This window comes from Lolium perenne, chromosome 3, assembly GCF_019359855.2.
Source record: "Lolium perenne isolate Kyuss_39 chromosome 3, Kyuss_2.0, whole genome shotgun sequence".
Taxonomy (NCBI): domain Eukaryota; kingdom Viridiplantae; phylum Streptophyta; class Magnoliopsida; order Poales; family Poaceae; genus Lolium; species Lolium perenne.
The window spans coordinates 189,179,399-189,251,487 of record NC_067246.2 but is presented as its reverse complement, the minus strand read 5'-3'; the positions used below and the strand labels follow the sequence as shown (position 1 = coordinate 189,251,487).

The window sequence follows — 72,089 nt, the reverse complement described above, 5'->3', positions numbered from 1 at the left end:
AGCGTCTGATTTGAATAAATGTGTGTGTACTAACGCGCGCGACTCTCTTTCTTATTTTAGCCCTCGGCCGGATCGTCGAAAAAATCGAGTACGTCGTCAAAGCGTGGCGCAACCAAGACGATGAAAGCAGGAGAAACATGCACCATCGATGTTGTCGATGAAGCAACCGGCAGACGGCCGGAGCCCAAGAAGAACGCCACCAAGTTTGTCAGCCAATGCGGAGCCGTTGTTAGAGACAACGTCTCGATCACCCGCCAGGAGTGGAATGAGCCAAAGAAGGCACGTGTTGGTTTCACTTTTGTCGATAAGAGAGAAAAAAAAGATTGCTTCAACAAGCTTATGGAACATTTCGTTCTACCTCCGGAATACCGCAAATACGATGAGGAGGGTAACAAGATTGCGGAAAACAAGGAGAGGCGCAAGCTAGTCAAACAGTTCGCTCTTTCTAGGATGGCCAACGCATTCCGGAAATACAAGCAAAATCTAGCCCATGACTTTGTCAACCAGGGCAAGACTCCGGATTTCAAAGGACAATATGAGAAACTGCAACATGATTGGCCAGATTTTGTGAAGCAAAAGAAATCGGAGCAGTTCCTTGAACTATCGAAAAAATATTAGGAAAATGCGGCCAAGAAGGAGTACAATCATAAAATGGGGCCAGAGGGTATCGCTTTTGGCAGCCTAAGTGGGAGAAGATGGAGAACGAGCCGAGGGCGCGAGGAATCCGTCAGTACGGAGGGATGGGACCCAAGGGCCAAAAGCTGGTGGTACGGGCATGGGGGATCGCTGAACCCGGAGACAGGGGAGTGTGTTTATCGGGGCAAAATAATTACACCCACCCAAAAGCTTATTGAGGCAATGAGGAGGCTCAAGAGGGAGGATCAGGTTCAACAGAGAGAACGACGCCCTGACAAAAGCCCTCGGGAATCCTGAACACGGAGGACGTATACGAGGCATGGGGCCCATTCCGTGGAAAATAGGGTTCCCCCGGAACGATGACCCGTACGGTTACAGAAGCCGTAAGAGAAAGATGGATCGGGATGCAGATGTTGTGGCGAAGTTGGTAACGGAAATGGATGTGATGAAGAAAACCGTGAGTGTACTAGTCGCCGAAAGAGATGCAGCTCGGGCGCGAGATGCTGAAGATCATCCAATGGATCTCGGAAGCCAGCGGCGGAGAAGAAGCAGCGTGGCTTCCACGGAGGCCTCACCGGCTAGTGCACCGACGATAGAAATTACTGCACCGGAGCCTCTCGGTGGTCGAAATTACTGCACCGGAGCCTCCTCGCTACCCCGTGGACGATATAAAGGAGATGAAAGCATGTCATCTGTATTATCCTATCGGGAACATGTCCATGAAGGTAGCCATCGGCAGTGCTTTGCCACCTGGAGCACTCCACCACAACAACCCCATTCAAGATGGCTATGCTCGTGTGACGGTGGAGGAGATAGTCCAACGGTTTGAGGACCTGGACATTGACATTGCTACACCTGAAGGGGTGAAAAGACTTGGAGATGTCAAGCGCCGATTCATTCTATGGCGAGAAGAAATTTATCAAGTTTCCAGGCGAGGCGCCAACAAGTCCACCCCCGTACGGTGGTGGTGGTGGCGGTGGCGGTGACGGTGGCGGTGGCGGTGGCGGTGACGGTGGCGGTGGCGGTGACGGTGGCGGTGGTGCTTCACCTAATACACCTCATTCACGTCAGCCGACGCCGCCCCCCAGTCCTCGTCCGGCGGGTGATCGGACACCGTACCGCCCCCAATCCACCTCCGGCGAAGAAGCGAAAGCGATCCTGGGTTATTAACCCGGACCCTTACGTACCTAAGAAAACAAAGGTACCGGAGGTATCACTGAAGCCTCTCCCCACGAGGCCTTGGGAAAGTAGTGCCGAGGAAGTCGAGGCGGGCGCGGCTGCTGATTTAGAGAAATGGAAGGCGAGCGTCAAGAAGAAAATAGAGGGCGAGCCCAAGCCAGTATATTCTGACAAGGAAAAGCAGTGGGCTAAGTCATTTTTGAACACACCGTCCCAAGCCGCGAAGAATCTGCCTGACGACTATTTACGTGAACTTCGTAGGCAAGCACTCGCGTTCAAGAACAGGAAAGAGTTGGCGGAGAAGAAAGCCTTGAAGGACGAGGCCGAGTCAAAATTAGAAAGGGGGAAAGAAGTTGCCCAGCTCGGGGAACAAAGTAAACAATCGATCGCCCCGCTCATAGTGCAAGCCGCCGATCCGGATGCCCCGATATCATAGCAGCTGCGGCAAGACATGGATTGACCGTAACGAGTGCCGAGAGAACAAGCGGCCGAGTTAGGTATCACTCTTCGTGCACTGCTAGGCCTTGATGAGGCGCCAATGAAGGACGTAGTATTTACATATGTGAAGAATGGCCCTCTCGTCGAGCCTGCGCAGGAAGGGGATCTACCTCGACAAATGCTAGGTCTGCTAAATTGGTACAAGGGTTACATAAAACATAAAAACGCCAAAGAGTATATCTATGCGGAAGTTAGATATGAGCATCACTTCAAACATTACTGGGTACAAATTCCTCTCGAGTGAATTGTTCCAGTTGTTCAATCTGCGCGACCTCGACAAATCTATCATCGGTTGCTACGTTACGTAAGTGATTTATTAATTTCTACCCCATCTCGTTCATTGCCTGCACTGTCCTAACTATCTTGTTGTGTACGCTATTATGCGTAATGAAGAAGCGGGAAATGCGAATAAGGAACATCCATGATGTTGGGTTCATGGACCCACACATCGTTAAGTCACATGTGTTAGACCACCACCCCGCCGACGTCGAGGATGACCGGGGGCGGATAATTAGAAAACAGCACCAGAACAGTGATATTCCAGTTCCGTACCATTTTGGGTGAGTGTTTCGTCTTGAGCACATTCTCTTTTGTTTACTCCATGCATGGTATGTGGCTAATCGATGAGTTATGCATGATCGTGCATGTATCGTGTCCGCAGGTTCCACTCGGATTCTTATGGTAATTAAAGTTCAGACCTCCTCGGTTCTCGTCCACGACTCTCTGAATATGGATCCGGCGCTTTGGGGCGACATGAGAAAAATGATGCAAAAGTAATTATTTTCATTCATTTGCGCTCTATATCGATCGGCCTATTTCGTTCATCATTTCCTAATATCAAGTAACTGATTAATAACTCTCTTGTTTATTTAATTTTCTTTGCCTCGTAGGGTTTGGAGACGGTTCGTAGATACCAAGGTCGGTGAATTCAAAAAGGAGCTACATTTTAAAATGGTAGTGCTGACGATAGGGATATTCAGCCACCGGGGACCAATCTATGTGGATACTATGTTTGTGAGAGGATCCGGAGATACCGCAATGAGCGGGACCGGACGTGTGAGAACAACATCCTGAGGAATAACCTCCGAAGACGCTTAGTCCGAAGCTCGCTTCCGACCACTTCAAGAGGAACTAGCTGGATGGTTGGCGAGGAAGTCATCGATCCTAGAGGAGAACACTATTACGATGACGTAGAACTTTATATGCACCAGAATTTGTAACTAACTTGTTCAAAATTGTATATGGTCATCCGATATTGAATATATATTGTATATGGTCATCCGATATTGAATATATATTGTATATTCCTCTTGAATTCCTTTTGGTTCTAATTTCAAATTTGTTTGAAATTGTACATTCATATGCATGTATGTATACAGTACCGTAGAATATGTGAAACTCCTTCAAAATTAAAACCCAAAAGAAATAAAACAATACAAATTAAAAAGAAACCAGATTTAGGGGGAGGGGGGCTAAAACCCTAAACCCTGCGGAGGCCTTTAGTCGCGGTTGGCCAGAAGAACCGCGACTAAAGGTCCTCCGCCCTGGCGCTCGCCTGCGGCCCACGTGGACGGGCCTTTAGTCGCGGTTCGTAAGGAACCGCGACTAAAGGGGGGGGCCTTTAGTCGCGCTGCTTTGGTCGCGGTTGGGCCACCGCGACTAATGGCAGTTGCCAACCGCGACCAAACCACCAGTGGACCTCACGTCTTGTTCCGTCGATGGAGCCAAACACGAGCACATGCATGCGAACGAGCTCTCACGGATAGCCTCGACGACGCGCGTATTAAGCTGCAGTTTCCTGCTGTGGCGCTAGCAAGCTACTCCAGCTTATTTTGGATTGAGTTTTACATAGACAAGGCCAGGGGCCCGAAGTATGGGATGAGCTTTTTTGTCTGTCGCGGAACATACTATGAATTCAGCTCCGTGATTTGCGCTGCCAAAACTTGGACGGAACGAACCGATCTTGTGCAGTGTACCACATTCTCGTACGAGCACCGGCTTCAGTCGCGTGAAGCAACTTATATAAGCTGGGTTTTTTTTTTTGTCTTTGGATTTGTCCTGAATTTCTTGTGGATGCTTCTTTGATCTCTTCTACTACTACCTTTGTGTGGAGTCTGCTACACGATGGTACGTGGTGATGATTCGCGTTCTCTGATTGACGTGCTGGATCTGCGAGACATAGAAGTGGATAAGTGAAACCATCAACTGTGTGCCGTGATCCCAGCTAGCTAGCGGGTGTGGCCTGAAGCCGATTCTCGGCGAGCTCCGGCGCCAGTCCGATCGCTAGGGGCCCAAGCTTGGACGAGGACGGGATCGAGCAGCTAGCTGGCCACGAGCTGGTTCCCGGCCGATCACCTCCTAGGTAGTCGGTTCCCCTGGCAGGCGGGGCCCTGCCGGACGGGACACGGGCACGTTCACCTGATGAGGCTCGGCATCGGCAAGTAGGCACGCGGCGCGATCCGGCGAGCGGTGGTGAGCGAGACCGCGACCGACACCAGGCCACGCCGGCCCTTGCCCCTTGCGATCTGCCGTCGCCGTCGCCGTCGCCCTCGAGCTGCAGCCGCCACTAACTCCTGGCGGGTCCCGGCCGCTCGGTCTCAGCTTTCGCTCCACGTCCGCGGGCGCATTCTACGGACCCGCACCGACGAGGACGCGTGGTCGCAGCACCCGGCCACCACTGCGGAGCTCGTCCAACGGCGATCTACGGCGCGGGTGGTCCGCGTGAGAACGAGCACCGTACTGTGCTCATCATTGCGTGCCCGATTGAGGCCGCGTGAGATCCATGATTGTACTGGGTTGCTCTTCCTCTGCAGTCGTAAACTGGAGATCGCCTGCAGCAAATCGCTCGATCGGCTACGTACTTACCATCCACGAACCAATATTCCAGTGCCCGAGCTAGCTCCGGCGGCAAGCCGTAGCATGGATAGAGAGCAGCAGACTTGCATGCCGAACGCGTCTGAAGTTGAGGAAAGGACAGGATCGATGGTCACAGTGGGCGTTTCGCCAAAAGGATCTGTTTCCTCCTCGGTTCTTTCGCTCGCGCACATCCAGCACTACAACAAACCAAAACCACACCTAGAACCATACAATACTCCAATGGTAGCCAGCTAAAAAAAGAAAAACAAAACTAAGAAAATAATAGACCTAGTCAGCTAAAAAAAAGGTTTTTCTCTTTCTGGGGAGCTAAAAAAAAACGCTACTGTATTCTAGCCCTAACAACAATAATATATCTATCACCAAGGCAACACATGAACTTCAAACTCTCCAAAAACAACAGCTCAAAAAGAGAACAAGCGTCGTTGTTGCCCGATCAAAGATCTTAGGTTTCACCTTGGAGATAGTTCCCACTCTCAAAACAATGCATTTAATAAGGTTGTTACTAGGCACAACCAATTAAGGTTAGCCTTTGAATTTTCACCTTAAAAGGTAAGACTCCAAATTTCACTTGTATTGCCTCTACCTTGCATACTGCCACTATGAAACCTAGAACACAAAGCAAGTCCCTCAAGAGCGAAAAGTGTATTTGGCACATGAGCATCAGTGCTCCTGATTTTTAAAAAATCATATTTTTTGGATTTGAAAAAATATAAAATTAAATATTCACATACATATAAACATTCTGAAGGTACGGTAGAAATTTTGAAGAAAAATATGTTATATTTTAAGCTATACAAAAAAGATAAATTTCTGACAAATATATACCTCTATACGTAGCCACAAATTTTTTTTTTCTGTAGCTCAAAATACAATGCAATTTCTACCGAAACTTTGCATGAATATTCAGAATATGTGTATGTATTCATGGAATAAATATGATGATTTTTTGAAATGCAGAAATTCAGTTTTTAAATATTTTAAAAACTGAGAGCACTGGTGCTCATGTGCACCAAATTTGCTTCCCCTCAAGAGCGCAAATACTCGAACCTCCATTGCTACTCCTCCAATCCGATCTTTATGATATTCTCCACCTCTAACTTCACCATGGACCAAAATGTCACATGTTTGCAACAAACGCTAGATAATGTAGGATAACGTTGCATAGAAAACAAAAAATTTCCTACCGCGAACACGCAATCCATGCCAAGATACAATCTAGAAGACGGTAGCAACGAGGGGTTTATCGAGTCTCACCCTTGAAGAGATTTCAAAGCCTACAAGAGGAGGCTCTTGTTGCTGCGGTAGACGTTCACTTGCCGCTTGCAAAAGCGCGTAGAAGATCTTGATCACGATCGGTTCCGGCGCCACGAACGGGCAGCACCTCCGTACTCGGTCACACGTTCGGTTGTTGATGAAGACGACGTCCACCTCCCCGTTCCAGCGGGCAGCGGAAGTAGTAGCTCCTCTTGAATCCGACAGCACGACGACGTGGTGTCGGTGGTGGTGGAGAAATCCGGCGGAGCTTCGCTTAAGCGTGCGGGATGTGGTGGAGGAGAGAGACCGCTAGGGTTTGGGGAGAGAGGGGGGTTGGGCGCCGGCCCTCTAAGGGGTGCGGCCAAGGCTGAGGCTTGAAGTGATCAGCCCCCTCTCCTATGCCCCTCATTATATAGGTGAAAGCCCCAAGAGTTGTAGTCCAAGTCTTCGAATAAGACCCCAACACTAAAACCTCCCATATGTGGGAAACCTACTCAAGGAGGGAGTCCCACTCAAGGTGGGACTCCCACCTTTCCTTGAGGTGGGGTGGCCGGCCACCTCTAGGTGGAGCCCACCTGGAACTCCTCCTTTAGGGTTTGGCTGGTCAAGCTTGTGGAGTCCTTCCGGGACTCCACCTTCCATAGTGCGTTTCTTCCGGACTTTTCTAGAACCTTCTAGAACCTGCCATAAATGCACCGGATCATTTCCAAACTTGGAATATGACTTCCTATATATGAATCTTATTCTCCGGACCATTCCGGAACTCCTCGTGATGTCCGGGATCTCATCCGGGACTCCGAACAAATATTCGAACTCCATTCCATATTCAAGTTCTACCATTTCAACATCCAACTTTAAGTGTGTCACCCTACGGTTCGTGAACTATGCGGACATGGTTGAGTGCTCACTCCGACCAATAACCAATAGCGGGATCTGGAGATCCATAATGGCTCCCACATATTCAACGATGACTTTAGTGATCGAATGAACCATTCATATACGATACCAATTCCCTTTGTCACGCGATATTTTACTTGTCCGAGGTTTGATCTTCGGTATCACTCTATACCTTGTTCAACCTTGTCTCCTGACAAGTACTCTTTACTCGTACCGTGGTATGTGGTCTCTTATGAACTCATTCATATGCTTGCAAGACATTAGACGATATTCCACCGAGAGGGCCCAGAGTATATCTATCCGTCATCGGGATGGACAAATCCCACTATTGATCCATATGCCTCAACTCATACTTTCCGGATACTTAATCCCACCTTTATAACCACCCATTTACGCAGTGGCGTTTGGTGTAATCAAAGTACCTTTCCGGTATAAGTGATTTACATGATCTCATGGTCATAAGGACTAGGTAACTATGTATCGAAAGCTTATAGCAAATAACTTAATGACGAGATCTTATGCTACGCTTAATTGGGTGTGTCCATTACATCATTCATACAATGATATAACCTTGTTATTAATAACATCCAATGTTCATGATTATGAAACTAATCATCCATTAATCAACAAGCTAGTTAAGAGGCATACTAGGGACTTCTTTGTTTGTCTACATATCACACATGTACTAATATTTCGGTTAATACAATTATAGCATGATATATAAACATTTATCATAAACATAAAGATATAAATAATAACCACTTTATTATTGCCTCTAGGGCATATCTCCTTCAGTCTTCCACTTGCACTAGAGTCAATAATCTAGTTTACATTTGTAAAGATATAACACCTTGGCCTTCTGGTGCTTTATCATGTTTTGCTCACGGGAGAGGTTTTAGTCAACGGATCTGACATGCTCAGAAACGTATGTATTTTGTATTTCATTTGCGTCTCAACGCATCACTCATTTCCAAATGAGTCGGCATTAAATATGTTTGATCTTCTGGTGGAACCTTAATTCCGCGGTCTGAAATATGTCACTAATATTGTCACACATAATATAGCTTCAAAGTTCTGACTCTGTCGGAACTACACCAAGTTCTCAAAGAACCTCTTGACTTTAACATCCTTTGCTATTGTCAAAACAATGACATACTCTGCCTTCTTTTGTAGAATCCGTCACAATATTTTAGAACTCTTCTAAATCTAGCATAGACAACTTCTAGCTCATTGTGCTACCTTTCAAACAACACTTAGTCTAATTTGAGATTTGAAATTTTATTTTCATATGTGACAAAACAAATACCGGTGCAACATCTTACAGCAATTTGTTTGTCATTTCTCCATACAAAACTATATATATATCCTTGGTTCTTCTTAAGTACTCAAGAATATTCTTACTGTTTTTCAATGATCATCACATGAATCATTTTGGTACATGCTCATAACACTTTTAAGAGCACAGGACATCTGATTGTGTACATATTATCCGTGATCTATAATCACTCATGTGTTTTTACTCATTGAGTGTCAGATACACTCAAGTCTTTAAAACTTCACATGACAAGAACATTTTCTTAATATTTCTATATTGAACTATTTCAATATCCATTCTATGTACTTTGACTTAAACTTATTTTGTGTTTCAATCTATCTTCATAGATTTTGACACTAGATATGTTTCAGTCCATATCCTTTCATTGAAGTTAATTTCTCAATGAAACCTTTTTAATCAAGTATATAATTACATCATTTATAACCAACTATATGTCATCTACATAAAGTATTATAAATATGTCTCAGCGCTCCCACTTAATTTCTTGCAAATGCAAGTCTCTTCATCGTCTCTGATGAAATCAAAAACTCTTTGACTATTTCATCTGGTGAAGATTCCAACTCCATGATACTTACTTCATCCGATTGAAGTTTGTATACCTATCTAGTATTCCACGGACTAGCAAAACTTTTGGTTGTATCTTGTATACACCTTTAATACACACTTCTTATAAGCAATGTATTTTGTCATCCTACTAGCATATCTCATAAAAGAAATATGTAGTGATTACTAGAATAATCCACATAGACTATAATCATTGCTACGGAAGATCTAATCTTATCGTAGTCAACTCTTTGAACTTTGTCGTAAACAACTTTTCAACAAGTCAAGCTTTCATCAATTTTTATAGATCCATTTACTTTCAAAAAGTATTCATCTATCTTGGATTTCATGGCGTATAGCCATTTTAACGGAGTCAGGGCCCATCATAACTTCTTTGTTTGTAGTTGGTTTATCATTGTTCAAAATCAATCCTTTGTACACAAATCATTTATTTGATCACAAAGTAAACCATACCTACAAGGTTCAATATGTACTTCGATCTTCATGGCTAAAACACTTTGTAGTCATGAGAGCCATGATCGTTGTGACCGCTTCCGGAACCAATTTCCGATGCTGCGCTACTCTGATCATTATGCTCAGGTTCATAAACCTTATCAAGTTCTATTGTCCTCCCACTCAAATACTTCGCTAGAAAACAATTTCTTGGAAATAAGCAAGTAACATTAATAAACACTTTTGTCTTTTACTTCATAGTGGAACGAATTCCCAATCAATTCTTTGGGATAACCAACAAAGACATTCATCCGATTTTGGTTGTTTAACTTTTAGACCAAAATTTAAAGAAATGACTATTAGGGTTTATACCCATGCCATACCTCGTATGGTGTCATTTCTACGGATCATGATGATGCTCTATTAAGTGTAAAAGCGGTAGTCACTAAAGCATAATCCACAAAAATTATAGTGGCATCAATATTTTATCTCATCATTGATCCAACAAGGTTTGGATACGTCTTTTGGATACTTCATCATCACTATGATACTCCAAGAAACGTGAGTTGTAGAACAACTTCATAACTCTCTTAGATGTTCGCTAAAACTCGTAATTCAAATATTTCCACCATGATCCAATCATAGATATTTGACTTTTCTATTACGATGATTTCCACTTCATGCTGAAATTTATTTGAATCTATTCAAATGTTTCAAACTTCTTCCTTATCGAATATATCCACATATATATACTCAATTCATTGTTGAAAGTTTTCATGAAGTAGAAGAATCTCCCGCACACAACTATGCTCAGTGAACCATATACATCATTATGTATTTTTCACTAAGTTTGTTGCCCGTTCAACTCTTGGCCTATGAACGGTATTCTAATCATTCTCTTTAGAAAAGATTTGCAAGCGCCAAATGATTCAAAAATCAAATGACTCCAAAAAACCCATTTGCATGGAGTTCCTTCATGCGTTCCTTTCTAACATGACCTAAATGGCGGTTCCTCAAATAAGTGGAATTCAAATCATTTGCCTTATGGCATTTTAGCGTCAGTGTTATGTATGTGTGTTTCACCATTAAGATTTATAGTAACTTATCCATCATACATGGAGTAATATCATAATTTGAACAACTCATTGTTTTTCATTTGACCAGAGCAAAATAACAATTATTAAGTTCTTTATTATAAATTCTAAGGGCTAGATAGAATGCCAACGACGAACATAATAACACTTTATTTTGTTCTAGACGTGCATTCCTATCATATTCCTTGTCAGTCACTTAGGCCATTGTATTCTTGTATTGCGTTGTTTTGTATGACACTTCATACAAACCAATATGGTACTAATACCCAAGAATTTCATTGTGTGACTTAACTAGGAATACAACCATAACATGTATATCATTTATATACACCTGAGCTAGACTTTCTAGTCTTTTCTTTCTTTCTGTCAAAATATCTTTTGCAGTTTTTCTTTTAGTTTTCCTCATTATTCAGAAAAACACTTCAACATCAATAACTTCTAGGTTTGTTGGTCTAATACCAATAACCTTGAGGTTCTTATTTTGAAGTTGATCATTATATGACAAGTGTTCTAGATTTCACTATTAGTAACTTTGTAATACGATGAACAATTTCACTCATAATTTTATCCATCAATTCATGACAACTTTCTGAGACCATGTCTGTACATGCTAGGCTCATAAAGTTTAACCTTAGTATTCGCATGTGCAAATCTGGCTTGCACCCGTTGTATGCACACGTAGAATCTATCACACCCGATCATCACGTGATGCTTCGATACGACGAGTCTTAGCAACGGTGCATACTAAGGATGATAACTTCATGGATATGCGAATATTATTAGTGCCCCAATAGTTGGAGGATTGTGACGCCTGGCGTCTTCAACCTTCATACATTCCCATAAAACTTATGAGTTTATGTAGTCTCACCAAATTTATATTCTATCATCTTGCAATAAGGTCTTAGATATCACATATATCTCATACCTTGATTATTTCTGAAAACTAAATTTTCAGCTCCTTACTTTTCAAACAGATTTGAACTTCAAGTTTCACGGAGACAAGATAACTTTAGGTACTAATTGAAACCACAGCTCATTGAATCAACAATATGAGGTTTACTAAAAGTTTGCAATAGGACTTAATCAATTCTTGATTCTTTAACAATACGGTACCAATCCGTAAAGTTTCTTGTCAGATTTAACAGTATTTCTATCTCAATTACAAGACTAGCGCATGGTAGAAAAACGGATGCCAATACTACAAAATTAATTCAAAATACTACTCAGACTATGTTTATGATAATTAGTTCATGTTTTAATCTAATTACTAATGAACTCCCACTTAATACAACATCCCTCATAGTTGTTAAGTGGTACACGATCCACATCCACTACACCAAAACCGATCATCACGTGAGATGATGTAGCTTCAATGGTGAACATCAACATGTTGATCATATCATCCATATGACTCGTGTTCAACCTTTCGATTTCCGTTGTCCCGAGGCCATGTCTGTACATGCTAGGCTCGTCAAGCAAACCCAAGTATTCCGCGTGTGCAACATGGCTTAAACCCGTTGTATATGAACGTTGAATCTATCACATCCGATCATCACGAGATGCTTTGAAACGACGAACTTTGGCAACGGTGCATACGAGGGAAGAACACTTTATTATCTTGATATTAATGTGAGGGATCATCTTATAATGCTACCGTCGCGATCTAAGCAAAATAAGATGCATAAAAGGATTAACATCACATGCAGTTCATATGTGATATGATATGGCCCTTTTGTCTTTGCGCCTTCGATCTTCATCTCCAAAGCACGGACATGATCTCCATCATCAATGGGCATGATCTCCATCATCGTCGGCGTAGCGTCAAGGTTCATGGCGCCGTCTTCATGGTTGTTCACCTCATGTAGCGACTATTACAATTACTTTGAAATACTACTCAACATGAAAATTTAAAGACAACCATAAGGCTCCTGCCGGTTGCCACAATACAATAATGATCATCTCATACATATTCATCATCACATTATGGCCATATCACATCACCAAACCCTGCAAAAACAAGTTAGACGTCTCTAATTTGGTTTGCATATTTTACGTGGTTTAGGGTTTTCGAGTAAGATCTAATCTACCTACGAACATGAACCACAACGGTGATACTAGTGTTGTCAATAGAAGAGTAAATTGAATCTTCACTATAGTAGGAGAGACAGACACCCGCAAAGTCTCTTATGCAATACAAGTTGCATGTCGAACGAGGAACAAGTCTCATGAACGCGGTCATGTAAAGTTAGTCCGAGCCGCTTCATCCCACTATGCCACAAAGATGCAAAGTACTCAAACTAAAGACAACAAGAGCATCAACGCCCACAAAACCATTGTGTTCTACTCGTGCAACCATCTATGCATAGACACGGCTCTGATACCACTGTAGGATAACGTTGCATAGAAAACAAAAATTTTCCTACCGCGAACACGCAATCCATGCCAACATACAATCTAGAAGACGGTAGCAACGAGGGGTTTATCGAGTCTCACCCTTGAAGAGATTCCAAAGCCTACAAGAGGAGGCTCTTGTTGCTGCGGTAGACGTTCACTTGCCGCTTGCAAAAGCGCGTAGAAGATCTTGATCACGATCGGTTCCGGCGCCACGAACGGGCAGCACCTCCGTACTCGGTCACACGTTCGGTTGTTGATGAAGACGACGTGCACCTCCCCGTTCCAGCGGGCAGCGGAAGTAGTAGCTCCTCTTGAATCCGACAGCACGACGGCGTGGTGTCGGTGGTGGTGGAGAAATCCGGCGGAGCTTCGCTTAAGCGTGCGGGATGTGGTGGAGGAGAGAGACCGCTAGGGTTTGGGGAGAGAGGGGGGTTGGGCGCCGGCCCTCTAAGGGGTGCGGCCAAGGCTGAGGCTTGAAGTGATCAGCCCCCTCTCCTATGCCCCTCATTATATAGGTGGAAGCCCCAAGAGTTGTAGTCCAAGTCTTCGAATAAGACCCCAACACTAAAACCTCCCATATGTGGGAAACCTACTCAAGGAGGGAGTCCCACTCAAGGTGGGACTCCCACCTTTCCTTGAGGTGGGGTGGCCGGCCACCTCTAGGTGGAGCCCACCTAGGACTCCTCCTTTAGGGTTTGGCTGGTCAAGCTTGTGGAGTCCTTCCGGGACTCCACCTTCCATAGTGCGTTTCTTCCGGACTTTTCTAGAACCTTCTAGAACCTGCCATAAATGCACCGGATCATTTCCAAACTTGGAATATGACTTCCTATATATGAATCTTATTCTCCGGACCATTCCGGAACTCCTCGTGATGTCCGGAATCTCATCCGGGACTCCGAACAAATATTCGAACTCCATTCCATATTCAAGTTCTACCATTTCAACATCCAACTTTAAGTGTGTCACCCTACGGTTCGTGAACTATGCGGACATGGTTGAGTGCTCACTCCGACCAATAACCAATAGCGGGATCTGGAGATCCATAATGGCACCCACATATTCAACGATGACTTTAGTGATCGAATGAACCATTCATATACGATACCAATTCCCTTTGTCACGCGATATTTTACTTGTCCGAGGTTTGATCTTCGGTATCACTCTATACCTTGTTCAACCTCGTCTCCTGACAAGTACTCTTTACTCGTACCGTGGTATGTGGTCTCTTATGAACTCATTCATATGCTTGCAAGACATTAGACGATATTCCACCGAGAGGGCCCAGAGTATATCTATCCGTCATCGGGATGGACAAATCCCACTGTTGATCCATATGCCTCAACTCATACTTTCCGGATACTTAATCCCACCTTTATAACCACCCATTTACGCAGTGGCGTTTGGTGTAATCAAAGTACCTTTCCGGTATAAGTGATTTACATGATCTCATGGTCATAAGGACTAGGTAACTATGTATCGAAAGTTTATAGCAAATAACTTAATGACGAGATCTTATGCTACGCTTAATTGGGTGTGTCCATTACATCATTCATACAATGATATAACCTTGTTATTAATAACATCCAATGTTCATGATTATGAAACTAATCATCCATTAATCAACAAGCTAGTTAAGAGGCATACTAGGGACTTCTTTGTTTGTCTACATATCACACATGTACTAATGTTTCGGTTAATACAATTATAGCATGATATATAAATATTTATCATAAACATAAAGATATAAATAATAACCACTTTATTATTGCCTCTAGGGCATATCTCCTTCAGATAATCGCTTAAAAACAAACGGTCGGAATAAAAGCATGGTGCGTACGACCGAATATCACCAAGTCCAGCAAAGTCCAGACATAGGGTGATAGAGTGCACTGTTACATTCTCCGGCATAGCCTTTCAAAACTCACCACTCCAGCCAGATCAAGAAGGACCGGCCTCTACAACAAGATTTTATTAATTGCCAACAAAAAATACATCATTTATAAGTTTTTCTCAAAATAAAACTAGCAATATTTGTTAGCTCCCTTACGTGGCAATAGACTTTTTGGGCAGCTAAAGTCTTGCATACTGGACCTGACATGAGAAATGTACGTACAACGCTTTACATGTGGATCTCAGAAAAAGTTTCTCACGGGTTGCAAGTCTCTTGGTCGATTTTTTCCAAAATGGATTTCCCGGCCTCTGCATCAATTGGTGCATATGGCTTTCTTTATTAAAATCAGATAGTTATTACAACCAGCATTCGATATCAGTCATTGTGACATCTCATGAGTCACTCAAAGTGTCTAAAAAAATGAGCCATCTAAACAACACAAGCATGAAGCACCTTTGCATTCGTCATGTTAGTCTTCGATTAGCACACCAATCGTAATGGCTGTAGCAATCACGTGCAACCATTACTAGTCGATTGCACCCAATATCCATAGTAAGATGCTCCTCCTCTGGATGAAGATAGAGCCATATATGGATCCAATGGGTAGCCAAAGAAATAACCTGCAAAAATGATGATTTTTCCCATTAAAAATGCACATTCCATATCGCCCATATAAAAGCAAAAACTACAACTCTAATGTGGGTTTTTTTTGTCTACCCCATTTAGCCAGTTGCCAAAAAAATTAGTTAGGGCATGTCCAATGGGGTGATGTCAAGCTTTCCTTAGAGCCGCCACGCATGATTTTTGTTGAGTTGAAGAAGAGAGAATGGAAAAAAAGGTTGTCTTTCCTTAACTAAGGGATGATCCCTTAGAAAATAAGAAAAGACCAGTTTCACCATTGTATCACATTTCTTCCCTTAGCAACATCATTTTCTACCAAAATTAACTAATTCTCATTAATTGTAAGTGATGACAATAAGATATAATGCATCGTACACGTTATAACTATTGGCTTCTCTAGATGATGTAGAGGGCTAAAAGAAGGTGTGACTTCTCTACCATTATACATGGCCTTATATTCATAGGCGAGGTTATATTAAAAGTCATATAGACTGATAAACAACACCCGCGATTTGCTCGGATTAGATGCATGCCATTGGCGGAAAATGAACCAGATACTAGAAACTTGGATCAGCCTGGAATTCCTCTCCATTCGCTCTTCACCTTTTCTTTTCTTCCTAGTAGGGTATAAAACTTTGACATTTTTTGTTTTTTGTGAGCTTAGGGTAACGATTTACTTTTTTTTTTTTTGCGATTTACTTTTCCGTTCAGCTCCAACTCTTTTGCTTGCGAGGCCCTGGTTCAGCCCCTTCTCACTCACTGTTAGGAACACTACAGCACATGAAGGCCCAATCAATTGACGTTGGGACAATCCAAGACCCCACCAGCCCACCGTGCGCAATGCATATGCAAACCATTAGTCCTGTCCTGCAGGGTGTTACTAGACTAGTGTGGGCTGTTGGCCACTTTCTTGAATTCTCAAGCACGTGATTGTGGTGATCTTTGCACTGAGCCCAAACAAAAAAAAAAACGAACCAGATGTTTATCAGTTTGCAAATCGCCCAAGGGACTTGCAATTGCAACTCTTAATAAACTTCTTCTGAGATCAAAGAGGCAATGTGAAGGTAAAAAGTGAAGGGGTATTTTTTTTTTGGTTGCTTGAATTGGAAATTTGAATATCATTTGTACTTACGGCCATCTATGAAGGAAATGTTAACTCCGAATAATTCATTGTCACCGGGGATTGACACGCTGTCGCTCGACCGTCATGCTCCGACCCTGCCCCGCCTCGCCTGCCTCCTCCGGTAGCCTCAGATGGCTGGAAACGCCCTCCCGCGGCCGCAACAATCCACCAACCGAGCTGATTCTGGCCGATTTAGGCTCACCGGCACCCTCTACTGGTGGTCAGCAGGGGGCCACAACGGCCTAGCTCCTTTGCCACATTGTCGATGTAGCCTTGTACCGCCACGACCAACAAGCTCCGGTTGCACACAAGGAGTTTAACACTTTGTGCCAAAGGTAATTCATTCTTCTTCTCTTTTCCAATTTTTTTTTCTAAATTTTGTTGTGCTATTATAATTGTGATTTAACACAAGTATTATTCAATTGTAGATGAGTTCGAGAACGTATGAATATTCGACATCCGATGAGGAGTTTGATATGAAGGAGGAAGAAGAACCGTACTACAGCTTGGCATGGACAGTTAAAAGGATACAAGAACTTCATCATCATCCTTGAAGGCGTAGCCGATCAAAAGACGTGGATTTGGCATGCTTTTATTGGGATGCCCGGTTCTTGCACTGATATCCTTCAAAGTTCACCACTCATTGCAAAGATAACCATGGTAGAGACCCCGCCGGTGGAGTTAGTAGCCAACGGTCGCACCTACAATAATGGATACTACCTTGCGTCTGGCATCTACCCGAAGTGGACTACATTTGTGAAGCCTCTGCTAAAGCCAAAAGTAAGAAAGAACTTGACTTTCACTATGCACAAGTGACAGCTAGGAAGGATATGTAGATGGCATTTGAGATTTTGCAAGCCTAGTTTGCTCTTCTTAGAGGTCCAGTGAGGTTTTGAGAGCGCGAGATCCTTTTATACATCATGATGACTTGTATGATCATGCATAGCATGATCATCGAGAATGAGCGTGGTTAAAATTTGAACTACAAGTTCTTTGATTTGATAGGCCAACCAGTGCGGCCACAGTGCCGACGAGATCGTATCCCGCTTCTTTGAATGCTACAACAATATTATCTAGGCGTTTGTGATGAAGTCGATTTGTCTGAAACTTGATGATGAACTATTCGTGTTATAATAATGAACTTTTTGTATAATGTAATATTTAACACTATTTATATTTCTGTGTTTTCAAATCATTTAGATATAAGTTTTATCTACGTGTTTACAAGTGTGAAATATATAGCACTAGGGTGGTGGGGTGCTGACCTATTTTACATCAGCTGGAATTTCACATGTCCCTATTTTACATCACTTGGAACAACGAGAAAAATTTAGAGATGTAAAACTAAGAACTCTTACACATATTTAACATGACCTCCTGAAATAATTGAGCTGCACCTCTTCAAATCGGATGCTTCTTCCAGGCGTGATACCATATTTTCTTTTGAGTAAAATACATAGTGGGTAGTTAAACTTGTTGGCGGGGTTCAGATTGGTCACCATACTCAGAGAATACCAAATTGCGGTCACTGAATACGACTTAGAGACTCATATACAGTCACTGTGCAATGTATTTGATGACATGGCGAGTTGTTGACCCCACCTGCCAGTTGATATGGCAATAGATTGACTGGTCAAGTGAGTTTTTTTTTTAAAAAAAAAACCTCAATCTCTATAGCGTTAGTCCGTCATCCTCCATCCTACCGCGAGATCGTGCTCTCCTCCCCACCTACTACATGCGCGGTGACGCCGGCCTCGTTCACGGCCCGCCCTGACACCCTCCTCATGCACGACAGCAGAGCTCCCAGGCCTCCTCCTCCCAGACCATGGGGAGCGGCATGGCGCCTGACGCGCGTGTGGCCTCCTCCTCCCTGTCCTCGCCTGCTCTTCTACGCTTCCGACCACATCGACCCACACGCATCGTGGACGACGCGGCACTGACCACAACCATGTCACCACATGCCAACACCCACGACGCCACTGCCCTCACGCACGTCGCCACCACGCATTCTTGCTCGCCAATATCGGATTCGTGCTCCTCTACGTCCGTAACTCTGGCGAGCAATTTCCGCCGGAGTAGTGCCTGCCGGTATTGCGGACGCTCGGTGAACACCTCCACGAGGACGAAGAGCACGAGGGAGTGGAGGAGCACCGTCGGGCCGGGGCGGTGGCCGGAGCTGCTTGCAACTAGGGGCGCGCGAGCAGCACAGCAGGCAGGACGCGCGGGCGGCTTACTCGGTAGCGCCGCGGTGGCTAGGCTGCGGCGCCGGCGGAGGTCGGACGCGCGAGATGATGGAGTGGATGCTTTTGCAACACCTGTAGCTGGTGTCCTCGTCGCGGTCGGGGAGGGGAGCCAGAGGGGGCGGCGCCGGGGCGAGGGGAGCCGGGGGCGTTCGCTGTGCAATAGGCGATGCCTGACGCCGTTGTCTTACGCGGCGCCCTGGGTGGGAGGCTGTAATAACCCAGAACATAGGAACAACGAAGGGTAGATTTAGAAATGGGATGTGCATTTCATCGCAAAACGGGGGAAATTTTCGCGCCTTATTGCAACTAAACCTAAGAGGGATCGAGGTTCTCTCTCATTTTGCACTTAGGGTTAGGCAATGTGAGTTAGGGCAATTTCGACATGATCTCTTTTGTATCTTATTACTTTGGGGAATGATTGCATTTGACAAGTGTCAACACATTTAACAATAAACATCACACAATATAAATAATGAATTCATAATTCAAACACAAGTTATAAATTCAAATAACTTTGAATTTCAAAGTGAATATCAAATACAATAGTTAATCAAGAATATAAACATTACAAAATACAAAAGCTCATAACCCAAACTTGAGCTTTATTGATATACAACACAAATTACAAAGTCTTTACAATATTCTTGATACAAGAATTAAGACATAATGAACAGAAATAAAAAGGGAAAATTACAAGTTGTTCTAAACTAAAACATAGACTATGTGACTTGAGAATGATCTTCTGGCCATAATTCATTTCAAACCTGCAAAACAGATAACAAGTGCTAGACCCGAATGTAAGTGTAGAAATTCAGTTTGGACAGTTAGTAAAACACAGAAATTCAGTTTGGACAGTGAAACTGTCACTGCACACTTGTGCTTGTCCAAATTCCTGGACAGCACAAGATAGGCATAGGCAGACCAAAACTGAGCAGCCACAGGGGCTCAAGTTTCAGTATATGAGGGTTGTTGCTAACCAAGCAACAGCAAGGCAATGCAAGGGATGAGTCACAAAGTAACCAGGCCTTGTGTGTCATGGCCAGAGTAGAAGTAGGGACCATATAAATAGCACACAAACCCTAGAACCATGACAGTCGACCAGATAGATAATTCACCAGGTAAGAGTGAAGCTAAAGCCAACACAAGTTCATCCAGTTCTTGTCAAGAACAGAACCAACACACAACCACTCATCCCCAGGAATCATGGTGACCTGAGAAGCTCAACCAGAATCTGGAGGTGAAGGGCTGTGCACGAAACCCCAAGTCTGCAACAACCACATATTTCAATCTAGGAGCTGGAACAAGGTACACCAAGTTCATACAATATGTATGATATAATCATGGGATTGAGCAGATGCTCAAGTGGGTAGATCATCACTTGGTTTTCACCAAGGATTACTGTCAGTCTAAAAGCCACTAAAAATGGAAATCATCTAGATACAGATCTTGTACATAGAAGCTAGCAAACATGCACAGATGCACACACTAGCCAGATCATATGCACAGATAGCACCAGTAGATGTATTGCAAGGATTAGCAGCTAATAAAGACTATACAGTAAATCCTAAGCATGTAACCATCAGTAAACCCTAGATTTCATCAGGCAAGCATATTGGCATTCATATCTAGTATGATCCCCAAATATGCAAGCAAAGGTTGAGTAGCCACAAGATCCAATCAAATAAGTGAGCAACCATTCAGTAGCCTTGCTACTGAGGTCACATCACACTTAGCACCATTTAAAAGAAAGCCAACTATAACACATCATTATCCAGAAATGGATTCAGATTCATTTGCTTGCTAGACAATCATGAATAGCCAATTCATGTACAAGCAAGACATTTAAATCATCACTGCATAAGCAGTTCATTATGAATCAATGTAACTCAAGCATGAAATTATCACAGATCCATAATAATTATTGACAGTAGTGTACTGTTAAGTAACACAGCACCGACCACTAGATCATAGCCACTGGATCAAGTCCAGTAAGCTTGAATAAGCAACAGCACAAGTAAGCAGTAGCATAGTGATGCTTGAGCATCAGCATCAACAAGGTAAATGAATCACTTAGCCACAGAATTAATCAGAAAGCCATCACTGACATTTAATTGACCAAATGGATCAATTGAATCAAGTCAAGCCACACAGATAAGCTAGCCAACAAGCAATGGATGATTCAATGAATCATTAGCTTGCACAGGAAGCACAGAAGCATTTCACAAACACCACTGGCAATCACAAGTGTCACTGATGCACCACAGTACACCTAGACAAGCAAGTATGACATGCCAGTAAGCACAAGCAAGCCATAAGCAAATATAGCATGGCATAGCAAGCTCTTAAGCAAGCACAGCAGAGCATAGCAAGATTAGAGCAGGCTAGGAGCAACAGATAAGCAAACAGAGCATGTACAACAAGCAAGGCAACACTGGCCAGTACCAAAAATGGGTGCTTTGGCCATGAATTTGCAGCAAATGGAAGTATAGGCAGATTAAGCAGCCATGGTAGAGCTCTGGGTGATCACAGGATCACCAGAGAGCAACAGAACATTAGGAGGAAGAAGTACAGTAGCAAGGGAGGCGCACAGACATGAAGGAGAGAAGGAGGAGGTGAAGAACTTACACGCGCCTGGTGGCAGAAGCTAGGGCATGGTGAGGCAGTGCTCGCGCGGCCATAGCGGTACAAAGCCGGGGGTAGGCGCCGACGTTACGCCGGCGAACACGAACACACCACCGCAGCAGAGCACCAGAGATGACGGCACAAGTACTGCGAGCAGCACCTGCGCCAGGTCAGTCTCGGAGGCGCACATGTCGTCGGCGAGGACGAGAGCTCGCCGGAGATCGTCAATCGCCAAAGGCGATTCTCCACGAGATCCAGAGAGGGGCGATCCACTAGGAGAGGAAGAAATGGGGGAAACCACGCGGAAAGATCGGTAGATCTTCTCGCGGTGGTCCCGATTTGGTAGGTGGCTATGGCAGGGGAGCACAGAGCTGCCGGAGAGCGGCGGCGGCCATGGTGGCGACGCCATCGCCACAGGCGTCGCGAGGGAGTTAGGGTTAGAGACAAGCGCGTGAGAGAGACAGTGAGGGAGCGAGGTGGGCCGCTTCGGCGCCACCGACCCATAAGGGGACAAGCCTTAATGGGCTGTCCCTGGGCCTTAGTTAAGTAGGCTGGCCCAATAGGGGCCAGGGGCATTTTGGTCTTTTAACAATTTAGAAAAGACCAGAATTTCACCAATTTTTAGTAAATAAAATACAACTCTAAAAATCCATTAAAAATTGGATTAATGAATGAAAAATAAATCTTAACCAGAATAAAATATGAAATAGAATTTAAGTAACAAATTCAAAATTATGAATTTTAAGAATTTAAATAATAACTTGGAATTTTAAACTAATATTTCCTTGTATTTAAAATTCAAGGAAAAATCTCAAATAAGTTCAAATACTTATTTTCAAACATTTCAAAATGAAATTCTACTATTCCAAGTCATTTCTATTGAAATGGGGTATTTTTCCAAGAAAAATACCATATTCCTTTTTATTCCAAAAACTATAGAGGTAACTCTATGATTTCGAATTATTTTTGGAATGAGTAAAGGAATCACCAAGCAAAGTAGTTTTACTTTGAAGTATCTTACTTTATGTGAATTAAAATGATTTACACTTTTAAATCAATTGCAAGTTACTGCCAAAGGCATAAATCTTAACTCAACCCTAAATTGCTATAACTCAGCGGGGTAAAGGGATTCAACATAAAATAATACATCCATGATTGCATTATTTGGATTTTATAACATTGTCCTTACCGGACAATGATGCTTCTTACAGAACCCGAGGTCCAGGTTCCATCAACTGCATTGAACTGTACTATCTCGCAGTCCACAGGCAAGTTCACCCTTGCTCATGTCAACTTGATTATTTTATACTACTTTAATGCAAAGATATATACTTATCATTCCTGCATCGCAAATGAAATGTTACTTTCCAACTATGAATATGACTATGTGGCTGGCAATGGAACCATGGTATGTGTTGATATGGTGGAGGTTCCATTGCATGGGTTATATCACCCTAGGATTAATTACCAATGCCGTCCAGTGATTCTAGCGCCGTACCAACCGCGTTGACCATGAGATCTATAATGGCTCTGGGGAAGCCAGCCGTATCTTTTCCCTTCTGCACGCCAACGGATTGGTAGAGCCGGTGGGGTGTTGGAGGCACTGCCGCAATAGGTTGGGATATCCTTTTAAATCCCCATCTATTAGTAATGATAAGCTCTACCATCTATGATGGATTGTCCGGAGTACACCGTGAGTAAAGCCGTATTATCGGGAGAAGTCTACTGGGGGTGTACGGTTGGACAAAAGGGTGGGTTTGCAGTCGCGGAGAAGGCGGTGTGGGCTTGGATTTTCATACCTGGCCTCACACCAAAGGAAGTGTGAACGGGGGCAAGTCCCTGCGGATGGCAAAAGGGGTGGAATCTCTTATGGGAAAAGTAGCGCACCTCTGCAGAGTGTATCAAATTGTGGCTGTCACTCCTTGTTCCGGGAAGGGAACTGCGAACGCGGTAGGAAAGGAACTCCATGAAGTTCTAGTCAACCTGTGAAGACTGACGGACATAGTTTTCATAATAAAAGCAACCTTTTGAAGAAATGATTTCAAAACATGCATTGACCTGTGATTTCCTGATCAATGGTCGCAGCTAGTGCTTCAAACACCTTTTTACTCTTTTAGAACTTGCTGAGTACCCCTGTACTCACTTTCTTTCGACACCCTTGCTAGACTGTGATCTGGAAGTGGAGGCCGTCAACAATGGAGCATCAGAAGGAAGTTACGAGCTGGTCTACGAGGAACCTGATTTTACCGGCGGAGTGGAAGGAGTAGACTATGGGATAGTCTACGGACCAGATGACACGGAGGTGGAGGAGTAGTGACATACCTTAGCATCATAGAGCCGAGCAACGTAGAACTTACCTAAATAAGTTGTTGAGCTCTCTTTATATTTGTCATGAGTTGTAATCTTACTTAAGTAGTATCTTAGGGTGTTCTCATAGGACGTGTGAGAATACCAACTTGTTAAGACAATGTTTGTAATAAAGTATGTAGTGTTATGACCTGCAATGTTTATGTTGTACCACTCTGAGGGATATGGCAATTTGTGAAGAAGTCCCTTCACAAAGATCATATCAACGACTTGTATACTACAACATGCAGTGGTATGCTGGATCACCGCAGCTGGTATCAGAGCAAATGTTGCGACCTTAGGTTGGAAAAACCTAGTATAGGGAAGAAACCTGTAGGAGTCTAGTAGAAATAGTAAAGGATTCTCTAGAAATATGGTGATTATTCACATGAGAATAGAAAAACCATATATTTTAGTGCGATAATTCTTTATTATAGCTATTATGATGCATTATCACTACTAATATTCTGCTTTTGTATACAGCCATAATGGCGAACACTTTTCCTAAGAGGACTTTGAGGAAGGTTGAGGGATGGCTCGGTGATTATGATGGACCAATCATAGCTCTCCTGTGTGGGATGCTGAAGGAACTTCATTGTGACCCACGGATACCTGTTATCAAGTATACTTACTATGATGGGGAAATCCTAGCCAAGTGCAGAGTATCGGTCCAACTACCGACAAAACTGCTGATGAGTCGTGTAATGCCATACGGAGAAGCCAAAACCATCACCACATCCTACCACATGGGCCTATACAAGGCAATCCTTGAGATAAGGCAGCACAAGTCAGTAGAACTGCTATGTTCAGAGTTTTCTCATATACCTCATGCCGAGGAAGATGAGGATCCCACTCTGAATCATCTGGTGTTAGCACACAGAAGTCCTAAAGCTGCAGCACAGCACATGGATAGCTGTAAGTCTTTATTGACCATGATGTACCTTTTACACATGAAGATGAGGGGTGAGATTGACCACATGCTAGCTGAGTTCACGGACCCTGATAAAGTCCAAACTCGGATGCGTGATCTGAGGGCACAACCACAACATACTACACCTTTCTTTAGCCTAGACAGCTATGTAGATTTGAGTGACCAGTTGACCCATAAAGATCCACTCACACCCAACTTTGTCCCACACTATCCACATGTGTCAGCATCATATGAGTCTGGATATGGGGGAGATGATTCCAGGAACCTAGACTGCTCGGAGTCACCAATCGAGAATTCGACTGGTTGGCGTTTCGGGGAACCATTTGGAGATGAAGGAGAACCCATCACTTGTGAATCAGAGGATGAAGGAGGCGCGGTTAACCAGAATGTTAACCAAAGCTTTGGACAGGAAGAGAAAGACACCAACTCCATTTCTTTAGATCTGGAGATGGGATTACCCAAAACATCCCAGTACGTCGTAGGTGAGAGTTCTGGAACCAAGAAAAAGAAGAAGAAGATGATGAGAGGGCAAGTGAGTAGGAATCCTCCATGGATGGCAGAAGAAGGTGAGCTGTATCCCACTGGGGATACATATGAGTCTTTATCCAGCTACTTTGGCATGACAGATCTCTGTCTCGGCACTTCGTCCGATTCAGACTACATACCTACGGGAAGGACCTTCATTCCGGACGGTGTTCGGAAGACAAACCACTGTACCGGATGGACCCCAGGGATGTACGCGGAGGCGAGTTATGATGACGAGGAGTAGGGCTCCAAGGAAGAATAAAGTAATCTAGGTGGTATTGTAATAGAACGTATTTTAAATTTCCGTTGGCTTGGGCTTTGAGCCAAATAAGTGGTTTATATATACCACATGTAATATATGTGTGTGTATGTTATGTAATATACAAAGTATATGCATAATAAATGTTTGTTTTGTATTTGCTTCTTGATTTTATTGTGTGACTAGTTCTGGGCATTGAGTTGAGCTCAGAAAGCATTTGCATGGTGTAATTATGAGTAATCGCTCTTTGTTACAGGACTAGGGGGAAATGGCGTTAGTAGAAACCGAAGAGGCTCGCAGAGAGCGGGAGGCAAGAGAAAAAGAGGAGGCAAATGCAGCAGCTAGAGCAGAGAATGCACCACCACCACCACACCCAATGATGCACCCAGACTTTCAACAGTATATGAGGGCAATGGAGGAAGATAGGAGGCGTTATCAAGAAAGTCAAAGCAAAAACATGCAAAACTTCTTTACCCACGTCATCAATGATAGGGGTAATGAAGGCAAGGGAGTAACTTTATCCGACTTCCAAAATGCAAGACCACTACCTTTTACGTCAGCTCCAGAACCAATGGACGCTGAAGATTGGCTCATGGATACGGAACGGAAGCTGAAGACCGTTGGTTGCAACGATGAGGAGAAGATTAGATATACTACTTATCTGTTGTCAGGACCAGCAGCGTCATGGTGGGAGAATCTTGTAGCAGTACACCCTCCAGATAAGGTGTTCACCTGGGAGGAGTTCAAGAAGAAGTTCCGGGATGCCCATGTTCCGGACAGCGTGGTGGAGCTGAAGAAGAGGGAGTTTGATGAACTACGACAGAATACTGCACCCATCATGCAGTATGTTCGGGATTTCAACAGGTTATCCAGGTATGCACCTGAGGATGTAGATACGGAGGAGAAAAGGAAGAAGCGGTTCATGAAAGGCATGAATCCATACATGAAGATGCAACTGAGGTTGGCACGGACTGCTGAATTCCAGGAACTGATTGACTCGGCAATCACTTTCGAGGATGATTACCGGCAAGTCCAGGAGGACAGGAGGAAGAGGGCTCGTATCGAGCCAAGGAAGTACCCAATTAGTAAACCAATACCTGATCGGAGTTTCAAACCCCGATACCGACCTACTACTGGTAATCCATACAACCGGGGAGGTCAGAGTTAGAATCCGATCAACCAGATCGTCTGCAACAATTGTGGCCTAAGGGGTCATATGCAGAAGGATTGTCAGAAACCCAGAATCATTTGTTATGGTTGTGGGAAGGATGGACACATCAAGCCGGATTGTCCAAACAGGGCGTCTTGGAGCGGACAGAGCTCTGGAGGATGAGGTGGAAACAACAACAACAACCGCAACAACAACAACAACAACAACAACAACAACCGCAACAACAACAACAACAACAACAACAACAAGAGGGGAAAGCCTTATGGAAAGCTGAATTGCACATCTTTGGAACAAGCGGAAGAGTCGGATCAAACAGTCTTAGGTACGCTAAGCATTCTTACTCATCCTGGCAAAGTATTATTTGATACTGGAGCAACCACATCATTTCTTGCATTGGAGTTTGTGGAAAAATTTGGGCTTAGATGTTCTAAGTTAGAAACCCCTATAACTGTTCTATCCGCGGGGGGGAACGATCTTAGTAACCCACATGAAAGAAGCACAAGTCCTAACCATATGTGACTGTGTGTATTTCGCGGACCTATTCATCATACCCATGAAGGACATATCTGTCATCCTAGGAATGGACTGGTTGATAGAACATGGAGCGGTGATTAACTGTGGAGACAAAACAGTATCACTTCGCAACTCCATCGGAGGTCGAATAGTGTTCCAAGGAGATAAGTACAGTGAGTTGGAGATAGGATTGGAACTCAATAGTCTGAAAGAGGTGAGGATTGAAAATATTCCTGTAGTGAATGAGTTTCAAGATGTATTTCCTAAGGAACTACCGGGAATGCCACCCGATAGGGAGATTGAATTCACAATCGATCTGATTCCAGGCACTGCACCAATAGCTCAACCACCATATAAGATGGGGCCAAAGAAATTAGTGGAACTGAAAGCTCAGATTGATGAGTTAGAACAGAAGGGATTCATTCAAGAAAGTGTGTCACCATGGGGTACACCAGTTATTTTTGTGGATAAAAGAGATGGAGGAAAGAGAATGTGTGGAGATTACAGAAATTTGAACAATGTAACTATCAAGAACAAGTATCCTTTACCTAGAATCCAAGATCTTTTTGACCAAGTTCAAGGAGCTGGAGTCTTCTCGAAGAAAGATTTAAGGTCAGGATACCATCAAATCAAGATCAAGAAGGATGATGTACCAAAAACAGCGTTCGTATCAAGGTATGGACACCATGAATACTTGGTTGTACCATTTGGACTAACAAATGCACCAGCAATTTTCATGAATTTGATGAAAAAGATATTCATGAAGTACTTAGACAAGTTTGTGATAGTGTTCATAGATGATATTCTAATCTATTCCAAAGACAAAGAAGAACATGCCAATCATTTGAAGATAGTTCTGCAAATTTTGAGAGAACATCAGCTATATGCCAAGTTCAGTAAGTGCAAATTTTGGTTAGATAGTGTTGAATTTCTTGGACATGTTATAACCAAAGAAGGCATAACGGTGAATCCAAGCAAGGTTCAGTCCGTATTGGAATGGAAATCACCTAAAAATGCTAAGGAGATACGAGGATTTCTTGGTATGGCAGGCTATTATCGGAGATTCATAGAGGGATTTTCAAAGATTGCCGGACCCATGACCAAGTTACTCAAGGAAAATACTCCATTTGAGTGGACAGATGAGTGTGAAGCCAGCTTCCAAACACTCAAAGATAAGTTAACCACAGCACCGGTGTTAGCAGTTCCTGAACCAGGAAAGGATTACACGGTGTATTGTGATGCTTCCAAGAATGGACTTGGATGTGTTCTTATGCAAGATCGGAAGGTAATAGCTTATGGATCAAGGCAGTTGAAACCACATGAACACAACTACCCAGTACATGATTTAGAGTTAGCGGCAGTTGTGTATGCTTTGAAGAGTTGGAGACAATTTTTGTATGGATCCAAGTGTGAGTTATACACCGATCACAAAAGTTTGAAATATTTCTTCACTCAGAAGGAATTAAACATGAGACAAAAGAGATGGTTAGAGTTGATTAAGGATTATGACCTTACAATCAACTATACACCAGGCAAGGCTAATGTAGTAGCAGATGCTTTAAGCCGGAAGAGTACGGAGAATCAACCTACGGAATGGGAGATTCCAAAGGAACTTCAGAAAGAGCTAGAGGATGCTCAGATTTTGTTTATTCAAGGTGATGTTAAGGGAAGTGTAGCAACCATGAGGATTATGGATGAGATGTATTCAGACTTGAAGTATGAGATTATCCGAAAACAAGCGGATGATTTGTTCATCCAAGAAGAAATCAAAAGGATTGGAGAAGGAAGACCATCGGAATTCCATCTAGGGGATTTTGATTCATTATACTTCCAGAAAAGGATATGTGTACCGGATGATCCAGAAGTGAAGTCAATCATATTAAAAGAAGCACATGAAACCCCTTATTCAATACATCCGGGAAGTACTAAGATGTATATGGATTTGAAGGAGATGTTCTGGTGGAACAACATGAAAAGAGAAATAGCACAATATGTCTCGGAATGTCATACATGTCAACGAGTGAAGGCAGAACATCAGAGTCCTGCGGGATTACTCAAACCACTAGAGATATCGGAGTGGAAATGGGATGAAATCGGAATGGATTTTGTTACTGGTCTACCAATGACTAGTAAGAAGAAGGATATGATATGGGTAATAGTGGACAGGCTTACCAAGAGTGCTCATTTCATAGCCGTAAATACAAAGGATACTGCAGAAAAGCTTGTGGATATATATGTGAAGGAGATTGTGAGTAAGCATGGAGTACCCAAGAAGATGGTCTCAGATAGAGGTTCAATTTTCACATCAGCGTTTTGGAAACAACTCCAAGAAGCTTTGGGATCCAAGTTGGATTTCAGTACGGCATATCATCCACAAACCGGAGGACAAACCGAAAGAACCAATCAGATACTTGAGGACATGCTCAGAGCCTGTGCTCTAAACTTTGGAGGTTCATGGGAGGACCATTTACCTTTAGCGGAATTCTCATATAACAATAGTTATCAGAGTAGCATCCAAATGGCACCATACGAAGCATTGTATGGAAGGAAGTGTCGATCAACAATTTGCTGGTTTGAAACCGGAGAAAACAAGGAGTTTACACCGGACTACATCAAGGAAAGACAAGAAGTCATCGAGGTGATCCGGGATAGACTCAAAATAGCTCAGAGTCGTCAGAAGAGTTACGCCGACCTGAAAAGAAGAGATTGGAAACCGAAAGTGGGAGACATGGTTTATTTAAAGGTTAGCCCAATGAAAGGACTTAAGAGGTTCGGAGTGAAAGGAAAGTTAAGTCCTCGATATATAGGACCATTTAAGATACTCAGTCAGAATCGAGGAACAGCTTTTGAGTTGGAATTACCAACACAACTAAGTCAAGTTCACAATATGTTTCATGTTTCACAACTCAGAAAGTGTTTGAAGGCACCGGATGATTCTATCACATATGAAGAAATAGAATTGCAATCCGATCTAACTTATGTGGAAAGACCGGAAAAGATCCTAGAATTACAATGGAAGAAGTTAAGGAACAGAGCAATCAAATACTGCAAAGTTCAATGGCAACATCATCTTGAGCGAGAAGCAACTTGGGAGACGGAAGAAGAACTCAGGAAGTCTTACCCCGAGATGTTCAGGTACCAATCTTAACTTCGGGATAAAGTTTCTGTTAAGGGGGAGAGGCTGTAATAACCCAGAACATAGGAACAACGAAGGGTAGATTTAGAAATGGGATGTGCATTTCATCGCAAAACGGGGGAAATTTTCGTGCCTTATTGCAACTAAACCTAAGAGCGATCGAGGTTCTCTCTCATTTTGCACTTAGGGTTAGGCAATGTGAGTTAGGGCAATTTCGACATGATCTCTTTTGTATCTTATTACTTTGGGGAATGATTGCATTTGACAAGTGTCAACACATTTAACAATAAACATCACACAATACAAATAATGAATTCATAATTCAAACACAAGTTATAAATTCAAATAACTTTGAATTTCAAAGTGAATATCAAATACAATAGTTAATCAAGAATATAAACATTACAAAATACAAAAGCTCATAACCCAAACTTGAGCTTTATTGATATACAACACAAATTACAAAGTCTTTACAATATTCTTGATACAAGAATTAAGACATAATGAACAGAAATAAAAAGGGAAAATTACAAGTTGTTCTAAACTAAAACCTAGACTATGTGACTTGAGAATGATCTTCTGGCCATAATTCATTTCAAACCTGCAAAACAGATAACAAGTGCTAGACCCGAATGTAAGTGTAGAAATTCAGTTTGGACAGTTAGTAAAACACAGAAATTTAGTTTGGACAGTGAAACTGTCACTGCACACTTGTGCTTGTCCAAATTCCTGGACAGCACAAGATAGGCATAGGCAGACCAAAACTGAGCAGCCACAGGGGCTCAAGTTTCAGTATATGAGGGTTGTTGCTAACCAAGCAACATCAAGGCAATGCAAGGGATGAGTCACAAAGTAACCAGGCCTTGTGTGTCATGGCCAGAGTAGAAGTAGGGACCATATAAATAGCACACAAACCCTAGAACCATGACAGTCGACCAGATAGATAATTCACCAGGTAAGGGTGAAGCTAGAGCCAACACAAGTTCATCCAGTTCTTGTCAAGAACAGAACCAACACACAACCACTCATCCCCAGGAATCATGGTGACCTGAGAAGCTCAACCAGAATCTGGAGGTGAAGGGCTGTGCACAAAACCCCAAGTCTGCAACAACCAAATATTTCAATCTAGGAGCTGGAACAAGGTATACCAAGTTCCTGGATAGATCCAATGGATCTGATCCATACAATATGTATGATATAATCATGGGATTGAGCAGATGCTCAAGTGGGTAGATCATCACTTGGTTTTCACCAAGGATTACTGTCAGTCTAAAAGCCACTAAAAATGGAAATCATCTAGATACAGATCTTGTACACAGAAGCTAGCAAACATGCACAGATGCACACACTAGCCAGATCATATGCACAGATAGCACCAGTAGATGTATTGCAAGGATTAGCAGCTAATAAAGACTATACAGTAAATCCTAAGCATGTAACCATCAGTAAACCCTAGATTTCATCAGGCAAGCATATTGGCATTCATATCTAGTATGATCCCCAAATATGCAAGCAAAGGTTGAGTAGCCACAAGATCCAATCAAATAAGTGAGCAACCAATCAGTAGCCTTGCTACTGAGGTCACATCACACTTAGCACCATTTAAAAGAAAGCCAACTATAACACATCATTATCCAGAAATGGATTCAGATTCATTTGCTTGCTAGACAATCATGAATAGCCAATTCATATACAAGCAAGACATTTAAATCATCACTGCATAAGCAGTTCATTATGAATCAATGTAACTCAAGCATGAATTTATCACAGATCCATAATAATTATTGACAGTAGTGTACTGTTAAGTAACACACAGCACCAACCACTAGATCATAGCCACTGGATCAAGTCCAGTAAGCTTGAATAAGCAACAACACAAGTAAGCAGTAGCATAGTGATGCTTGAGCATCAGCATCAACAAGGTAAATGAATCACTTAGCCACAGAATTAATCAGAAAGCCATCACTGACATTTAATTGACCAAATGGATCAATTGAATCAAGTCAAGCCACACAGATAAGCTAGCCAACAAGCAATGGATGATCCAATGAATCAATAGCTTGCACAGGAAGCACATAAGCATTTCACAAACACCACTGGCAATCACAAGTGTCACTGATGCACCACAGTACACCTAGACAAGCAAGTATGACATGCCAGTAAGCACAAGCAAGCCATAAGCAAATACAGCATGGCATAGCAAGCTCTTAAGCAAGCACAGCAGAGCATAGCAAGATTAGAGCAGGCTAGGAGCAACAGATAAGCAAACAGAGCATGTACAGCAAGCAAGGCAACACTGGCCAGTACCAAAAATGGGTGCTTTGGCCATGAATTTGCAGCAAATGGAAGTATAGGCAGATTAAGCAGCCATGGTAGAGCTCTGGGTGATCACAGGATCACCAGAGAGCAACAGAACATTAGGAGGAAGAAGTACAGTAGCAAGGGAGGCGCACAGACATGAAGGAGAGAAGGAGGAGGTGAAGAACTTACACGCGCCTGGTGGCAGAAGCTAGGGCATGGTGAGGCAGTGCTCGCGCGGCCATAGCAGCTGCAAAGCCAGGGTAGGCGCCGACGTTACGCCGGCGAACACGAACACACCACCGCAGCAGAGCACCAGAGATGACGGCACAAGTACTGCGAGCAGCACCTGCGCCAGGTCAGTCTCGGAGGCGCACATGTCGTCGGCGAGGACGAGAGCTCGCCGGAGATCGTCAATCGCCAGAGGCGATTCTCCACGAGATCCAGAGAGGGGCGATCCACTAGGAGAGGAAGAAATGGGGGAAACCACGCGGAAAGATCGGTAGATCTTCTCGCGGTGGTCCCGATTTGGTAGGTGGCTATGGCAGGGGAGCACAGAGCTGCCGGAGAGCGGCGGCGGCCATGGTGGCGACGCCATCGCCACAGGCGTCGCGAGGGAGTTAGGGTTAGAGACAAGCGCGTGAGAGAGACAGTGAGGGAGGGAGGTGGGCCGCTTCGGCGCCACCGACCCATAAGGGGACAAGCCTTAATGGGTTGTCCCTGGGCCTTAGTTAAGTAGGCTGGCCCAATAGGGGCCAGGGGGCATTTTGGTCTTTTAACAATTTAGAAAAGACCAGAATTTCACCAATTTTTAGTAAATAAAATACAACTCTAAAAATCCATTAAAAATTGGATTAATGAATGAAAAATAAATCTTAACCAGAATAAAATATGAAATAGAATTTAAGTAACAAATTCAAAATTATGAATTTTAAGAATTTAAATAATAACTTGGAATTTTAAACTAATATTTCCTTGTATTTAAAATTCAAGGAAAAATCTCAAATAAGTTCAAATACTTATTTTCAAACATTTCAAAATGAAATTCTGCTATTCCAAGTCATTTCTATTGAAAAGGGGTATTTTCCAAGAAAAATACCATATTCCTTTTTATTCCAAAAACTATAGAGGTAACTCTATGATTTCGAATTATTTTTGGAATGAGTAAAGGAATCACCAAGCAAAGTAGTTTTACTTTGAAGTATCTTACTTTATGTGAATTAAAATGATTTACACTTTTAAATCAATTGCAAGTTACTGCCAAAGGCATAAATCTTAACTCAACCCTAAATTGCTATAACTCAGCGGGGTAAAGGGATTCAACATAAAATAATACATCCATGATTGCATTATTTGGATTTTGTAACATTGTCCTTACCGGACAATGATGCTTCTTACAGAACCCGAGGTCCAGGTTCCATCAACTGCATTGAACTGCACTATCTCGCAGTCCACAGGCAAGTTCACCCTTGCTCATGTCAACTTGATTATTTTATACTACTTTAATGCAAAGCTATATACTTATCATTCCTGCATCGCAAATGAAATGTTACTTTCCAACTATGAATATGACTATGTGGCTGGCAATGGAACCATGGTATGTGTTGATATGGTGGAGGTTCCATTGCATGGGTTATATCACCCTAGGATTAATTACCAATGCCGTCCAGTGATTCTAGCGCCGTACAAACCGCGTTGACCATGAGATCTATAATGGCTCTGGGGAAGCCAGCCGTATCTTTTCCCTTCTGCACGCCAACGGATTGGTAGAGCCGGTGGGGTGTTGGAGGCACTGCCGCAATAGGTTGGGATATCCTTTTAAATCCCCATCCATTAGTGATGATAAGCTCTACCATCTATGATGGATTGTCCGGAGTACACCGTGAGTAAAGCCGTATTATTGGGAGAAGTCTACTGGGGGTGTACGGTTGGACAAAAGGGTGGGTTTGCAGTCACGGAGAAGGCGGTGTGGGCTTGGATTTTCATACCTGGCCTCACACCAAAGGAAGTGTGAACGGGGGCAAGTCCCTGTGGATGGCAAAAGGGGTGGAATCTCTTATGGGAAAAGTAACGCACCTCTGCAGAGTGTATCAAATTGTGGCTGTCACTCCTTGTTCCGGGAAGGGAACTGCGAACGCGGCAGGAAAGGAACTCCATGAAGTTCTAGTCAACCTGTGAAGACTGACGGGCATAGTTTTCATAATAAAAGCAACCTTTTGAAGAAATGATTTCAAAACATGCATTGACCTACGATTTCCTGATCAATGGTCGTAGCTAGTGCTTCAAACACCTTTTTACTCTTTTAGAACTTGCTGAGTACCCCTGTACTCACTTCCTTTCGACACCCTTGCTAGACTGTGATCCGGAAGTGGAGGCCGTCAACAATGGAGCATCAGAAGGAAGTTACGAGCTGGTCTACGAGGAACCTGATCTTACCGGCGGAGTGGAAGGAGTAGACTATGGGATAGTCTACGGACCAGATGACACGGAGGTGGAGGAGTAGTGACATACCTTAGCATCATAGAGCCGAGCAACGTAGAACTTACCTAAATAAGTTGTTGAGCTCTCTTTATATTTGCCATGAGTTGTAATCGTACTTAAGTAGTATCTTAGGGTGTTCTCATAGGACCTGTGAGAATACCAACTTGTTAAGACAATGTTTGTAATAAAGTATGGAGTGTTATGACCTGCAATGTTTCTGTTGTACCACTCTGAGGGATATGACAATTTGTGAAGAAGTCCCTTCACAAAGATCATATCAACGACTTGTATACTACAACATGCAGTGGTATGCTGGGTCACCGCAGCTCTTTATTTCTTCTACTTTTAGAAACTTTGCCCCGGAATGTATCCGAAAGACTTTGTGTAATGATTAATTATGATCAACTAGTTGAATGCCTGTGCGTTGCCACGGCACCTCGAAATTTCTTTTCACGTCACAAATGTAAACATGATCCAGGTAAAATTATAAATGGCGTTGAAAAAAATGCAAATGAAGACACAACTTTAATTAAAAATTCAATGACAACAACTCTAGATGTTCAAAAAGGAGTATATAGTTTCACTTACTCGAGAGCACGCCATGAGATTTGACTAACTTTTTCACATTACGTTTGTTGGTTAATTTGTTGCCTGTTCCTAAGTGAAGCAGAAATTTATATTTGTAACTATAAGAAGAAAAAAATAGTTGTCCCTCCACCGTGTAAACCTAAAAAAATTAAAATGAGAAAAAATGAACAAACAACAAATTTATTTTAGATAAATCCCAATTTCAGTTTTCCCACGAAAATCGATATTTTATATCATGAATTTGGTGGATTTTTAGTAAATGAGACTTATTTTTGGGAAAGTTAATACATATATCTACTTTTTGGTTGTTTCCTATTTTTGCATGATTATTTTTGCTTGGTCTTGTATCCCCTTATTTTTACATAAATATTTGAAGGTCCAACAAGTTAATACCTAGATATATTGATCAATACATTTATAATTTATGATACATGCATTTCATAGCCTTTTTGTGGCAATTATCTTTGTATGTTTACTTCCTCTAAGTGACTTTCTTCCCACAATCTTTAAGTTTGTTTCGTGTCCACACATTTAAAATATTTACTATGGTGCATGTGCTTTGTAATAAAATACTTAATATCGAGATATCCAGAAGGATAAGAAAGACATATTAAGAATGTTTAAATACTAAAGAACTATGGCGAACATAATGATATGGCAACTGATATGTTTCCTTAATTGTAATGTGATGTACATGATGAATAATATTTGTAAATGTAAATCCATTCATTTCCCTTGCTATTTGTAAATGAAGAAACCAAAAGGAAAAAAAATCTTGATTTATTAGTCATATAAGACTTGTTTGGATGAATTTAAATGCATAAACCCCAGATAAATATGGGAAAAACTATCAGGACAACAAGGAAGCTGTATCATTTGGTTCTGTCATGCAGCAATAACTATCCTAAACATATTATTATTTGCGCAATTAAGAGAAGGCACAACTGCTGATAGTTCATCGAATTAGTATTTGCACAATTATATTAGCTATATCTTCTTGCATTTCGCTAACAACTTTTTGGGCTTGTATTGCTATCTGTATCATGAGCCTTAGATCCTTGAAGGATTTCCTTGAAGGACTTCCAGACATGCATGCTTCTTTTATCTATTCTCTTTTCCCGAACAAGCTTCCCAAAAGAACCTGAAAAGTGATATGAAACGATTACAGTCTGTCACGATTATCGTTGATATTTAGTTACTAATAGTCGCTCCGGTTAGAAATAATTTCCCAAGAAAATATGTATCTAGACATCTTTTACTGTGCAGATACATCCTTTTTTGGACAATTATTTTAAACCGGAGGGAGTAACTAAAACTAACCCTATTCCTATTGTAAAAGATTTTTTTTTTAACTGGCAGGCAACACTTAAAACACTAAAACGGAAAATACCATTAACTTCATAACGAAAATTTACATGTAGTCTGTAAACTAAATAAATCAGCATCGTGAGTAAGGAAACAATTCTGCACTCAATATATATTCAGATAAAACACCAATTCATGAAGCTTTTATAGCAGATGGATTGGATTTTAAGTTTTCAGAATGTAAATAACCCAAATTTTTACTCTAGAATCGTATGAATATTTAAGGTTTTCATTTTGGTAATATGACCACCATTCATCTTTTTACAGAATCGACAAAATAATTATCAGGCTAAGGCAAGACAAATAATATCCTGGACCAATCGTGTTACATTTTGTCAAATACTTCAGTTTACTCTAGAGAACTATCACCAAAGAAAAGCGACTCTTTCATTATCCATGAAGTACCAGACGATACTTTATCTTCTTAATGAAGTATGATTCAAATCTCTTTTCTAGGGAACCAATAAATAGAAGAACCACTGTTTCGAATCACCGATATCGTGAACCGGGTTATCAATTTTTTCACAAATTGAAACACTGAGCTCCCCAACTCTCTTCATAAAACAAATAGACATAAATAATATAGAAAACACTGTTAGTGAAATTCTTAATAGAAGTAGGCGTCATAAGTAGGAGATAGAACATGTAAGGGAGAGATATTTGTGATTCTTAATTGGGTTTTGGTTTAGCTATCTGATAAAACAATATAACAGAGTCATACCACAACATTTAGCGGGCTAGGAGTAACATTTTAACCTTCACATATGCACGCAATCGAGCAACAACCTACATGTTCTTAAATTTCAAATATTTTAGGAGTTAGCACACTATTAGGATGAATGGAAGCCATATATCTTGGTATGAGTGTTGTGATATTTATCCCTCGGGAGCTTTTCTGTTGCAACATGTAGTACCAACATGCATGGCAAAATGGTCATGTAGAACAATAACGGAAACACATACACACACAATCAATCAAACATTTGATCTATATACTATTTTTATTTTTTTTGAAATGCACATGTCAACTTCTGAGTTTGAGCATACTGCATTCTCTAAGATGTACATATACCAAGTACACAAATGGAGTTGCAGATAGACTCTAAAAGACATGTGATCTAAAATATAGGTAGTACTACATATCTCTAGCAAGGTATCACATGATTTCTTCTACTATTGGTAACCTAGAGAAGGCTGGTCTAACAACAGCAAGGTATGAATATTAATTGGTGATGAAAAAAGTATTCACATATTCAGGTATGAAACTAGGTCGATTCTCAGTTTTGGCTTAATTAAAGTTGAGAAATCATAGTTATGTACGATATATTGTTCAACAAATACATCTAGATCATACACCATGGTAGAGGAAACACTAAGAAGTGCAGTATGCATAACAATTCATCCCACATAAGACATGGCAGCTCTAAATTACCACCTGAAATACATGTACTGTGTGTTTCTTGCAGCCGTTTGCACCATTGGTTCAATATGAAAGGTTACCTCCAGGTGACCACATTGTCCAGTACGTGTGTGTAGGAAAAAAACAGATCGCCAGATCCCCGACCAACAGAATAGAAGTGTTTCTCACGAAGGGTCTCAATCATTGCTTCGTTGTGCCTCATGCCAGACAAATAGGTATTTAGAAACTTCAAAGCCATTACTCTTTAAAAGAACTTAGATGCAGACCTGGCCCTATTGAGAAAAACATCAGCGCATTCCCTGACAGTAGTAGTGATTAAAGGGTACCGTAAACTCAAGAATATAAAGGCAAATAAACAAATCCATGAGAACGGAGGAGAAAAAATCAGTTCTACCTCCATGAGGTGTGACGGTGAGCTCGTTCGATGCCTCGACGTCAGCACGATGGTTGCCAGTGGCCGGTCAATGAGCTTCGCTAAGGGGATGATGAAAAGGAGATCCTGATCCGCCGCTATTGATACCTTGCTGTTGTTAGACCAGCCTTCTCTAGGTTACCAATAGTAGAATAAATCATGTGATACCTTGCTAGTATCTAGATCATACACCATGGTAGAAGAAACACTAAGAAGTGCAGTATGCATAACAATTCATCCCACATAAGACATGGCAGCTCTAAATTACCACCTGAAATACATGTACTGTGTGTTTCTTGCAGCCGTTTGCACCATTGGTTCAATATGAAAGGTTACCTCCAGGTGACCACATTGTCCAGTACGTGTGTGTAGGAAAAAACAGATCGCCAGATCCCCGACCAACAGAATAGAAGTGTTTCTCACGAAGGGTCTCAATCATTGCTTCGTTGTGCCTCATGCCAGACAAATAGGTATTTAGAAACTTCAAAGCCATTACTCTTTAAAAGAACTTAGATGCAGACCTGGCCCTATTGAGAAAAACATCAGCGCATTCCCTGACAGTAGTAGTGATTAAAGGGTACCGTAAACTCAAGAATATAAAGGCAAATAAACAAATCCATGAGAACGGAGGAGAAAAAATCAGTTCTACCTCCATGAGGTGTGACGGTGAGCTCGTTCGATGCCTCGACGTCAGCACGATGGTTGCCAGGGTCAATGAGCTTCGCTAAGGAGATGATGAAAAGGAGATCCTGATCCGCCGCTTGGACAACGAGATCAAGCGGCATCTTCTCTCCGGTCTCTGCATATCCAGGAGCATAGGAGGCGGCTCTTCTATTTGGGGGAGAAGAAAAATTTGGAGGCTGTGTCCCGTCAGAAAGGAGGTATGATTCATGATAGCGTCAAATAAGGAATGTAAAACGTAGGTAAAATATGGTGATTCCATTAGCATATACAGTAATTGTGGGGATTCCACTTAGCATATACAGTAAATTATGGTGATTGATTCTGTTTGAAATCGGTGCCGTGATTATGGTGATTCTTTAGTTATTGATACATCATTTATTTCCATAATAGTCTATTCTGAAATATTTTTGACTTGCGGGGCAGTGGCCCATCCAATGGTGTTATGATCCTTCTTATGTTTAGTGGGGTTTGTTGACGGTCCAGATGATCCTGATGTTTGACATCAAATATTTTTGATGACGTACCAACTGCAATATAATAGTAAAGATAAAGTGTCGTATTCTCTGAAAAAAGAAGACCTGTTGAAGATGCTCTTACACATGTTTCAGGAAAGCATGTCCTCCTCAGCACCCGGTGATCCGATCAAAAATCAAAGGTCAAGATCGTGTAGCGGCGATGGAGAATTAGAAGGAACAAGGAAGACGAGAAACCTAGTACGCGAACTCCTTCTCAAGGCGCACGCAAGCTTAACGGCGTCACGTCCCGTCCCCCTCGTCGCCACCGGTCAACTCCGCCGCCCCCCGGCGACCCGTCGAATGCGGCCGTTCCGAGGTCGCCGCCCGCCGCCACCGCCACCGCTGTGACCGAAAGGGATGCGCCTCGTCCCCTCGGCTTCTCTCCGTCGCGCCGCCTCCATGTCCTCCCACTACAACGTGCGTCTCCCTCCGGAATCCCCTCCTCCCTGCCAATCTCTGACCTCTAAACCCGCTTTCCCCTTTTGCAGCGCCGAGGATCCCCGTGGCCTCACCGCGGGTACTCCTCCCGCCCCTCGCCGCCCTACGCCTACGCCGGCGCTGCCAATGATTCCCCCCACGGCGGCGGCGGCGGCGGTGCCCATGCGCCTCCACCGCAGTACGCGCAGGGGCCGCAGTTCCAGCCACCGCCGCCGTACGGGTATGGCTACGGTCAACCGCAAGTGCAACCCCAGGTTCAGTCCTACGGGGCTGTGCCATACAACTACAGCCATCCGCAGCAGCCGTTGCCGAACCCTCAGTACGCCTACGGGAATCGGAATCAGAACAGTCAATGGCATCCCCAACCGTACGGAGCTGTACCATCGAATGCTGGGTTCCAGCCACCGAATGCCGGGTTCCAGCAACCAAATGCTGGGTTCATGCCACCGAATGCTGGGTTCCAGCAACCAAATGCTGGGTTCATGAGACCGAATGCTGGGTTCCGGCCTTGGGGGACGCAGGGGCGCCTAAGGCTCGCAGAGTACAAACGAGAGTGGCGATATGTGCAGAAGCTGCCACCGCGCCAAGCTGGTAGCATCTCAATTCTCTAGTGTCAACGCTTTACATTTATATATTTGTAGAAATGTGTTGCAAAATCATCTTGGGACAATTGCTCCAAAGTCAAAACAGTGTGCTTGGTTTTTATTACTATATTGGATTCCTTTTTTAGCTTGATCCCATAGTTGGAAAATTCTTGAATAACGGATGCAGCCGCTTCCATATGTAGCTAGTAATATAGTTATGATGATGGAAGATGTGGAATTTGATTTCTAAATCTTCATGCATTTAAAGTTGTGACTTGTGAGGTGATAGTTCCAGTTTTTGTGCTAAGAGGCATTAAATACGTGGGTATATCTGTGATATGTTTGAAAAGATAATCTCTTGTGCTGTATTTCACACTTACTATTAGATTAGACTTTAATAAGCATAATGTGTGCAGAGATCCTAATTTTCTTCTAAACTTAGTATGCAGTGTTTGCCTTTTGTATTTTGAGTACCGACTTCTGATTCTGCAGAGAGGTTTAAGGTTATGTCATACAATATACTGGCGGACTATCTGGCCCAGGATCACCATGATCTCTATGAAGGCATATCACCAGGCTTCATGGCTTGGAACTGGCGTAAGAATCAGATAGGTCGTGAGATTGGCTGGTGGCAACCAGATATTCTATGTTTTCAGGTAGGAGTAATTATTAAGAAGAGTTATTGTACCATACCAATTTCAGCAGGTTGTTCTGCTAGGTCAATTGACTTTAGGAAACTTATTTCATGACGAGGATAAAACATGACAGTCTCTTAAACGCCTATCGATGATCACATTTATCTCTTGTCCATGGAAGTCATCTGCAATTTAGTACCATGTATGTGGATCTAATGGGGATCTATGCATGCATGTCAGCATTCCATTCCTTGTATTAATCTTCCTTTTCTTGTTCTTCTTACTTAAATCATCTTCTTTAAATCTGTAGGAGGTAGACAATTTTACAGACCTTGAAAAAGAAATGGCAATGCAAGGATATAAAGGCATATGGAAGGTAATGTTTCTGTGTTGTTTTATGGTGTGCTATACCGCAGGCATTATCACTTTTCGTGTGGGTTGATGGCAGTAAAATCATGTTTTTCTGAAAGAATACCAGCTCTTTTAATTTACACTAAGATAATGATATTACTTGGCCCAGTAGCATGTACGAAAAAGAAATGCAGTTCTTGTTATTGAGGAAATAGAAACAAACCTTTATTGAATTCGCTTGACTGTGATGTACACATTTGCTGAACTGGTGACACAGATGCGGACTGGAAATGCTGTTGATGGATGTGCCATCTTTTGGAGAACGACAAGGTAATCAATTCAAAAAAAAAAATTGGCTGATGAAACTATTTGTCTAGTCATTATCCAAAATTCGTGCTGACCATGTGAAATTCTGCTTCAGTTCGTTTCATAGGGATCATTTCATTGTAATCTAAGACTCTTACCTCCCATCAGGTTCCAGTTGCGTTATGAAGAGAACATCGAGTTTAATAAGCTTGGACTTCGGGATAATGTTGCACAGCTTTGTGTTTTAGAAGTGAGTTTAGAATTATGGGCAATTAGATGAACATTTGGTTTTCTTCTTCTTGTGCTACTGCTATGCTTCTAGTCTTGCATGGCATCAAAATCTGCTAACCAATTTTCTATGCAATGTGCAGTCGCTTGTTCAAAGAAATGTGCAAACTGGGTCTGTTCACTTATCTACTAGGTAATTTCAACTTCAGGACTTCCAAAGATAACGTGATGATTTGAAATACCTAGCATAGTCATGACCGGTAGTCTGCCGTCTTCTATTTCTCGGGCTTTTCGGACTTGTGGGTAGTTACCACATCATATTTATTTATAAGAGAGAACAAATAAGCATGTGTTTGTACGACTTATCCATGTTTATGCTGGTTCTTTTTGTCTCATAGCCAAGACAATCCACAACAAGCCAACCGAGTTGTTATATGCAACATTCATGTTCTTTATAATCCGAAGAGAGGCGACATCAAACTTGGTCAGGTATGTGCTCTTTATTATGAACCTTCTGTCTTGATTACCTGTATTTGTGTAAACTCTCATAGAATGCTCGTTTGCTCCTGACTTGGCTGCTTGACACGATTATTTATTTGTAATTGAATCAAGGTTTTGTTTTCATATTTATCTGACATTATTTAGCATATGTTCAACATGGAATGAGTACTATTTACATTATTCTGGATGCTATATAGTGAAAACCTCGATATAATTTCTCTGAGTTCTGCTTTGATGTTCGGTGATGTGATGCTTTCTTGGCGTCATTTGAAGATTTGTCCATTGTGTCTTTTCCCTCTCTGTTGTTTGCTGTTTGAAAGCATTATCTAGTGTTTCTTTTGCTTTTGACCTTCTACCACTGTCCATTAGTATTCTTATGCTGCCGTTTTTCCCTGTACAGGTAAGGACACTACTTGATCGAGCTTATGCTATGTCTAAGATGCAGAATGATGCTCCGGTAATACTCTGTGGGGATTTCAATGCTACACCTAAGGTAATATTCTAGTACTTGACTGTATATTTGTATTCAAGATTCTATTCTAGTTCGCTATTCTCTGTTATGCTCATTCTTAACACTAACAATGTCTAAATGTTGACCAGAGCCCTCTGTACAATTTTCTATCAGAGCAAAAGGTAGAACAAATTGACATTTTGTGCAGTTAATTGAGGATTACTTATCTCAGAGTATCTGAAACTTACAAAGCTTCACAATCGTGCAGTTGAATTTGTCTGGGCTTACAAGATATAGTATATCAGGGCAGCAAACTAGCAGTTCACAAGGGCTATATGCTGGTTATAATTCATCTCGGTAAATCTTCTGCTTGATTGAAGTGCATAGATTGTGTTGTTGTTTCTGATGCCCTCTTTTCTGCAATGCATGTGCAAAAATCTAACCTGTATTCACTTCATTGTTTGCTTCCTACCAGTTATACATTCCGGCCACCTTTACAGATGACCAATGCTAGAGAAGGAAGAATAATTACTAGAGACAGTCATAAGCCACAAAGTGAAGCCAAGGATTCGGTCAGAGGTTATTGCCTTACTGGAAGAGAACCTGATTTGACTGATACCGCTTCGGCATCTTTCCTAAACTCTGAATCGAGTAAATGTCCTGGGAACAATAGACCTTGTTCTGGTTCTTCTGATCTTAATGAGCAAGCATTACCAAGCTGTATGGTGGGTCATGTAAAGGATGCTTGTAATTCTGATGCTGAAGCCCATGTCAAGGCAACTGAAGGTGAAGGAGCGGCTGTTGGCAACTCCTGTGAACAAGGTTTTGGAGGGAGCAAAATCGAATCAAAAGAATCTGATATTGCGGACTTCCAGTATTCACCAACTGCAGTATATGATGAGATCCTACAGTCAGATTCAAGTGAAACAGTTGATAGCAGCCACTTACTTTCATGTCATGAATCATCTGGGCTTAAAGATTCTCTCCGGCAATCAAGGGGTGTTAGTAGTGAGGATTCAGATTCCCATGGAGTCTTGTCTGGGGATGTGATTTTGGAAGATGTTGCATGCAGTTTTGAAGGAAGCAGTGTCCAGTCAGATACAGTGTTAAATGTATCTGAAGACAACCCTAGTGAAAAGGAAGAATGCAATCAATCTATGTCTGGCCGAAACAATGGTACAACTGAGTTAGAATCATCCCATTTCACTGATTCTCTGAAGTTTGCTGATACACTTCATAAAATGAGTAATATGAGGGTAGATGAAGAAATTAATACTGGACCAACTCACTTAACATCCCCAGTGGAACCAGTGCCTCAATCAAATCGTGCAACTTTAGACGCCTGTGGCAATCAAGGTACTCCTGAAGTAATGGACAAGCATTTAAACTTGCATTCCTGTCAAGATGTGATTTCTGACCCTACCTTCAAAGAGTTCTCTGGTGATAACGAAAGCTTACATGTAGATGAATATCGGCTGCCAACCATTTCAAATCGTTCACCAGATGTCCAGAGGATGGCTCCTTATGGAAGGTACTATAATGATCCTTACAGGTGGACGGCGGATGAAATTAAAGCTGCTACTGGGAAGGAAGAATGTACTTATGTGGAGCATAATTTGAAAGTGAGGAGTGTCTACACAGATGTGGAGGTAACTGAAACCTTCGTGTTATTTCACCATTATCTCTTTGTGAGTTACCTAACATTTGGGCAAGTTGCATTGTGCGCAGTTTGTAACTCTATAAGCAGAAACCATATACTCCCTCTGAGAGTGGATTTGGTGACTAGGTGTATACGTGAGCACCCTCTAGATGCCACACGATTTGCGTTGAGATCCGGTTCTCTTCAATTGGATCTGTTGCCTTGATGTTGTCTTATCCATCGCTAAGCGTACTGGGCGTGGGTCCTACGTGATTTGAAAGTGCATCTGGTCCACTATTTGAATTCAAAAAGGTGGATCCTACGTGATTTGGAAGTGTTGTTAGTGCTAATGTGGTTTGCTAACCCAACAATGATGGTAACAGTGGATTGCTAAATGTGACACGTGTCAACCAATGGATGCGTGCTCACGTATACACCCGGTCACCAGGCTTCATCCGTACGGAGTAAAGTTTTGCTTTAGTGAATGGTGTTCTACGAGTAGTTATGTTTCAAGCTTTTGTGAGAAAACACTTGGTGTTAATTGATAACTACTAACATCTAATCAGGATTTTGGAGGGACAAAAGATGCCAATAAGGAGCCTTTAGTAACCAGTTACAACAGAAAATTTATGGGGACAGTGGACTACATATGGTAAGCAAGCTTTATTGGAACACCTTAAGCAATTCAAATGCACCAGTATCCAACAAGCTAATTACTTCTATTGGCAACCTTGTACTATGACAATGAAGGGCTTCCAAAGATCTTCAGACTGTTAATGTGCTAGATACATTTCCAAGAGAGATTTTGAAGCAAACGATTGGGTTCCCCACAAAGGTACCACCTTATTATTATATTTCTTATACTCCAGTTCCAGTAGTCCGCGAATATAAGGTGTTTTTTTAACTTCCTGCACTATTCAGTGCAAGACTCTTGTTATGGTTTCATATTCTAATATGCTAGCAGAATTAGCGTATCATGAAAATATTTCGCAATACAAATCAACAGCCATTATTTTCATAGTCAATATTCTTTTCATACATTATTATTAGTAGTCAAAGTATAAAAGTATCTTAAGATGAAGTTTTTAAATTTTTATATACTGAGGCGATATTTTTCTCTTCAGCCCAATGCCTTTTTACCAATCAGTTGTGATATCATCATGGCATCTTACTTATTGCTTCTATTTCTATTGGCTGACAGAAATGGGGAAGTGATCATATCGCCTTAGTCTGCGAACTGGCATTTACAAATGATACTCATCAGACAGGAAGGTAGGGATTTCAACACCAGTGAATGTGCCTGCGTGACAAGACAAGAACTATAGCCTAGAACAAGCCCTAGAAGAAAAATCATGTCCAGAACAGCCAGTGGCGAGTTCTCTGTCAAATCACTTCTAGCAAATATATACATGGAAACCAGATTCCTGCCTTTTTAGGTCGATATAAGAGCTCGCCAGCCTTTTTTTCTTATTTTTGGCGCGCTTGGTAACTGTACATGAGACAATAACTGATTCAGATTTTGATAGCATGTCTTTTTTCATCGGAAATAGTCCAATCACATTTGCAGCCTATCATCTTGAGCTAAGCCGTTAGGTATGCGGTTTGCCAATTTGTAGCCAACAGCAGTTACAATATGCTCACCGCGAGAATCTTGTCCTATGGGAATCTTCCAGTTGTTGAAAATAAGAAAGCAGGTTTGGTGAATATTTAGCCCCCTGACTGATTCTACATTGCGAAGTAAAGTTTGGTCACAGTGCATGCTTCGTTCGTTGAAGAATACCTGCCACTCCCTTGTCTGTGAACGCACGTACATCTATTGTTCCATGTGCCGTTGCATTTCTATTCCTCACGTTTGTACCCTGCTACATTTTTGTCTCCCTGTGAACAAAGGCATAGCCTGGTGGCAGGGAGCTACTGGCAGTCCGCTCGAGTTCGAGTGTCCGTACTCGCATTCTCGATGTTGTGCACACAATTACTGATATTAATAACCAGCGCTGCTGGATTTCTTCCCCAATACGGCCAATCTTTTTTTTTTTACATTTTTGTCTCCCTCTGTCATTCTCATCACTTCCACCAGCAGATGGTGGTGGAATACCGGCCCGTTGATCCAGAAATTAGTGGGACCAAATGAGCCTTACGATGTGATCGTTTTAATAATATGAGACCCATCTTTGCTAGATTTCCCAATATCACATGACCCTTCATCGTTGCTATTCATGTTTGATTATCTTTCAACGGCATTTTGGACACATCTATGCAGATGTGTCATGGGTACTCTCCACTTTTGGTCTGCCAACTGGCTCATGGGTTCCACCCCTCAGCTTACCCTCCCGGATTATTGCGACATGGCACCATACGAGCATGACAGGTCGTGAGGCCCTTGGATAATGGAGGACTGGTGACAAAGATAATGGGTTGGTACTACCATTATGCAAATCTTTTTATGGGATGCATATGACCTTGCGGGAATGCTCATTTGGATGGATGTAGTGAACAATGCACATTTTGAAATAAAAAAAATCAGATTTTGTCATTTTTGAGCCCATGATAAAATGAATTTAGCAATACGAGTTTGCAAGCTTGTAGGATACATCATTGACAATGTCTAGAATTGTTTAAAAAAATTAAAACATGAAAAATATGAATTTTTTTAAAAATATGGAGTGATCACTGCAACTCAGGAGCCAAAGAGATTTTCCACTTTGTTGGTCTAACTGATGCTACGCTATTCCTCCGTCAGGGCTCTCTCGAACCATCCATCAGTGATCACCATGGCCTAGAGGCAACACTTCAATCACATCTCCTCAATGTAAGCCAAATTGAGGAAGGTGTTGATGTGGTCACACCTAGACGGATCACCCGCATTGACATACCTGGTTCTATCTATCTGGAGGCCCATGAAGCCCAAGAGAGAATATATTACTCGCAAGAAACAAGAAGCCCAAAGAGTTGGTCGTATCATACAAAGGTCGGGAGGGGCCTCCGAGCGGGGACAAGCAATCCAAAAAAAAAAAACTCGTACTCACTAGGAACCAAATCCTAGCTACTCTAACATAGCCAATCTCGGCGACTCTTGTAAACTCATCAATCAATACAAGCAACAAGCAACACGTAGGGTTTTCTTCTTTGGAGGCCTTGGAGATAGCTAAATCATGTGTTTTCTCTCTATGATGTGCTTGTATGCCATCGAAAACCACCACCACGTCTTCTTCCCTAAACCCAAGTCCATCAAATATGGGCATTGCCGTGGTTACCTCACGTCAGGTGTAGGGTTATGGAAAAAGGGCAGAATGCTCACCAAGCAATCTGTGAAAAGAACAAGGGGTGCAAATTGGCGAGCATAACGAGCGTTAGAATACCCTTTCACCTTTGTTTTGAAATGTAAGTCTGTTTAGAAAGCTAAATTAGCTTTTTAAGAAGATTTATATAGTATGAGGGATGGAGGTAGTACTTCAATCAGATGAATTAACTTTTCAGAAAATCATATAACTTTTTAGATAAAAGAACTACCTCGTGTAGTTCATTTGCTTGAAGTATAGAGGAATAGAGGGTAACAATAAGGCTCATCAATTTGTATCCTTATAACGAATGTTTACAATGTTTTTTTGAACTTGGATTTCGTTTGGACTGTTTTTTTGCGAATTGATTCACTTTGGACTCTGAATACCTTCTTTAACCTTCATAAAGCTATTGACCTTTCCGTGAAAAAACATTTGTGTACAGCGCACTGACCGTTGGGGTCACACTACTACCGTCCGACGTCTACATATCGATATGGCGCGGGGTTCATAACAGCCGCGACCAGATCCGACGAGTAAAACCATCTCTCGTTTCACTTCACGCGGCCGGCCGAACTCCCCACCTTGCTGCCAGACGCTTTGCTCCGCCCCGAAGCTTCCCCTCCTCCGTCGCCGGCCAAGATGATGTCCGGCGGTGGCTACTCCGCCCTCGACGACCCCAAGGCCTCCGGATCCGTCCCGGTAAGTCCCCACCCGCCCGCCAAACCCCCGCACCGCTCACCCATCTCTCCTCGCGCCTCACCTCCTCCTCGCGTCCCGGGCAGGCGGCGACGGGGCCAGATCCGCAGGCCATCAAGTTCACCGACTCCAACCTCCAGACCTTCCCGCCTTCCGACACCAGGGGCAAGATCTCCGGCGCCTACCGCCCGCCCACCGACGCCGACGGTGAGATCAGATCTCGTCCCCTTCTTCTCCTCCCAGCTCTCTGACATTGCGTCTCCCGCGCGGATCTGACCTGGCTCTAGCGGCTATGCAGACACCTTCTCGTCCAAGGCTGGCGGAGGCGGAGGCGGGGGCGGTGGGGGCCCGGACGATGCCGCGCAGGGCGGCTGGTTCCGGATGTTCTCCGTCGCTGCCTACAAGCCCTACTTCGACGTCGACACCTCCGACGTCGTCGAGAGGATCTGGGAGTCGGTCTTCCCCTTCCGCGGCACCTTCACCGACAAGACTTCCGAGAAGCCCGACCTGTATGCTTCAATACCCATTCACTACTCTTTCTATTGGCCTAAGTTGTTCCTATTTTGCTATGATCCGTATGCTTATAAGCGAATGGGCCATGGGTAGTGAAATGATAGAATGCTTAAGGGGTTCTGCTCTGCATCGTTCCTTCCTGTTATGTTATCTCCAGTTGAGTAATTAAGAATGAGGGTTTGGTTTCATGAATCAGTTGCTTCTGTAGCTGATCGTTCCATTAGCTCTGTGTTTCTGGTTTAGTGGCCGTGGGATGTGTTGCTCTTGAACCAGCTGATCCTTAATAGTGGTGAATAATGCCTGTGAACTGTGGGAATGCTGTTGAGATGATTCGTTGGTCTTGAAATAATCTTGTGATGTTAGGCCCAATGTTTATTCAAGGGGGCAGGGTTTATTTTCAGTACACAGCGAGACATTGTTTGCTATTGACATTTCTTGTTTAAGTGGAATACTGGTTATTTTCATTCGGTAATCCTAAAGGAAAGTTAATCATTGATCACATGGTATTTCCTAGCACTATTTTCCTTTAACCATAGGTTCCAAAATTTGTAATGTTCGATGTGATCTACACCTTGAAATATTCAAACACTTAGTTTGAGGTTTCATTTTAGCTATTTTAGTGTTCTGTTAAATTTAGCTAGACTGTTTCATCTATTGTAGTTTATGGCATAGTTGACAAGATGGTCTGTAGAATACACCTGGATTGTGATACAAAAAATGTGTACTCTTACACATGGTATGCAGCTAAAGCAGATGTTAATGTATCTGTCTGGATTATTTTTCCTTCAAAGAACAGTACAAAGTCCGAATAACAGCAACTTAAAGGCATTACTGCTTCACAAAGATTTGATGTCTGTAGCTAACAGTCAGAATGTCAGATACGATCATAAATAGCTTGTGATATGTACAGAGTATCCTTTGCGACACTTCCAATTATATATATGTGCCATCTATTGTCAACATTTCACGATGATAATAGGGACCATGTGTGCTGCTTTTAAATTACAGTTCACCATATTTTTATTTTAGCTAACCTGTCAATTCTGTGCAAGATTTTATCTACAAATAATTAATTTAACAATTCCTTTTACTGAGTGGTGTATTACTTACAAATCAATGGGGTCATTAAGAGTTTCAAATTTGAACTTCTAATCAAGTTACTTTGGAGCTGTAGACACTGATTATATACCTGCTAGTTCTCATCATAACTTGTTTTTAATAGGTACGGGCCATTCTGGACATGCACCACCCTGATTTTTGTTGCAGCATCCATTGCCACATTTGTCACCTACCTGTCCCACAAATGGCACAAGAAAGAGTGGACCTATGATATTAACCTGGTTACATGGTCTGCTGGCTTATTCTATGGCTATGTGACATTTGTTCCCCTTGGGTTATATGTCATTCTGAAGTACTTCTCGGCACCTGCTGGACTCGTGCAGCTGTGGTGCCTGTATGGATACTCTCTGTTCGTCTTCATTCCAGCATCTGTAAGTAACATCCTAAAATTCGCATATACTTTGATTCTATTTAGAATATTGTTAGCTGCTCTGCTATGGTTCATCCTTTAAAGTTTATGCTTCTATTTCTATTTCAATTTGTGTATCAGTTATATAAGTTGTCTATCTGCTATTCACTGATCCTTTATGATTCGGTCGATGATGTAGTTTACCATTTAGGGTTGTTGGTTTCATGTCTTCTTTAGCAGGCAAAACAACAATCCGTTTAAATTATCTTGATTTACTCCTGCCTACACTTATGCGCCATAAACTAAGTAAAATGAGGGGCGTTAATTCGACTCAGGACTAACATTTTTCTTCTACTTTTGCGATACAGCTTCTGTCCATTGTGCCAATAGAAATATTCAGATGGGTTATTGCTGGTGTCGCTGGGTTTATGTCTGCTACCTTCGTTGCTGTCAATCTCCGTGCCCACATCTTGAACTCTGGGGAGAGGTGGTTTCTGATCGTAGCAGGAATCTTCTTGTTGCAGTTGGGATTGGCCGTCTTGCTGAAACTTTATCTCTTCACGATAACTGTATAGGGAATGGTGTCTCTGCTTGTAATAGTCAGAAATGACAATGCAGTTTTCCATGTCTGAGTCGATTCATTGATGTAATTTTCCAGGTATACATCCCACCTTACATGTGACACTCAGGAACAAACACATACCACTTCATTAGCCTCTGAAATCATTGTAGAAATGGCAAAATGTCCTTTTGTTGTTACGAGGTTAAAGTATGTTACCGTGGCTGGAATATCCTTGTGGTTTACCTTGTGTTCCATTACTTGAGATTAATAATAAATCATAAATAGCTATACTTTTTACTACATTTTCGCATGTATAGAGCATCAGGTGGGAATGCTTGTTGAAATATTAGCCTGGTTCTATTAGATTAGGGCAGCATATTAGAATTAGCTTCACATATATTCGTTTTATGTTTGTGGATGATCATGCAGGCAATTATCAACTCCCATATCCAATCTTTTGACTAGGTAAGAGTGGAGCACCGGACAATAGCAAAACGTTGTTAGAGCACACCAAATACGCTTAACATCCTTCGTGGAAGCCCCTGACAAACCAAGATCTTTTCCCCTTGACAGGAATTGAAATTCTTTTCACAAATGTTGACATCTTGGATAGATGCCATCCGCTAAGTAGTATTTTTTGGTGCACTAGGAGCATGTCCTTCAACGCATTTGTTGTCACCAGAGCGTGTCCTTCAACAAACTTGGCAAACAATTTGAGCACTGCAACACACTCATGTTGACATTGTGACATCTAGCCAGCCATACCAAAGAAATCATGCCAAATTCACATATCTAGTATGCCACAACCTCAAGTACCACACTGCAAGCTCCTTTGTGACTTTTGTACATTCTTTGCCAAGCAAATAGAAAGTTTTTCATGATTAACACATGCAATCGATGCTTTTAAATATCTCAGGAAATCCTCTTGCTTTGTTATGTGCCATAATCCGGGCAATGTCTTTTGTAGTGAGTGTTCTCACATATAATTCTCCAACCACTACCACTATTAGGCGGAAAACCGGTACATGCACTAAATAGCAGTGGATTCGGCTATGGGTAGATAGTCATCATGTGTATCAGCATGAGCTCCATAGGCAAGCATCTTCAAATCAATAGTGCATTTTTCGATCAAGGAAAAACCAATCGTGCCAACACAGTCTTGCTTGCAAACGAAGTAGGCGTCGAACTCCTTGACGGCAAACACAATCTTCATAAACAACTTGCAAAATACCACATCTTCATGTGGTGGATAATCAACGAAGTAGTGGGTGTACAACATGCAATAGCCCTCCAGCCTCTGCCTCGGCTTGCTCTTGCACCGCCACGGCCTCAAACCTCCACACCTCCGCTTCAAATCCCGAGTGTACGTGCCTAGGAGACAAAAGTGGATTTTCATATGCTTGTCGTCGTCGGTGGCAGCAACATCGATCTCTTCCTCCGGTAGTGTGGCGACCATGTCCTCATCGTTTGAATCCATGTCCAGGCAAATTGCCGAACACCTAGCGGGCAAGACGGTCACGAGGGGGCCTTAGAAGTGTCAGCGGATGACAAAGGATAGCGAAACGGGGGCTGGTGGATGGCGAGGTAGGGCAAGGGTGTTTCTGCAAGGCGGTCCGACCATTCTGTCACTGGGAAACGGTGGAGGCGGAGAGGGGTGGCGTGGGCATGGGCATGGGCATGGGTGGGGAAAGGGGCGAAATGTGGAAGATTTTTCTCCCTCGTCACTCACAATGCTGGCCCACCCGCTATTCAGCTCCATCCGATGCCTCGATGAAAACAGGTTTTAGGGGAGACACTTGGAGATGCTCTCATCCATCAGAATGGAGGAGGTAGTAGCATACATCAATAGTTTATACATGAAAGTACGAGCGTACTGTTATCTCCGTCCAGAGATCCAAACATAGATCACCAAGGAGAGGGGACCCTAAATCGCTCTTCGACCCTAACTCCCCGAGATATAGCGGCCAGGTAGGCCGCTATCGGGTATCCTAGATAATAAACTTATCCAAGCCAAGCTGTTTTTTTGTTTTGAGAATCTTGGCACTTTATTGATTAAGCAACATCATTACATACTCGGATAGAATCCGGAATAACATCAAAAGAGAAATTACATAAATTTGGCTCACTACTCCGAGCTCCGAGCTAAAGTATGTGCCGCAACATTCATATGACGACCGTAATGCTTGAAAGAACAAGTGGCGAACTCAGCAGCAAGTTTTTTGGTATCACTTAGAGCAAGTACAGTAAGGTCTAGTCAGCTGGCTATAAGGATTAAAATAATATATTTGTGTCTAGTTGGATGAGAGAGAAGAGGAGAGAGAATGTGAGTGGGTTCTTATGCAAGAGCTAGCTCTAGCACGTGCTCCTAGGCAAGGTGTGTGAATGAAAGGTGGATCATCCATTGAAAAAGTAGTATATTCTTATAGCCAACTATTATATTTGTTGGCTACATGTTGGCTATAGATGACATGACATCTTGCTTATAGCCAACAACCGGCTATACTATTGGAGTTTAAAAAAACTCTTACGATGGCTCCCACTTCAGACCGGCCCCTCTCCCGGGAAAGAATATGCTGAATCATCGATAAGCAATCTGAGACCAAAATGATGTTTAAGAAACCGTGATCTCTTGATACCGTCGCGCTCGCCTGATAGTCGTAGCCTCAGCAACTTCAGGGGAGATGATGCCACCAATGCTTTCGTTGCAAGCCATTAGCATAGTACCTATGTCCGTCTCTCCTCAGCAAAGATCGCAGCATCCACGTTAACACAAACCAGTCCTTCGGTGGTGGAATCCATCGTGACTTTGAGGAAGATTCACACGTTTTTACGTTACCAAGCTGTTGTGTGTATTTGTTCGGGCTTAAAAATTAGCTCATTCTGAAGAATCTGTTAGATGCTCGCTCTTAACATGTCATTTGCTGCCCTCTAGTGTCTTTGGAGCCTCACGGCATCCATGCCGGATTTCATCTGGAAGTTGTTGAACACTTCTCCTTCCCGGTCCCAAAATGATTGTCAGCGCCACAAATCCCCACCACCATCGTTCGATTACATCCTCTCTCTGGCCCTCTTCGTTTGAGGATACCTGCCTGAAACAACATATCCTAACAGAACACAAATTTGCACTAGCTAAAAACTGAACACAAGAATTACAACCTATTTCTGAACTAACGCAGTACTCCAACATCTTGGTTCAGCTACACCCAAACATGCCAGAATGAGCAGGCAGAAAGACCAATGTTGTTTATGCAAGGCCAAAAACTCATAATTGGCAACCGCTCATAGCAAATCATTAGAGTAGTTAAGGCAGGCACGCATGTTACTGGCACGGGGTGGGATAAAGAACACAGCCAATGTAAAACTGATGTCTCAGTAATGCAGCCAGGGTACTCATGTTTACAAAGTAATGCTAGAACTCAGACAAAAATGAAAACGTAATGCAACAGGATCATAGTTGTCACAAGAGCAGGGCGGTGGCTGTTCATTTCTTTGTAGGAGCCTGACCAATAAATTTGGTAAGAACGTGGCAATCCGGCGGAGTGATGTTCTTATAGTACTGATATATCGTCTCTGTTATTTCGAACCCAAACTTCTTGTAGAAAGCAATTGCATCGTCGTTGTTTGTCTGAACATGCAAGTATATCTCCGGGATGTTCTGCTTCGCACAGAGATCGAAAACATGGTTCAGCAGCTTAGTTCCTGCCAAAACAAAACGAATCAATCATAACGCAGCACAGATTGTACACTTCTACTCTTAAAAGGCAGCTTGTGATGTTGCCACTTGGCAAAAGCAAACTATTCACATTTCCTTGGATATCGTGAAAAATAATACAAAAAGCGAAAGCATCATAGGTGTATTTCAAGCATGTGAAGTTTAAAACAAATTCATATTCATATTCTTTCAACTAGCATTCATCTTTTGAGACCGTGCTGCTGTAGAGGTAAGGGGTAACAAACAAAAAATGCTGCAGTGAGTTGCCACAATATTTTTTCTTATCAAACATAACCATCCAAACAGTCCTAAAACGTGTATATGAACCTTTCAATTGAAGCAAACTCAAATTTCTTGGCACCACAATGTGGCCAGAGCTTTCTAAAACTGATTTGTGTAAACTCCTGAAATACTCATTTACCATCAAAGGAATCTTATTGCCAAAAGGCATGTTAGCAGTCAGTGCAGTGTGGGAAAAGGTGTAGCCTAGCATTAAGAGGACTCTGAAACGTATATAAACAAACAACACAGTATGAATAACTGCTAGGTGAACCACATGTGCTATCTAGTCACTAAGAGGACGGACATACCCAACTTACTATCATTGGATAGTACGATTGACGGGGCAGCGGTTGCTAAAAGAAAGCATGGAGAAGCAGCTATTGTTCGAAAAATATTGGAGCAGAAGTTGTGAAATCAGGCCAGAGTTTCTTTTAAGTTAGATGGTGTAAAATACTAAAATTCTCATGTTAGCAGCCAACAGTGTGATATTAGCATTTAGAGGACTCTGAAACTTACAAACAAACAACAAAGTATGGATAGCTCATTTTATGCAAAGATACTACTAGCTAAGCAAGGCTAACCCCATGTGCCACCAAGTCACGGGAAGCGGTGTGTGTGCATACTAACATACTATCATTGGATAGGATGACCGACGAGGGCAGCGGTTGGTCGCAAGGCCAAGCATGACCATTGCTCAGAAAAAAAATATGAAGAGGCAGCCCACAATTTTTTGTTGCGCGACGATCTTTAACCTTATTCTTACTGTAGTTGAAGTCACAAGGTATTTTATTGCAGATGTGTTAACATTAGTAACATCATTGTCGGGGCTTCATTTGGTTTGGGAGTACTACTACTATTACTCACATGCTCTTCCTCCTGCAAAAAATTGCAAGTGCTCATTCTGGTGGAGGGACTGTCTGAAAGACTGAAACTTTTGCCTACTTCTAAAAGTCTTGCTACATGTTATCTACATAATGGTTCCTCAGTGCTCCTATGGCATGATAGTTGGCAGTCAGGATCTAAGGCAGGTCTATCCACATTTGGCACCATTTGCTAAAAAAATAGAATTTCTTCAGTGCAGCACCTCTCTTAGACTCTTTGTTGGATTTGTTTCACTTGCCTCTGTCAGCTGGTGCATTTGCTGCATACCAGGATTTCAGTGTTCTAGTGGCAAATGCAAATGATGGAGAAGGTTCAGATTCTTAGTCAAATCCATGGGGACCCACGTTTTTTTGTATCCAAAGGCAATTCTCATTTATGAAATGAGAGATATCCTGATCAGATTCCCTCCACTTTTGGTTGGTTATGGAAATCATGCTGCCAGCACAAACATAAGGTCTTTTTTTCTGGTTGCTGCTTCAGGACAGGCTAAACCCTAGAGCTGTGCTGCAAAGAAGAAATTTTTTCATGCCTGATTACACTTGTATGTGCAATGAGGGAGTTCTAGAAACAAGAGAATGTCTGTTTTTTAACTGCCCTTTTGCAAAGGCTTGCTGGAAAAACCTACGCCCAAATAGGGATATCTCTGCTAATCAAACTCCTTTGGAATGCATTGCATATCTGAAACAGCAGCTGAATAAACCTTTCTTTATGGAGTTGATTATGCTGGGAGCTTGGGCTATTTGGAAAACTAGGAATGCATTCATATTCCAAGGAGTTAGGGCTAATTTATATAGGTGCGGAGCTCTTTAAGGAGGAACTTCACTGGCTCAAGTTCAGAGCAAAGAGGACGAGTTAATCTCTTTTTTCAACTTGGATAAATAGCTTCCTTTAATCCTTATCATTTTTCTGTACAAATATATTTTACTCTTGCAAATACAAGAACCAAAAAATATATAAATATGTGCAGTAGAATGCAGCTGTTGTCTGTCAAAACAATCAGTGTCAGCCCATTATTTCTAACCTATTTTCCTGTGCTGAATTGCTGATACATGTAAATGTTTTCTTTTAGAACTTGCATGACATCAACAGCTGCAGCAATTACATATGAACAAGCATATAGAACGGTACATGTTAAAATCCTTTTCTCCTTAAATAAAATCCTTCTCCAAAGGAAGTAAGTATTACCATCTACACAACAATAAAACACATACCATGTCCTACAGGATATAATGTGATACGGGTATTAAACCTTAATTTCATGAGCAGATGTGGCAGATAGTCACAATCTACAATCTTTGACACGCCCAACATGATTTTAACAAAAGATGCTGGCATAAGCATGATCATCATCATTTGTTGGTAGAGTTGAAATTAGGTTACAAGATAAAATGCAGATATGATGCAATGCAGTAGACATACAACTATTCAACAATTACTATCTGATCCACAATGTCAGCAACCAGGAAAATAAGCACCCAGTTATTATCTTACTTGTAAGGTTCTAAGCCTTATGAGCAAACCCCAATAGGGTGTTCTTTCATATAACCAAAAAATAAGTTTAGGTAGGAAAAAAAATCTCACCAAGACCAAGACCACGGTAGGGCGCCAATACACCCAGAGTCATGATATAAACACAGACCGCCCCTCCTTCCTTCTTCTCCAGGCGACAAGCAATTGCCCCAACACATATATCGCTGTAGTAAGCTACAAACAGACAGGAAAAAAGCAGCAATCAGACAACAGCAGGGACATATTTTTCATACACCAAATCAGCCGAACCCAGCAGACAAATCTGTACCAGCAACCTAGATGCATACATACAACTAAGGGGGGCATTCTAGAATCCAAATCCAAATGGTTATTCTTCCCCAATCTCGCAGCAATCAACCGTTTCCTGCCTTCTGTCCGCAGATCCAATAGCTGGAAGCGAGCGGATACAATCCCAATACAGGAAACGACCGGATGAGGGCACGAACTGATCCCGGCGGCGCGAGGTAGGGATTCGGACAAGATTGGAAGAGGCGGATGGGGGAGGGGGGCGTGCTCACCGAGCTTGGAGAAGTCCTTGGAGGCGATGGCGTCCTGGTAATACTTGTCGTTGTAGCGGACGGGGAAGAGCGCCGTGTTGAGCTTCTTGAGCTGCATCACGTTCTTGTCCCGCAGGCCGTCGAGGGACGTCCGGGCGACGCCGCCGCCGCTCTTGTCCTTGCTCCCGGCTGCCTCTCCTTCCCCAGCGCCCATGCTCCCCGCCCCTCTTGCTCGGATGCTCTCGCCCTCGCCCTCGCCGTCGCCCTCTCCTTGGCCTCTCCGGAGACTCGAAAGTTTGCGTGCGATGCGACCACGGCGGCGGGTGCGACTAGCGACCAAAACCCTTCCGCTGTTTTGTTGTTTTCGCTACTTCTGACTGCTTTCGCTGACACATAGGGCCTACCGACAGTCACCGACCGCGGCAAGAAACGAAGCACCATTGCCTTGCGTTGCGTGCCCTTGCATTTTTTTTTTTTAGAATTTCAGATCTTTTTTTTAGGGGGAAGGGGCCCACTGGAAATCCGGACGGCGAAATTCGGCTCAGTCGCGTCCTCGGTTCCTCGTTTTCGTCCGGATTTGACCCTTCATTCATCCGGCGAGCCCACGCCATCCCGGCCCCTCGGGGAGCCATCGGGGAGTCCGGACGAGTGAAAAGCGGGGAAGGGCCCGATCTGTCGGCGACTCGACACACGAACCCCACCACCACCTCGCTCAAAATCCCCCCACCCCTAGTATCTCTCTCGCCGCCGGCACCGGATAACCCACAAGTATAGGGGATCGCAACAGTCTTCGAGGGAAGTAAAATCCAAATTTATTGATTCGACACAAAGGAGACAAAGAATACTTATAAGCCATAACAACTGAGTTGTCAATTCAGTTGCACCTGGAGAAGCACTAGTAACAGTGGTGATGTGAAAGCAGCAGTAATATGAGAGCAATAGTAACAGTAACACAGAGGCAATGGCACCAGAAAATAGTTGATACTACTTCTAATGGCATATAGGACCGAGTGAGTATTTGATGATGAAACAGGGTCGATCCCCGTCCCAGCAGGGTGCCGAAACAGGAACTTCTGACCCCCGAAACTAGGTTTCGCGATGGCGGCGGCGCTCCGGGAGTCTTTCTGGAGTATGATCTATTGATATAGGGTTTTCGCGTCGCGAGGGAATATATAGGCAAAAGGGCGGCGCGAGGGGGTGCCCGGGGGCCCACCCCATATGGCGGTGCGCCCCCCTCCTTGGCCGCGCCCCCCTGTGGTCTGGAGGCCGTGGGCCTCCCCTGGCTTGCCCTTCTGGCTCCGTGTGTCCCTCAGAGAAATAGGAGGTTTGACTTTTGTTTCGTCGAATTCCGAGAATATTGCCCGAACAACTTTTCTGGAACCAAAAACAGCAGAAAACATGAACTGGCACCTCGGCATCTTGTTAATAGGTTAGTCCCGAAAAATGCATAAAAACATTATAAAGTGTGAGCAAAACATGTAGGTATTGTCATAAAACTAGCATGGAACATCAGAAATTATAGATACGTTGGAGACGTATCAAACATCCCCAAGCTTAGTTCCTACTCGCTCTCAAGTAGGTAAACGATAAAAAGAATAATTTCTGAAGTGACATGCTACCAACATAATCTTGATCATACTATTATAAAGCATATGAGATGAATGAAGTGACTCAAGGCAATGATCTATAGTTTGCTAACAAATAGATAATGACTAAACATATAGCAAAAACTTTTCATGAATAGTACTTTCAAGACAAGCATCAAAGAGTCTTGCATAAGAGTTAACTCATAAAGCAATAAATTCTTAATAAGAGGTTTTGAAGCAACACAAAGGAAGATTTAAGTTTCAGCAATTGCTTTCAACTTTCAACATGCATATCTCATGGATAATTGTCAACACAAAGTAATATAATAAGTGCAATAAGCAAGCATGTAAGAATCAATGCACACAGTTGACACAAGTGTTTGCTTCTAAGATAGAAAGGAGTAGGTAAACTGACTCAACATAAAGTAAAAGAAAGGCCCTTCGCAGAGGGAAGCAGGGATTAAATCATGTGCTAGAGCTTTTTAAGTTTTGAAATCATATAGAGAGCATACAAATAAAGTTTTGAGAGGTGTTTGTTGTTGTCAACGAATGGTAGTGGGCACTCTAACCCCCTTGTCAAACAGACTTTTAAAGAGCGGCTCCCATGAAGGACGTTATCTCTACTAGCAAGGTAGATCATCCCTCTTCTCTTTTGTTTACACATGTATTTTAGTTTTATTTATAGATGACACTCCTCCCAACCTTTTGCTTTCACAAGGCATGGCTAACTGAATCCTCGGGTGCCTTCCAACATTTCACATACCATGGAGGAGTGTCTATTTGCAAAATTAAGTTGCTTACTGATAAATCAGGGCAAAACATGTGAAGAGAATTATTAGTGAAGGTTAATTAATTGGGGCTGGGAACCCCGTTGCCAGCTCTTTTTGCAAAATTATTGGATAAGCGGATGAGCCACTAGTCCATTGGTGAAAGTCTGCCCAACAAGATTGAAAGATAAAACACCACATACTTCCTCATGAGCTATAGAACATTGACACAAATAAGAGATAATAACTTTTGAATTGTTTAAAGGTAGCACATGAAGTATTTACTTGGAATGGCAGAAAAATACCACATAGTAGGTAGTTATGGTGGACACAAATGGCATGAGTTTTGGCTCAAGGTTTTGGATGCACGAGAAGCATTCCCTCTCAGTACAAGGCTTTGGCTAGCAAGGTTGTTTGAAGCAAACACAAGTATGAACCGGTACAGCAAAACTTACATAAGAACATATTGCAAGCATTATAAGACTCTACACTGTCTTCCTTGTTGCTCAAACACTTTTACCAGAAAATATCTAGACCTTAGAGAGACCAATCATGCAAACCAAATTTCAACAAGCTCTACGGTAGTTCTCCACTAATAGGTTTAAACTACATGATACAAGAGCTTAAACATGATCTACTTGAGAGCTCAAAACAATTACCAAGTATCAAATTATTCAAGACAATATGAAGCATTTTCTGTTTCCAACCAAATAACAATAAGTGTTGCGGCTTTCAGCTTTCGCCATGAATATTAAAGTAAATTAAGAACACAAGTATTCACATGAAAAAGCGGAGCGTGTCTCTCTCCCACACAAGGATTGCTAGGATCCGAATTTATTCAAACGCAAACAAAAATAAAAACACACAGACGCTCCAAGCAAAGCACATAAAATATGGAAGAATTAAAATATAGTTTCACTAGAGATGACCTGATAAGTTGCTGATGAAGAAGGGGATGCCTTGGGCATCCCCAAGCTTAGACGCTTGAGTCTTCTTGAAATATGCTTGGGTGACCCACGGGGGCATCCCCAAGCTTAGGCTCTTCACTCTTCTTGATCACATTATATCACCCTTCTCTCTTGACCCTTGAAAACTTCTGCCACACCAAACTTCTCATAAACTTCATTAGAGGGGTTAGTACTCAAAAACTTTAATCCACTTTAGTTCTGTAGTGACACATTGCAAGAACTTAATAAAACATTATCTACAGCTCTCCACATCTAGAAAGCCTTACTTAAAGTCCACAAGAGACAATGCAAAAAACAGAGACAGAATTTGTTAAAACAGAACAACCAGTAAACATGAATTTTTTCGAGGTAATTCCGTTGCTCAAATCAGAAAACTCAAAACTAATGAAAGTTGCGTACATATCTGAGTAACACGCATGAATTTTTGCAGAATTTTTAGGTTCTCCTACAGAGAGATCTAGTCAAATTCGTGACAGCTAAAAATCTGTTTCTGCGCAGAAATCCAAATCTAGTATCAACTTTCTATTAGAGACTTTACTTGGCACAACAATGCGATAAAATAAAGATACAAAGGCATTGATACAGAAGTAAATAGCACCTTGACTCAAAAATAAAACAAAAATTGCAGAAATAAACTAATGGGTTGTCTCCCATAAGCGCTTTTCTTTAACACCTTTCAGCTAGGCGCAGAAGATTTTAATGATGCTTACATGGAAAATAGAAAATGAAGCAAAAGGAGCATCAAGAAGCAAATTCAAAACACATTTAAGTCTAACCCACTTCCAATGCATAGGAATCTTGTACACAAATAAATTAATGAAGAACAAAGTGACAAGCATAGGAAGATAAAACACGAGTAACCTCAAAATTTTCAGCATGTGGAGAGGTGTTTTAGTACCATGAAAATTTCTACAACCATATTTTCCTCTCTCATAATAATTTTCAGTAGCATCATGAACAAACTCAACAATACAACTATCACATGCAGCATGCTTTTCATGATCTACAAACACATAAATTTTATCAAGCTCAAAAATAATAGGATCAAAACTTTCAAAACCATTTTTATCAATAATATAACAAGATGATTGATCAATCTCAAAAGATATGGGACTCCTAAATAAAGTCAAGACCTCTCCAATCTCATTTTCATTAGTAGTACAATTAATATTATCAAGTAACATAGGACCATCATCTAGAGATTTATCATAAATATTTGCTAAGCAAAACTCTTTAGTACCATGCATTTCGATATCAGGCACAAACAAAGCATTATCATAAGATTTATCAAAATAGCATGGATTATCATAGATAACAGTAGCATAATTATTCTCACAAGTTTTACTCATAGGGAATATTTCAAGAGAATCCACAGGAACATAACATTCATCCTCCTTTGGTAAGCATGGAGGACAATCAAATAGTGTAAGAGATAAATAGTTACTCTCATTAGAAGGTTGGCATGGGTAGATAATCCATTCTTCCTCCTTTTGTTCATCACTCTCCTCCTGTTTTTCATCCAATGAGCTTTCAGGTTCATCAATTTCTTCTTTCACATGTTCCTGCAAATTGTGAGTGCATTCTTGTGCATGAATGAGTCTCTCTTTATAATCAATGATATAAGGATTATTGTTGTAATGTTCTATGCAATAATCAAGGATAGAAGAGACATAATCTTTAAGGTCCTTACAAGCAACACAGGTTTCATAATTTTTAGACATGAATGATTCTATTTCAGAAGCTCCCATAAATAAAACAAATTGTTCTACTTCTTTGAACCCAAGATGAATATAGTTATTCCAATGATAGTTCACAATTAAAACTTCTTCATTAAAGCCACATTGGAATTTAAGATGTTTAGTATCATGTTTAGAGCAACAGTTTATATCATGGCGTTTAAGCAAGATTTTAGCAATTGTATTCAATTTTTCTAACACGGCACTCATGGCTTTACCCTTTCTTGATTCTCTATAATTCATATATAATTCTATAAGCTCCATACAGGTTGTGGGTTCTTCCATAACAACAGTTTTTAATTTTTCGTTTTTTCAAACTTTTATGGATTTTCGGGTATATAAGAAAAATAAAACAAGACAAAAACAAACAAGACAAAAGTAAACTAAGCAAAATAATACTAGACAGAAATAAACTAAGCACAAATAAACTAGACAAAAGTAAACTAATCAAAACAAAATAAAATAAAAACAGAGAGAGAGGTAGAGTGTACTCCCCAGGTGAACTTATGAGTAGAGCTATGCTCCCCGGCAACGGCGCCAGAAAATAGTCTTGATAACCCACAAGTATAGGGGATCGCAACAGTCTTCGAGGGAAGTAAAACCCAAATTTATTGATTCGACACAAGGGGAGACAAAGAATACTTATAAGCCTTAACAGCTGAGTTGTCAATTCAGCTGCACCTGGAAAAGCACTAGTAACAGGGGTGATGTGAAAGCAACAGTAATATGAGAGCAATAGTAACAGTAACACAACAGCAGAGCAGAATACGCAGGCAATGGCACCAGAAAATAGTTGATACTACTTCTAATGGCATATAGGACCGAGTGAGTATTTGATGATGAAAGATGGACCGGGGTTCCCAGCTATCTACACTAGTGGTAACTCTCCAATAACAAGTGTTGGGTGAACAAATTACAGTTGGGCAATTGATAGGATTGAAATAGCATTAAGACAGAACATCAAGTTTATTAATCATGTAGGCATGTTTTCCATATATAGTCATACGTGCTCGCAATGAGAAACTTGCATAACATCTTTTGTCCTACCAAATGTGGCAAACCGGGCCTCTAGGGAAACTATCGGTAATTAAGGTACTCCTTTTAATAGAGCACCGGAGCAAAGCATTAACACTTGGTGAAAACATGTGATCCTCATATCTAAGCCATCCCCTCCAGTTATCCCGATTCTTTGTCACTGGGGCCTCGGGTTCCGGACATAGACATGTGCAAACAACTTGTAGATACAATCTAAGCAATAATTATAGAGCTTAAATCTAAGATCATGCCACTCGTGCACTAGTGACAAGCATTAAACACAACAAGATTGCAGCAACAATAACTTCACAAACTTTATAGATAGACTGATCATAATGTAACAATTCATCGGATCCCAACAAACACAACACCGATTACATCAGATGGATCTCAATCATGTAAGGCAGCTCATGAGATCATTGTATTGAAGTACATGGGAGAGAGAGTACCAACTAGCTACTACTAGAACCCTTAGTCTATGGGGGAACTACTCACGGAGCATGATGGAGGCAGTGGCGTCGATGGAGAAGGCTCCGGGGGTCGATCCCCGTCCCGGCAGGGTGCCGAAACAGGAACTTCTGACCCCCGAAACTAGGTTTCGCGATGGCGGCGGCGCTCCGGGAGTCTTTCTGGAGTATGATCTGTTGATATAGGGCTTTCACGTCGCGAGGGAATATATAGGCGAAAGGGCGGCGCGAGGGGGTGCCCGGGGGGCCCACCCCATATGGCGGCGCGCCCCCCTCCTTGGCCGCGCCCCCCTGTGGTCTGGAGGCCGTGGGCCTCCCCCTGGCTTGCCCTTCTGGCTCCGTGTGTCCCTCGGAGAAATAGGAGGTTTGGCTTTTGTTTCGTCGAATTCCGAGAATATTGCCCGAACAGCTTTTCTGGAACCAAAAACAGCAGAAAACAGGACTGGCACCTCGGCATCTTGTTAATAGGTTAGTCCCGGAAAATGCATAAAAGCATTATAAAGTGTGAGCAAAACATGTAGGTATTGTCATAAAACTAGCATGGAACATCAGAAATTATAGATACGTTGGAGACGTATCAGCACCACCCCGCCGGCTTGTTCCCAGATTCCGCCGTCCCTCCTTCCCCACCTGCCTATATTCCGCCGTCTTTCGACGGTGGCCTATTTGGCTGCTCCTCCGCCTGCCTGTTTTCCGACGACGGCCTACTCCTCGTCGTTCGTGGCTTGGCTTGCCTCGACCACGCCCGTCAGGTGTTCGTCCATTTGCCTCGCCGACCATGGACTCGGACGAAGAGGAGGAGCAGATGTTCGTCGAGCTTATGCGAGAAGAGATGGCAGCCGCCGCCCAAGACGAGGAGCACATGATGATCATCGGTTTCTTATCAAGCATGTACGCCGGGGTGGCAACTGGTCGACATGGTGGGTCGGCACCAGGTCGCCGGAAGTGCAAGCCGAGACAGAGAATGGAGGGCTACTGCATGTTGTACGCCGACTACTTCGCCGACAATCCATTGCACGGTGAGACTGTTTTCAGACGTCGTTTCAGGATGAGCAGAAAGCTATTTCTGCAAATTGTGTATGCCATCCGAGACTTTGACCCCTACTTCAGATGCAAGGCGGATTGCACTGGCTTGGTTGGATTTTCGTCACTGCAGAAGTGCATAGTGGCTATGAGGATGCTGGAGTATGGAGCTCCCGGTGATGGTGCAGATGACTATCTTCGGATGGCGGAGTCCACCGCCCTTGATTGTTTCTACCGGTTCTGCAGGGCTGTCATAGCAGTGTTCGGGGACTTTTACTTGAGATCACCCACTGTCGAAGACACTCAGAGGATCCTTGCAACAAATGAAGCTAGGGGTTTTCCAGGGATGCTTGGAAGCATTGACTGCATCTAAAGGTCTATATGATGCCCCCCATAGGGGGCCTCACAGCGATTTGAGGCTCGTAGCCGTTGGATCTTGTTTGGTGGTGGATCTCGTCCGTCCATTTTTTCACTGTGGAGTAGTCCAGGACGAGGCCCTCGCGCGAACCCGTTTTTTATCCATGGGTCATGTGAAGCCCGCCCGGCCCGGCGTCGTCGCGCACCTGCTCCTCCTCCTCTCCCTCGCGCACCTGCCTCCCGCCGCCACCCCGCGCCGCCTCTCCCCTTCTCCACCCATCGCGCCGCCCCTTCTCCTCCCGTCGCGCCGCCCCTTCCCTCGCCTGCGCATGGCAGCGCCGCCGTCCGCCGTCGCCTCGCGCCCCAGCCCCGCCGTCGCCGTCGCCTCGCGCCCCCAGCCCCGCCGCTAGCTCGCTCAGCCGCCACATCCCGCGCCATCTCCGCCCCCACGCCGCTCGTCGGAGGCCGCCGCGGGCGATGGGCGGCCGGCCGACCTATGGAAGGGGCCGCCGGCGCGAGCTAAGGGGCAGCGCTGCTCGTTTCCGCGGAGGCCGACCTCCGGCAGGGGCCGCCGGCGTGCAGACAACGCGCGGCCGGTCTCCACGGCGGTGGCGGCTCGATTGGAAGCGTGGCTTGGCAGGCCATGATGGAGATGGCCCGGGGAACGAGGCGCTAGGACGTGGTGGGCGGCTAGCGGTGAGGACATGAGCGGCCGGCGAGCTGTGAGGCAGCGCCCGACGCCGGCTCCTTCATCTCCACCAGCCATGTCACATAGACGGTACCGTCGCTCCCACCTTTGCAGATGTCAACACCCGGATTTTTAAGTCCAGATGCCTATTATGCCATTCATCGCAATCCCAGGAATATTGTTTTTGCGAGACATAATAGATTAATATCACAACACATCATTTATTACAACATCGTAATTGTCTTACAACAAAGGATCACATGATCCAGTCTCATTACAATAGTAGATGATCTATTGATCAAATACAAAACACATAGCGGAAGCGAAGTAGCGTAGTAGTAGTGGTCACGGTCCATCTGTTCCACAGGCAACTGTTGACGTCAGGAGTGATCCTAGTTGTCGTAGACGTCCTGCTGTCCTTCTTCCGGGTTCTGGTACTCCTCTTCATAGTCTGGCCATTTGAATAGCCAGGGACAAAGCCATGAGTACTTTAAAGTACTCGCAAACTAATACTAAGGTAAACACTATCAACTATAGAAGGGGATGCTAAGCTCTAGTTTCATTTGCAGAAAGCCAGTTTTATTTCATAAACATTTTAATAATCAAAAACCTTCATTTGCTCAACTAACTCAAGTGGGAACATTAGTGTCATTCCCACAACTCAGTTGTGATTCAAAGTCAAAGTCACCTTTCAATTCAAATCACAAGGCACCATTCAACTTTTCAAGTTCAAAATCACCCTTCACATGTCACATTTTGAAAGAAAAATGGTCGATGACTAACAGATATGGCCTTTCCAACCCTCCAGAACCGAGGACGCGGCTCTTCGACGAGATCTACACTCTGCAGAGGTCGTACACTTGTGCCACAACATTTGCAATAATCCGTCAGGTTAATCGGCCCTGATTTACCACACTCCGTGTGCGGACTACCAACCATAACCTTTCACTTACATATCCTAGTATAGGCATCTCTCCCCATGAGCTTGGCCTCCCCGGTGAAGACAAACCGTCACTGAATCGCACAGGGCTTGGGCCGGACATTCACCTCATTTCACGTCATTTCATATCATTTCACTTTTGTAGAGGCAGCCTCCAGCATAACCCCGATGACGCTTGTTTAGAGGGAACCCATACTAAGATACATAAACTTCTAGTTAAGCCCTACCCATATCAGGTATTGTGGGGGTACTTGCAAAATTGGAATGGTATCGCATCCAAACCCAACCATCAGTTTTTGTAAAATTCACCAAGTCATTCACCAGTCATATTCACCTTCAAAATCTTTCAATAGAATGACTCATCATTCCAAGGTTTTCAAAGTCTTTTCATTTCACAAGTTCCCATCTAGAGTAGTCAATTCTGATATTGAGCACTAGCAACTAGTCCTGAGGGATGCTAAATATCTTGGAGCTTGCTAGGCTAATTTTGATACTCTTGTAGTACTCTATTTCTAGACCAAAGTTAACTATAAAAGCAAGTTATAAATAATCAAAAACAAAAGCTTGTAAGAATAAAACTTGGGAAATAGGATCAGAAGCATAAAGTAAAAAGTAGTGGTGGGTGTGCCTTGCTCTAGTAGAGCTTTGCACTTTGCAAGACTATTAGCTTGCAAGGGTGTTAGCTTGCATTGGTAATAGCTTTCAAAATAACATAGCTTGCATTGGTAATAGCATGCAAGAATACTAGCTTGCAATAGTCTAGCTTGTATTGGTAATAGCTTGCCTTGGTTGGTGTATTGATCAAAGTGGTCTTCTTCTCCTTCTTCTTGGTAGAGTACCTCCTCTTCTTGATAGTCCCCGGTACTAGCGTCTATAAACGAATACGAGGATACAATCACCAAACAATTCATTGGCTATTCCAAACATCACATATATTCACACAAACTATTCTATTCACACTATTAATACAATTTGGTGCATTGGTGGTATTGTTTTGAGGAAGAATAGTTTCCTCTCATTGAATCTTCTTTAAGATTTAATTTCTCAAATCATCACACATGAATTTATGTTGACCTAGGTCAACCATTCATCATCATCACTTGAGAAAATGATTTAAATGAGGTAGGGATACCTCATACCATTTAATAGTGACTATTATGATTTAAAATCTCCAAGTATTTCATGTGAGAGTATTTGACCAGGGGTTCAAACTTCATATGAAGATACTTGGGACAAGATTTAAATGAAGTGGAACACTTCATATAATTTACACAAGTAAACTAGCATCACTTATTACTATTAAGTGGGTAAAAGTGTTGTTATCTTATTTAGGAAAAATAATTTCCTCTCATACTAAATAAGGTTTTGCTTTTAATTATTCAGAGATATAACTTCTTCTCATTGTCTCATTAAGATTTAATTTCTCTTATGAATAAAATATGACCTAGGTTGACCCAAGTCAACCTCTTCATACTTATCATTTGAGAAAGTGATTTAAATGAGGTGAACACCTCATACCTTTTAATCCTAACAAGGTAAAGATTTAATATCATCAACAATTCATATGAGACCTAAATGACCAGAGTCTCTACCTCATTTTGAATTGTTCATGACAAGATTTAAATGAGAGAAACACTCCCATAGGATTTAATAATTTGTTGGAACAATTTATCATGCTACTATGGCAAACATTTAGTATAAGTGAACAAATATGAGACCAAGCAACCAGGGTTATCACACTACTTCATACAACTTGAGAAGATGATTTAAATGAGGTGCTATACCTCATAGATTTGAAATCTTAAATTTGGGCAATAATTTAAATGGGCTAGTAATGGCCAGATAGCCATTATTTGAGTTTAGCCCATGATCATATGAAACAACTATAGTATTTTATTACATAATAAATTAGACCACATCAAATGTGATTTTTGAGAGGTGGAACCACCTCAAAATAGTTTATGGTTGATTTTTAATAATTGTTTGAAGTTTGAAAAGTTACTGATTTGTTATTTTTACTATTCAAATTCTACAACATATTTTGATTTGAATCCAGTGGGGTTGGATGGGGCTATTCATGAGCTTTCTAAAAATATAAAATTTGTTGAAAATGGCTCAGTAGATTTGGATCTATTAAATTTTGAAGCTAGCATCAGATTGCAAAATAAATGAAAAAGAATTAAACCATTTTGAATTCAAACGAGGGCGGGAAGCTAAACGGGCCGGCCCAGCTTCGCTGGCGATGCGGGCGGGCCGCCTGACAGTGGGGTCCACTGTCAGGGCGTTTAAAAACGCCGAAGCGGTATGCGAAAGGGGGCCGTGGGATTAAAAGAGATCGGACGGCCAGGGTTTGTCCTCATCGTCGACGAGCTCCGGCGAGGGGCAGGGTTACTGGCGGCGCTAGTCGGAGGTGGGCGGCTCACCTGAGCTCCGGCGAGACTGGGCGTTGGCGGCGTTCGACGTTGTCGAGGACGGCGAGTCGAACGGTGGTCGAGGGAGAGCTTGAGGAGGACGCAATCGGCGGCGAGCTTCTCAGCACCTCCGCGGCTCCGACGTTGCAATTGGACGGCGTCGGCGGCTAATCGAGCAAGGCGAGTGGACGAGGAGCTTGAGAAGGGGAAGGTGAGCAAGATTGGTGTGGAGAGCTAGGTGCGGGGATGCCTCCTTTTATAGCGGCGAGGGAGGGCAGCGCGGCATGGTTCGGTCGGTCATGGTGACGACGGTAGGGGGGTCGCAGGGGTACTGGCGATGATGCTCTCGTGCAGGCGACGTCGTGGCGGAGCTGTAGAGCTTGATTGTGGTGAAAACGAGGGCCGATGGCGCTCGTCATCGTCCTCGCACTCTGGCGGCAGTGGCGGGTGGTCGCCGATCATGGCGTCGTGCACAGGGTTCCCGCGGGCCAGTGAGGTTGTCTGGGAGGCTGCTGGCGTCATGGCGAGGCGACTGGGGCCTGGGCAGAGTGAGAGGAGGCGTGAGGCGATGGGGCACAGCGGCGTTCCGTCGCGTCCAGGGTTGCCATCGGGCGCGTCCTGGCGCGGGTGAGCGTCTTCTGGGCGCGTCTGGGCGTGGTCTGGACTAGCAGCTGCTGGTCAATGCCGACGTCGTCTCGGGTCAGCGCGTGCATGGTCAGCTTCAGGAGGGTCAGGGGAGGTCAGCTGACAAGGTGAGAGGTGATGGATGGGAGAGGAGGAAGGGATGGCATGTGAGGTGTCAAGTGGCCGGCATGGTGTGGGTTTTGGGTCATGGTGACCAAGAGAGAGGGGAGCAGTGGCTTGTACTGGTGATGGGAGGTGTGAGGGAGCTCCAGGGCAGCAGGGATGGTCGGCTTTGGACTTGGTCCAAGGTAAAAATGAGGTATGGGCACAAAGTTTACTCCCGCCGCTGTGTGTTTGTTTAAATGCCCGCAAGAGAAAAAGTTTCAAATTTTTGAAAATCCTTTGGTGGATCTCAAACATATATTCATAGAAGTGGAATGGTGGTGGTGGTGGTCAATTTGGTGAAGAAATGCAGAATGGCAAAAGTGAGATGATCTTCTCTTTATTTCAAAGTCTCCACTTGGCAGCACTATACTGGTCAACCTGGTCAACAAGAGGTGTGGTGGTCAACATGAAAGTTGTTGACCTTGACATGGTCTTGGATGACATGGAGAGAGTTGACTAAG

The 72,089-nt window shown here is 42.8% G+C and overlaps 3 protein-coding genes across 4 annotated transcripts; 2 read left to right on the top strand and 1 right to left on the bottom strand.

Annotated features, from left to right (window-relative positions):
* The first annotated feature begins 40,506 nt into the window (after positions 1–40,506).
* Positions 40,507–47,007, top strand: LOC127342902 (carbon catabolite repressor protein 4 homolog 6). Of its 2 annotated transcripts, XM_051368927.2 has the most exons (16): positions 40,507–40,722; positions 40,794–41,334; positions 41,820–41,983; positions 42,273–42,338; positions 42,591–42,643; positions 42,788–42,869; positions 42,991–43,040; positions 43,246–43,336; positions 43,749–43,841; positions 43,949–43,981; positions 44,068–44,156; positions 44,275–45,155; positions 45,264–45,448; positions 46,005–46,090; positions 46,189–46,273; positions 46,640–47,007. In XM_051368927.2, the coding sequence occupies exons 1-16, from the start codon at positions 40,663–40,665 to the stop codon at positions 46,712–46,714; spliced, it is 2,634 nt and encodes an 877-aa protein (XP_051224887.1). In that variant the 5' UTR covers positions 40,507–40,662; the 3' UTR covers positions 46,715–47,007. The 2 variants fall into 2 exon arrangements, with proteins under 2 accessions (XP_051224887.1, XP_051224886.1); XM_051368926.2 differs by having other exon boundaries at positions 44,275–45,448.
* Positions 47,008–49,225: 2,218 nt separating this feature from the next.
* Positions 49,226–52,185, top strand: LOC127342901 (uncharacterized). Its single transcript, XM_051368925.2, has 5 exons — positions 49,226–49,418; positions 49,502–49,622; positions 49,714–49,924; positions 51,151–51,418; positions 51,765–52,185. The coding sequence occupies exons 1-5, from the start codon at positions 49,359–49,361 to the stop codon at positions 51,969–51,971; spliced, it is 867 nt and encodes a 288-aa protein (XP_051224885.1). The 5' UTR covers positions 49,226–49,358; the 3' UTR covers positions 51,972–52,185.
* A 3,111-nt stretch (positions 52,186–55,296) lies between these two features.
* On the bottom strand, positions 55,297–59,215 carry LOC127342900 (uncharacterized). Its single transcript, XM_051368924.2, has 3 exons — positions 58,883–59,215; positions 58,416–58,538; positions 55,297–55,657 (listed from the first exon to the last, which is right to left on the bottom strand). Exons 1-3 carry the CDS (start codon positions 59,073–59,075, stop codon positions 55,440–55,442), a joined length of 534 nt encoding a protein of 177 aa, XP_051224884.1. The 5' UTR covers positions 59,076–59,215; the 3' UTR covers positions 55,297–55,439.
* Between the last annotated feature and the right edge of the window lie 12,874 nt (positions 59,216–72,089).

Bases quoted from the DNA above. Each gene is read 5' to 3' on its own strand.
- LOC127342902 (XM_051368926.2), top strand. From the start codon at position 40,663: ATGCGCCTCGTCCCCTCGGCTTCTCTCCGTCGCGCCGCCTCCATGTCC. The intron at 42,644-42,787 runs GTAATCAATTCA...ACCTCCCATCAG, and splicing joins ATCTTTTGGAGAACGACAAG to GTTCCAGTTGCGTTATGAAG. The intron at 43,041-43,245 runs GTAATTTCAACT...TTTGTCTCATAG, and splicing joins TCTGTTCACTTATCTACTAG to CCAAGACAATCCACAACAAG.
- LOC127342901 (XM_051368925.2), top strand. From the start codon at position 49,359: ATGATGTCCGGCGGTGGCTACTCCGCCCTCGACGACCCCAAGGCCTCC. The intron at 49,623-49,713 runs GTGAGATCAGAT...GCGGCTATGCAG, and splicing joins CCCGCCCACCGACGCCGACG to ACACCTTCTCGTCCAAGGCT. The intron at 49,925-51,150 runs GTATGCTTCAAT...TGTTTTTAATAG, and splicing joins ACTTCCGAGAAGCCCGACCT to GTACGGGCCATTCTGGACAT.
- LOC127342900 (XM_051368924.2), bottom strand. From the start codon at position 59,075: ATGGGCGCTGGGGAAGGAGAGGCAGCCGGGAGCAAGGACAAGAGCGGC. The intron at 58,539-58,882 runs GTGAGCACGCCC...GTCTGTTTGTAG, and splicing joins CAAGGACTTCTCCAAGCTCG to CTTACTACAGCGATATATGT. The intron at 55,658-58,415 runs GTGAGATTTTTT...TTGTTTTGGCAG, and splicing joins CTACCGTGGTCTTGGTCTTG to GAACTAAGCTGCTGAACCAT.